At 39.3% G+C, this 72,089-nt stretch overlaps 1 protein-coding gene and 1 pseudogene across 6 annotated transcripts; one reads left to right on the plus strand and one right to left on the minus strand.

The window, feature by feature from the left end:
* Nucleotides 1-12,918: 12,918 nt before the first annotated feature.
* On the minus strand, nt 12,919-51,786 carry CUL4B (cullin 4B). 5 transcript variants are annotated; one of them, XM_079910676.1, is made up of 21 exons: nt 51,600-51,786; nt 46,321-46,869; nt 44,118-44,233; nt 34,344-34,447; nt 32,806-32,875; nt 31,968-32,041; nt 31,006-31,168; nt 30,637-30,726; nt 30,254-30,336; nt 29,551-29,618; nt 28,504-28,622; nt 27,711-27,903; nt 26,250-26,354; nt 25,645-25,755; nt 25,097-25,188; nt 23,881-23,988; nt 22,896-23,009; nt 21,782-21,887; nt 20,503-20,675; nt 18,019-18,171; nt 13,237-15,924 (listed from the first exon to the last, which is right to left on the minus strand). In XM_079910676.1, the coding sequence occupies exons 1-21, from the start codon at nt 51,619-51,621 to the stop codon at nt 15,829-15,831; spliced, it is 2,709 nt and encodes a 902-aa protein (XP_079766802.1). In that variant the 5' UTR covers nt 51,622-51,786; the 3' UTR covers nt 13,237-15,828. The 5 variants fall into 5 exon arrangements, with proteins under 5 accessions (XP_079766803.1, XP_079766802.1, XP_079766801.1 ...); XM_079910675.1 differs by lacking the exon at nt 51,600-51,786 and adding an exon at nt 47,609-47,679 and having other exon boundaries at nt 25,103-25,188; XM_079910674.1 differs by lacking the exon at nt 51,600-51,786 and adding an exon at nt 47,609-47,679.
* An 18,606-nt stretch (nt 51,787-70,392) lies between these two features.
* On the plus strand, nt 70,393-70,843 carry LOC307180114 (large ribosomal subunit protein P1-like; annotated as a pseudogene). The gene has a single exon. The product of its transcript is annotated as a large ribosomal subunit protein P1-like (transcript).
* The last annotated feature ends 1,246 nt before the right edge of the window (nt 70,844-72,089 follow it).

Raw genomic sequence — 72,089 nt, forward strand, 5'->3', positions numbered from 1 at the left:
GCTCGCGGGCTTAGTTGCTCCGCGGCATGTGGGATCTTCCCGAATCAGGGCTCGAACCCGTGGTCCCCTGCATTGGCAGGCGGATCCTTAATCACTGCGCCACCAGGGAAGCCCTTATTGGCTTATTTTATAATTGTTCATATATCAGAAACATTCTTCTCAGTAACAAGAGACAAGGGACTATACATAAAAAATATAGCCATTAAGTAAGAACTCTTAAACTTGAGTTGTGGATATTATTCTCTTGTCATCACCTGTTTAGTTTGTGACCTAGATAAATGCTACTTGCATTAATGATTTAAAGAAGGAAATAATCTATTCTATTAAATATCTTCCCTGTCCTTGAATACTTGTACAGAACAAGGTAGTTTATAATAACAGTTAAATATCAGATGTATATGATCACTAAATCATTTAGTTTTCATTATTAAGATATATCAATTTGTAAATGATAGCAGAGATGCTTAACCCAAGTCTTTAAGAGCTCATTTATTTTTGATCCATTTTTAGGTACAAATTGAAACTTCTAATAATAATAAAAACTGCTTTTGAAAACAAACAAGCAAACAAAACTATCCAAAAGGAAACAAAGAGTGAAAAATACCAAAAAATGTAAAGACCATTAATGAACTGTGTGACCATTTCAAATGGCCTAATTGGAGTCCATAAAGGAGGGAGAGGGCAGAAAAAAATATTTGAAAAAAAATAGCAAAAAACTTTCCAAACTTTATGAAAACTATAAACCCACAGATCCCAAAAGCTCAATGAACCCCAATTAGAAGAAACAACACCATAAGGAACACCGTAATGAAAGAGCTCAAAACATGTGGCAAAGAGAAAAACTTAAAAGCAACCAGAGGAAAACAGGCATTTTGGAGGTTTGGCAGACTGCAGGAGAGGAGTGAACGCCTGTGGTTCTACTAAGTTTGGTAATCTGGAAGAAAATAAGTGAACTGGAGACATTAAGAGGCAATGCTCCCAGAGATAGCCTCATCCACCAGAGGGCAAACAGCAGAAGCAAGAAAAACTACAATCCTGCAACCTGTAGAACAAAAGCCACATTCACAGAAAGATAGACAAGATGAAAAGGCAGAGGGCTATGTACCAGATGAAGGAACAAGATAAAACCCCAGAAAAACAACTAAATAAAGTGGAGATACGCAACCTTCCAGAAAAAGAATTCAGAATAATGATAGTGAAGATGATCCAGGACCTCGGAAAAAGAATGGAGGCAAAGATCAAGAAGATGCAAGAAATGTTTAGCAAAGACCTAGAAGAATTAAAGAACAAACAGAGATGAACAATAAAATGACTGAAATGAAAAATACACTAGAAGGAATCAATAGCAGAATAACTGGGGCAGAAGAACGGATAAGTGACCTGGAAGACAGAATGGTGGAATTCACTGCTGCACAACAGAATAAAGAAAAAAGAATGAAAAGAAATGAAGACAGCCTAGGAGACCTCTGGGACAACATTAAACACAACAACATTCGCATTATAGGGGTCCCAGAAGGAGAAGAGAGAGAGAGAAAGGACCAGAGAAAATATCTGAAGAGATTATAGTCAAAAACTTCCCTAACATGTGAAAGGAAATAGCCACCCAAGTCCAGGAAGCGCAGAGAGTCCCATACAGGATAAACCCAAGGAGAAACATGCCGAAACACATAGTAATCAAATTGGCAAAAATTAAAGACAAATTATTGAAAGCAGCAAGGGAAAAACGACAAATAACATACAAGGGAACTCCCATAAGGTTAACAGCTGATTTCTCAGCAGAAACTCTACAAGCCAGAAGCAAGTGGCATGATATACTTAAAGTGATGAAAGGGAAGAACCTCCAACCAAGATTACTCTACCCGGCAAGGATCTCATTCAGATTCAATGGAGAAATCAAAAGCTTCACAGACAAGCAAAAGCTAACAGAATTCAGCACGACCAAACCAGCTCTACAACAAAATTTCTCTAAGTGGGAAACACAAGACAAGAAAAGGACCTACAAAAACAAACCCAAAACAATTAAGAAAATGGTAATAGGAACATACATATTGATAATTACCTTAAACGTGAATGGACTAAATGCTCCAACCAAAAGATACAGGCTCACTGAATGGATACAAAAACAAGACCCATATATATGCTGTTTACAAGAGACCCACTTCAGACCTAGGGTGGGTCTGAAGACTGAAAGTGAGGGGATGGAAAAAGATATTCCATGCAAATGGAAATCAAAAAAAGCTTGGGTAGCAATACTCAGATCAGATAAAATAGACTTTAAAAAAAAGAATGTTACAAGAGACAAGGAAGGATACTACATAATGATCAAGGGATCAATCCAAGAAGAAGGTATAACAATTATAAATATATATGCACCCAACATAGGAGCACCTTAATACATACGGCAACTGCTAACAGCTATAAAAGAGGAAACCGACAGTAACACAATAATAGTGGGGGACGACGTTAACACCTCACTTACACCAATGGACAGATCACCCAAAAGGAAAATTAATAATGAAACACAAGCTTTAAATGATGCAATAAACCACACAGATTTAATTGATATTTATAGGACAGTCCATCCAAAAACAGCAGATTACACTTTCTTCTCAAGTGCCCACAGAACATTCTCCAGGATAGATCACATCTTGGGTCACAAATCGTCTCAGTAAATTTAAGAAAATTGAAATCATATCAAGCATCTTTTCTGACCACAACGCTATGAGATTAGAAATGAATTACAGGTAAAAAACCATAAAAAACACAAACACATGGAGGCTAAACAATACGTTACTAAATAACCAAGAGATCACTGAAGAAACCAAAGAGGAAATCAAAAAATACGAAGACAAATGACAATGAAAACACGATGATCCAATACCTGTGGGATGCAGCAAAAGCAGTTCTAAGAAGAAAGTTTATAGCAATACAATCCTATCTCAAGAAACAACAAACATCCCAAATAAACAACCTAACCTTATACCTAACAGAACTAGAGAAAGAAGAACAAACAAAACCCAAAGTTAGTAGAAGGAAAGAAATCATAAAGATCGGAGCAGTAATAAATGAAATAGAAACAAAGAAGACAGTAGCAAAGATCAATAAAACTAAAAGCTGGTTCTTTGAGAAGATAAACAAAATTGATAAACCATTAGCCAAACTCATCAAGAAAAAGAGGGAGAGGACTCAAATTAATAAAGTTAGAGACGAAAAAGAAGTTACAACAGACCCTGAAGAAATACAAAGCATCCTAAGAGACTACTACAAGCAACTCTATGCCAATAAAATGGACAACCTGGAGGAAATGGACAAGTTCTTAGAAAGGTATAACATTCCAAAACTGAACCAGGAAGAAACATAAAATATGCACAGACCAGTCACCAGGATTGAAATTGAAACTGTGATTAAAAATCTTCCAACAAACAAAAGCCCAGGACCAGATGGCTTCACAGGTGAATTCTATCAAACATTTAGAGAAGAGCTAACACCCATCCTTCTCAAACTCATCCAAAAAATCGCAGAGGAAGGAACACTCCCAAACTCATTCTATGCGGCCACCATCACCCTGATACCAAAACCAGAGAAAGATACTACAAAAAAAGAAAATTACAGACCAATATCACTGATGAATATGGATTCAAAAATCCTCAACAAAATACTAGCAAACAGAATCCAACAACACATTAAATGGATCAGACACCATTACCAAGTGGGACTTATCCCAGGAATGTAAGGATTCTTTAATATACGCAAATCAATCAATGTGATACACCATATTAACAAATTGAAGAAGAAAAACCATATGATCATCTCAATAGATGCAGAAAAAGCTTTTGATAATATTCAACACCCATTTATGATAAAAACTCTCCAGAAAGTGGGCACAGAGGGAACCTACCTCAACGTAATAAAGGCCATATACAACAAACCAACAGCAAACATCATTGTCAGTGGTGAAAAACTGAAAGCATTTCCTCTAAGATCAGAAACAAGACAAGGATGTCCACTCTCACCATATTATTCAACACAGTTTTGGAAGTCCTAGCCACAGCAATTAGGGAAGAAAAAGAAATACAAATTGGAAAAGAAGACGTAAAACTGTCACTGTTTGCAGATGACATGATACTATACATAGAAAATCCTAAAGACGCCACCAGAAAACTACTAGAACTAATCAATGAATTTGGTAAAGTTGCAGGATACAAAATTAATGCACAGAAATCTCTGGCATTCCTATACACCAACAACAAAAAATCAGAAACAGAAATTAAGGAAACACTCCCATTTACCATTGCAACAAAAAGAATAAAATACCTAGGAATAAAACTACCTAGGGAGACAAAAGACCTGTATGCAGAAAACTATAAGACACTGCTGAAAGAAATGAAAGATTAGATACCAACAGATGGAGAGATATACCATGTTCTTGGATTGGAAGACTCAATATTGTGAAAATGACTATACTACCCAAAGCAATCTACAGATTCAATGCAATCCCTATCAAATTACCAATGGCATTTTTTACAGAACTAGAACAAAAAAATCTTAAAATTCGTATGGAGACACAAAAGAGCCCGAATAGCCAAAGCAGTCTTGTGGGAAAAAAACAGAGCTGGAGGAAGCACACTCCCGGACTTCAGACTATACTACAAAGCTACAGTAATCAAGAGACAGTATGGTACTGGCACAAAATCAGAAATATAGATCAATGGAACAGGATAGAAAGCCCAGAGATAAACCCACGCACCTATGGTCAATTAATCTATGACAAAAGAGGCAAGGACATACAGTGGAGAAAAGACAGTCTCTTCAGTAAGTGGTGCTGGGAAAACTGGACAGATATATGTAAAAGAATGAAATTAGAACACTTCCTAACACCATACACAAAAATAAACTCAAAATGGATTAGAGACCTAAATATAAGACGAGACACTATAAAACTCTTAGAGGAAAACAGAGGAAGAACACACTTTGACATAAATCACAGCAAGATCTTTTTTGATCCACCTCCTAGAGAAATGGAAATTAAAAAAAAAAAGAAACAAATGGGACCTAATGAAACTCTAAGCTTTTGCAAAGCAAAGCAAACTACAAACAAGACAAAAAGACAACCCTCAGAATGGGAGAAAATACTTATAAACGAATCAACGGACAAAGGATTAATCTCCAAAATATATAAACAGCTCATGATGCTCAATATTAAAAAAAACCCAATCCAAAAATGGGCAGAAGACCTAAATAGACATGTCTCCAAAGAACACATACAGATGACCACGAAGCACATGAAAAGCTGCTCAGCATCACCAATTATTAGAGAAATGCAAATCAAAACTACAATGAGGTTATCACCTCACACCAGTCAGAATGGGCATCATCAGAAAATCTACCAACAACAAATGCTGGAGAGAGTGTGGAGAAAAGGGAACCCTCTTGCACTGTTGGTGGGAATGTAAATTGATATAGCCACTATGGAGAACAGTATGGAGGTTCCTTAAAAAACTAAAAATAGAATTACCATATGATCCAGCAATCCCACTATTGGGCATATACCCAGAGAAAACCGTAATTCAAAAAGACACATGCACCCCAATGTTCATTGCAGCACTATCTACAATAGCCAGGTCACGGAAGTAACCTAAATGCCCATCAACGGACAAATGGATAGAGAAGATTTCATACATATATACAATGGAATATTACTCAGCAATGAAAAGGAATGAAACTGGGTCATTTGTAGAGATGTGGATGGACCTAGAGACTGTCATACAGAGTGAAGTAAGTCAGAAAGAGAAAAACAAATATCATATAGTAATGCATATGTGTGGAATCTAGAAAAATGGTACAGATGAATCGGTTTGCAAGGCAGAAATAGAGACACAGATGTAGAGAACAAATGTATGGACACCAACGGAGGAAAGCGGCGGTGTGGGTGATGGTGGTGGGATGAATTGGGAGATTAGGATCGACATATATACACTACTATATGAAATAGATAACTTATAAGAACCAAAGGTGAAATAAGTTCAGATGTAAAAAAGCAGAAAGAACTCATCACCAGTAGATCCCCCAGTAAAAGAAATGTTAAATGATGTCCTTCAGAAGAAAAGTGATACCAGATGGAAATCTGGATGTATACAAAGAAATGAAGAGCTTTGGAAGTGATAACTCCATGGGTAAATATGTAAGATTTAAAAAAATCATTTAAATCTCTTTATAAGATATGTGACTTAAAAACAAGAACAGTGTTTTGTGTAGTTTCCAACATATATAAAAACAAAATGAATAAAGATCCAGAGGGGAGAAATGGAAGAACACTACTGTGTGATTCTTATACCGTAAGTGAAATGGTATAATATCACCCAAAGGTAGAATATGACAAGTTAAAGATGTATAACTATAAAATCTAAAACAACAAAACACAGCTATAGTTAATAAACAAAAGTGAGAAAATAAAATCATAACAATGCTCAATTAATATTAACTTTATGTCTAATTTACCACTTTTTCCATTTATGAATCATATTTTTGATTTGATATCTAAGAACTTTTTATCATAAATCCCCATAGATTTTTCCCTGTTTTTTTCTAGAAGTTTTATGTATTACATTTAAGATCATGATAAAATTGGAAACATGAAGCCAATTTAAGAGATAACATTAAGTGTACCAACATTTGCATTGTAAGGGTCCCAGGAGAAGAGAGAGAGAAGGGGATTCAAAATGTATTTAATGAAATTATGGCTGAAAATTTCCCAAACCTGAAGAAGGAAACAGATATCTATACAGGAAGCACAGAGGGTCCCAAACAAGACGAACCCGAACAGACCCACACCAAGACATATCATAGTTAAAATGGCAAAAGTTAAAGATAACTAAAGAGGTCTTGGGACTTCCCTGGTGGTCCAGTGGTTAAGACTCCGGGCTTCCACTGCAGGGGGCATGGGTTGGATCCCTGGTCGGGGAAAATCCTGCATGCTGCATGGCGGAAGTTCTATAGGCAGCAAAAGAAAAACAAAATCATATACAAGGGAATCCCCATAAGGCTATCAGCTGGTTTCTCTGCAGACACTTTGCAGGCCAGTAGGGAGTGGCATGATATGTTCAAAGTGTTGAAAGGGAAAAACCTACAACCTAGGATACTGTACCCAGCAAGATTACCATTTATAAAAGAAAAAGAGATAAAGAACAAGACAAGCAAAAACTAAAAGATTTCATCAATACTAAACCTACCCTGAAAGAAACATTAAAGGGTCTTCTCTAAGTGGATAAGAAGAATGTATAGGAAAGGGAAAATCCCACTAGGAAAGGCAAATATATAGTAAGGACTGAGAATCAACCACTTAAGCCAGTATGAACATAAAAAGACAAAAAATGGTAAAAGCACCTATAACTAAAATAAACAGTTAAGGGATAAGCATGAAGATATAAAACAGGACATCAAAAACACAAAATGTGGGGAGGGGAGTAAAAAAAATGTAGACCTTTTAGAATGTTTTTGAACTTAAATGACTACTGGTTTAAAATTAGTAGATATAGGACTTCCCTGGTGGCGCAGTGGTTAAGAATCCACCTGCCAATGAAGGGGACACAGGTTCGAGCCCTAGTCTGGGAAGATCCCACATGCCGTAGAGCAACTAAGCCTGTGCACCACAACTACTGAGTGTGTGCTACAGAGCCCGCGAGCCACAACTACTGAGCCCACGTGCCACAACTACTGATGCCCGCGCGCCTAGAGCCCATGCTCTGCAACAAGAGAAGCCACCACAATGAGAAGCCCGCGCACCGCAACGAAGAGTAGCCCCCACTCGCCGCAACTAGAGAGAGCCCACACAGAGCAACGAAGACCCAACACAGCCAAAAAATAAAATAAAATAAAATAAAAAATTAGTAGGTATAATTATAGACCAACACATGAACCCCATGGTAACCACAAATAAAAAACCAACAACAGATACACAAAAACTAAAAAGATAGGTACACAAGCAAACTACTAAGGAAAATCATCAAACCACAAGGGAAGAAACAAAAAGAAGAAATGAACAGAGAAGAACTAACAAAAACAACTGGAAGTCAAGTGATAAACTGGCAGTAAGTACACAACTATCAATAATTACTTTAAATGGCAATGGACTAAATGCTCCAATCAAAAGACAGAGGGTGGTTGATTTGATAAAAAAAAACAATACACTTGAATATGTTGCCTACAAGAGACTCACACCATAAACAAAAATTAACACAAAATGTATTAAAGCCTAAATGTAAGACCTGAAACCATAAAACTCCTAGTAGAGAACATAGGCAGAACAGTCTTTGACATAAATTGTAGCAATATTTTTTTAGATCTGTCTCCAAAGGCAAAAGAAATAAAAGCAAATATAAACAAACGGGACCTAATTAAACTTAAAATCTTTTGCAGAGCAAAGGAAACCATCAACTAAAGGAAAAGACGACCTATGGACTGGGAGAAAGTATTTGCAAATGATATGACCGACAAGTGATTAATATCCAAAATATACATAAACAACTCATACAATATCAAAAAAAAACAGTAAAAAATGGGCAGAAGACCTGAATAGACATTTTTCCAAAGAAGACATACAGATGGCTAACAGGAACATGAAAAGATGCTCAACATCGCCATTAGAGAAGTGCAAATCAAAACAGTGAGATATCACCTCACACCTGTCAAAATGACTATCATCAATCAGTCTACAAATAACAATTGCTGGTGAGAATGTGAAGAAAAGGGAATCCTTCTACACTGTTGGTGGGAATGTAAAGTGGTACAGCCACAATTGAAAACAGTATGGAGGTTCCTCAGAAGACTAAAAATAGAACTACCATATGATTCAGCAATTCCACTCCTGAGTATATATCCATAAAAAACGAAAACACTAATTCAAAAAGATACATGCACCCCAGTGTTCACAGCAGCATTATTTACAATGGTCAAAATATGAAAGCAACCCAAGTGTCCATCAACAGACAATTGGATTAAGAAGATATGGTATATATATACAATGAAATATTACTCAGCCATAAGAATGAAATTCTGACATTTGCAGCAACATGGATGGACCTAGAGATTAGTATGCTTAGTGCAATAAGTCAGAGAAAGACAAATACTTAAATGTAGAGTTAAAAAAGTAGTACAATGAATGTACATAGCAAAACGAAAACAGAAAAAGATAGAGAACAAACTTGTGGTTACCAGTGGGGAGAGGGAATGGAGGACAGGCAAGTTGGAGTATGGGATTAAGAGATACAAACTATTATGTATAAACTACATAAGCGACAAGGGTATATTGTATAGCACAGAGAATTATAGCCACTGTCTTATAATTTTAATGGAGTATAATGTGTAAAAATACTGAATCACTATGCTGTACACCAAAACTAATATAATATTGTAAATCAACTATACTTCAATATAAACATAAGAAAATAAAGCTTCCAAGAAAAAAATATTCTTAAGACCTTGTGGTAGGGAAATACTTTTTCAACGAGATACAAAAAAGTTCTAAACATCAAGGAAAAGATTGATAAATTTGACTAAATTAAGAAATTCTGTACATAAAAAGTCATCTATAACAGTGTAAAAAGTGGGACTTCCCTGGTGGCACAGTGGTTAAGAATCCGCCTGCCAATGCAGGGGATACGGGTCTGAACCCTGGTCCAGGAAGATCCCACATGCCACAAAGCAACTAAGCCCATGCGCCACAACTACTGAGCCTGCGCTCTAGAGCCCGAGAGCCACAACTACTGAGCCCATGTGCCACAACTTCTGCAGCCTGCATGCCTAGAGCCTGTGCTCCACAACAAAGAGAAGCCACCGCAATGAGAAGCCTGCACACAGCAACAAAGAGTAGCCCGGCCCCTGCTCGCCACAACTGGAGAAAGCCTGCGCACAGCAACGAAGACCCAACGCAGCCAAAAAATAAATTTATTTTTTTAAAAGTGTAAAAAGTCAAGCTACAGTGTATCATACAATTGTCTCTAGTCATATGCAGTTATTGAGTACATGAAATGTGACTAATCCAAATTCAGATGGGCTGGAGGTGTAAAATACAGTCTGGGTTTTGAAGACTTCATATAAAATGTAAAATCTCTCTAATAATTTTTATATTGATTTCATGTTGAAACAAAAATACTTTGGCTATGATGGCTGTGATGATTAACTTCATGTGTCAACTTGACCAGGTCACAGTGTACCCAGATATTTGGTCAAACACTATTTCAGGTGTTGTCTCTGAGGGTGTTTTTGGATGAGATTAATATTTGAATTGGTAGATTGAGTAAAGCAGATCGCCCTTCCTAATGTGGGTGGGCCTCATCCAATCATAGGCTTGAATAGAACAGAAAGGCTGACCCTCCCATGAGTGAGTGGGAATTTCCTCCTGCCTGACTGCTGTGGTGAGACATCAGTCTTTTCCTGCCTTTGAACTCCAACTGAAACAGCTCTTCTTGTTTCTCCAGTCTGCTGGTTTTTTGGACTGGAACTACACCATTGGCTCTACTGACTGCAGATCATGGGACTTCTCAATCTTCATTACTGTGTGAGCCAGTTCCTTATGATAAACCTCTCCCTCTCTCTCCACACACACACACACACACACACACTCACTACTTGTTCTATGTCTCTGGAGAACCTTAATAGATTGGGTTAAATAAAATATATTAAAATTATTTTCACTTGTTTATTTTTGACTTTTTTAAAATGGCTACTAGAAAATTTAAAATTACACGTGGCTCACATTATATTTCTATTGGCCACTGATGATCTAACATATATAAGGAACTTCTGTAAAAAAAGAAACAAATTTATATCCCCCAAGTGCTTTAGATATTGGAATTACCTGATACAGGATACAAAGTTACTAGTGTAAGAAAAATATTTAATTAAAAGAAAGAACCACAAAAATGAGCAAGCAACAGCAGATTATCAAAATGACTAGGCAGATTTATATAAGAAGCAAATAAGACTTTTAGAAATAAAAATATAAACTGTTGAAGTTAAAAGTTTGGTGAATGAATTAAAGAGAAGATTGGGCTCTGAAGACAATTAGTTTATTGGAAAACAGTTCTAAAGAAATTACCAAGAATGCAGCCTTAGGGATGGAAAATATGATGGAGATAGAGGATAAAATAAGAAACTCTACATGTCTGACTTAGTTCCAAGGGGAGAAAAGAGAAAGAATGGAGGAGAGGCAATATTTGAAAAACAAAATAATGGTTGAGGGCTTCCCTGGTGGCGCAGTGGTTAAGAATCTGCCTGCCAATGCAGGGGACATGGGTTTGATCCTTGGTCTAGGAAGATCCCACATGCCGTGGAGCAACTAAGCCCACGTGCCACAACTACTGAGCCTGTGCTCTAGAGCCCACAAGCCACAACTACTGAGCCCATGTGCCACAACTACTGAAGCCCAAGCACCTAGAGCCCATGCTGAACAACAAGAGAAGCCACTGCAGTGAGAAGCCCGCACACTGCAACGAAGAGTAGCCCCGGCTACCCGCAACTAGAGGAATCCCATGCACAGCAACGAAGACCCAACACAGCCAAAAATAAAATAAATAATAAAAATAAATACATTAAAAAAAACAGTAAAAAAAAAGATGTTATGGAACCAGCTTTTAACTTGGAGGAAGGGACAAGAAAACAAAAAAAGAAAAAGAAAATAAAGTGGAGGGAGGGGACATGAGCCAAGGAAATGTAGCTCTAGAGGGAGTGTGGCCCTGTGAACACCTTGATTTCAGCCCAGTAAAGCTGATTTCTGACTTCTGGCCTCTAGAAATGTGAGAGAATTAATTTCTGTTGTTTTAAGCCACTACATTTGCGGTAATTTGTTACAGCAGCCACAGGAACCTAATGCACCTACTATGGCTAGAAACTTCCCTAAGTGTTTGAGATACATCAATGAACAAAACAAAGGTCTCTGCCCTAATGGAGCTTAAACTTTACACTAGCGGAGTAAACAGACAATATGCCGTAAGTATTGTTAACAAGTAAATTGCATAGTATGTAAAAGGTAACAAATGATATGTAAAAAAGGAAAAAGAGCAGGGTGAGTGTGGAATTGGTAGTGTGTGTGGTGGCGTTGGTGGGCAAGTTGAAATTTTAAATAGAATGGCTATGGTAAGCTTCACTGAGAAGGTGGTGTTTGAGCAAAGACTAATGTTTTAATTTGTGGTGTTCATTTTTAAAAGAGGACAAAACTAAAACACTGAACAACAACACTGTGTTAAGTTGGGGGAGAGGTGATCAGTATTAAAGTGTTTTAACATCTTTATATTAATTGGGAGGAAAATTTAGATATTTTTGACTTTGTTAAGCATATATGCTAACATATCAAGGGTAATCAGTAAAAGAAAAGAAATAGAATATATAACTTCCAAATAAGTAGTGGGGAAAATGGAATAAAAAAATAAACAAAACTCAATATATATATTTTAAAGCTGAGAAAGAAGAAAAAGCAAAGAAAATTAGAAGAGATAAAGAGCAACCAGTAAGATGTTAGAAACAAATGCAAATGGATATAATCTTCCAGTTAAAGGACAGAAATTGTCTTCAACTATACCTCAATAAAAAAATAAATGTGTATTATGAAAAAAATGACAGAAACTGTCAGATTAGGGGAAAGATGAGAAAATCCATCTAATATGGAAGAGACACACCTAAAATATAAGAAAAGGCTGTTAAGCAATGAAGAGATATACCAAGCAAATACTAGACAAAAGTCAGGGTAGTTATTTTAAGACAAAATATTAAAACTGACTCAAGAAATAGAAAATCTGAAAAAAACTATTAAAAGATTGAATCAATAATCAAAAAATTCCCCATAAAAGAAAGCCCAGGACCAGACAGCTTCATGAATTCTAGTAAGTATTTAAAGAATTAACACCAATCCTTCTCAACTTAATCTAGACTAGTTTCATACTGACTTTATGAAACTACTTGATTCTGAGGATTTGGATGAAACAATGTTTCTACTTGTGCTTGATTTTTCTAAAATAGAACATTTAAGAATAAATACTCACCTTGAGGATTCCTGGGAATCATCTGTTACCATACCTTCCCCTCCACATTCCTACAGCATTACTATCAAACCACCACAAAAATTAAAGAGAAACTTAAAAAATAACAAAATTGACAACTGTGAATTCATTAAAGAAATCATTAGGAAGAAGATGTTAAGTTCTGTGGTTTTATAATATTCTTACAATATTTGAATTTTAAAGATCTTCTCCAGAAACTTTTTTTAAATAAAAGTTTTATTGGAGAAAAATAGAACCACCACGTACACAGGGAAAAGAGCACAAAAATTCAACTGATACAGAACTGAAAGTCACAATTATCCAATGTTGTTTGCGATTACTTTTCAATTTCTTAAACAGCTCCCCTCAATTTGTTTAATAGTCTCACCAATTTTTTCAGCTGAAATAGCATCAAGTTTTCAAAAAATTAAGAGCCTCAGGGAAGGGACCAGCTTTCAAGATAACAAAGGTAACACCAAGAGTCTCCTAATGGTACCAATTCTACCTAAAAATTCCTTAAGAGTAATTATCGAGTCTGGTGGAACAGTCTACGTATCTCACAGACCATCAGGGATGAGTTAGAACACTGACTTAGATGGTCCAGTATGGAGAGAGGGCAAAAAAATAGCTGCATTTCCTTGTCAGATAAGCTCAGTTAAGGAAACCAGGGAGGCTCTAAGAAAATACAGGCAGGGCTTCCCTGGTGGCGCAGTGGTTGAGAGTCCGCCTGCCGATGCAGGGGACACGGGTTCGTGCCCCGGTCCGGGAAGATCCCACATGCCGCGGAGCGGCTGGGCCCGTGAGCCATGGCCGCTGAGCCTGCGCGTCCGGAGCCTGTGCTCCGCAACGGGAGAGGCCACAACAGTGAGAGCCCACGTACCGAAAAAAAAAAAAAAAAGAAAGAAAGAAAAGAAAATACAGGCAATGGCTGCTCAAAAATAGTTAGGAAGGCATTCTAAATACCACATACTGTGGACAACAGTGTGTAAGTTTGATGTAGTTATAAAGAAAACAGGCAACTTTAAAAAGAATAGCTGGTCACAGGTCTTTGAGAACTCAAGAAAACAATCAATAGCAAACACAAGAGCCAAAAGTCTCAGTTGAGGGTTAGGACCTAGGTATTCTTCTTAATGGTTCCAAATAGTCAAGGAAATACACTGCTGCAAAAAAGCATTAAAGCAGGCTTCCCTGGTGGCGCAGTGGTTGAGAGTCCGCCTGCCGATGCAGGGGACGCAGGTTTGTGCCCCGGTCCGGGAGGGTCCCGCATGCCGCAGAGTGGCTGGGCCCGTGGGCCATGGCCACTGAGCCTGCGCGTCCGGAGCCTGTGCTCCGCGACGGGAGAGGCCATGGCGGTGAAAAAGCATTAAAGCAGTTCTGATTTTTTTAAAAATCAAAACAAAATTTCTGCTTTTCCTCCAAGATCAATTCCCTTCAAAGCTTCAAGGAAAAACAAACAAGGAAGCAAAACAGAACCCCAAACCCCAAAACAAAAAACCACTGATGGTAAAAGAGAAGACTTTTACTCACATTATCAATTTGAAAAACAATACTTCTGCTATTTTTTATGTATGAACAATCCTAGGACATTCCCCTGAAAGGTAGGTGTCCAGTGGCTATGAGAACTCTTTATCTTCAAGCAATTTTGAAAGGAATAAGATCAGCATAATACAGAATTTGAAATTCCCAACTAGGGGGTGTATGGGGGAAATGAGGAAGGATCTAGTTCTATCTAGGGCTTTAGGAAGTTAAAATAAGGATGAAAGGAAATGCTTATATGCCAACAAAAAGGAGAGTTGAGGTGCTTCCAAAAAAAAAACTTTGGTAGAGAAAATAGGAATGCTAAATCCCAGGAAGCCTGTAACAATCTACAATTGGTCCAAGTTAAAGACAAAACTGTCCAAACAACATTAAAGTCTAAAGGAAGTTGAAAACTAGTTTATGAATTTTTGCTCTTGTAAAAAGTTACACAACACGTGGGTTTTGGTCTCTTTTGCGATGTTCATATTATATTCATTTTTAATATGAAGAAAGAGTTGGATTTTTCTCTCCTACCATGTTCTTCTAGTACAACTGACCAGCAATTTTCTATTTCAGCTATTTTTATAAGTACCTGTTAATCAGCACAGTAAACTCAGGGCTGAACCATATACACACATCCCATGGGAACATTTTAGGATGTGTGTATACAAGACTATGTAAGCAACTGTCCCTCTGCTTGAAAACTTGTTTCCAAATAAAATTTTTAAAAACATCCCTTTCAGTGTAACAGAACATTACTTAGTAAAATATCAATAGCTATGACAACTTATTTTTCTCTTCAAGGGAAATCACAAAACAGGTGAACAACCAAGTCCAGGGTGGTTTTTCTATTTGATAAATACATCCAGAACTCTGTACAGTAAATAAAGTTTGCATGCAGTTTAAGTATCTTTAAATGACATTTTAAGCAAATAAACCTTTTGCTTCATAATTAATGGTGTATAAGAACCCCCCTCCTCTTTTCTTTAATAGCCATAGGGACCTCTTCCCCAGTTCCAAATAGGAATCATGAAGACCAGGTACTTTCTTAAGAGTTTTCTGCACATCATACTAAATAACATGCAAAGAGTTCAACAACATTCTTCTTAAAGGTAAGTATTACTCTTTAAATGGGCATGTTAACCACTGAAAAGTCACTCAACTATTTCCATTACACTGCTTCATTTGGTCATTGGTAGTATAAAAGAAGTCAAATAATAACAGGTTAGTTTATCCACTGGTTACTGTTTATGACACCAAATGCTCCAAGGCCAACATTTTATGCAATATAATTGTACTGGTTTGGATTTTCTTTATCTCTTTCCATGTAGTCCCGGTCAATTAAGGATTCTATTCTCTTCTTAAGATCAGCAGGCTGTAAGAGAAGGCAAATTTTCAGTGCAAAGCTCATGATCACTAGCTCAAGCCCATTTACCAATACCCCAAAAGAACAGTTTTGGCTCATTGATTTAATGTATTTAATCTCCTTAATATTTTTTAATTTTTATTTTTTAAATCTCCTTGATTTTTTAAAGAGGAAAGTATAATGAAAATAAAGCAGGTTAAAAGATGTTTTTACACTATACATACATTGTCACATCTTATATTATTTATTTACCTGTTTATCTATTTATCTACCTATCTATCTATCTATATCTATCTATCTGGCTGTGCTGGGTCTTAGTTGCGGCAGCATGAGGGGTCTTTGTTGCTGAGTGCAGGATCTTTAGTTGTGGCATGTGGGATCTAGTTCCGTCACCAGGGATTGAACCCAGGCCCCCTGCACTGGGAGCGGGGAGTCTTAGCCACTGGACCACCAGGGAAGTCCCCTGTCATACTGTTATACAATACTTTACTTTTCTATTTTAAAGAGGTCTTCTAAGAACCAGCTATTCTCTGCACAAATACAAAAGACTACCATAAGTTCACAAAAGGAACACAGTATAGTTTAAGGAAACAGAATGCTATTTAGTTTTGCCAAGATAGTTTGAGAAAATAAGTAGACCCTAAATTTGGACAAAAGCTGGTTCTCAAAGTCAGGTTGCATATTTATAAATTAAATAAAAAATGTACTATGGAAATCACTATTTACAAGAATACTACAACAAATGGTTTGATAAGTGAAGTATCATCTAATTCAGATCTTCGTATTTCAGGTTTAACTGTTACCTGCTATAAATGATTTGAATTTTTGAATCCTATTTGTTGAAAAATCATTGAGAAAGATTATAGCTTATTCTCATGATTGCATTCTTAGCTCTTGGGTAACAAAATTCCACTGTCTTTTGTATCTAGCCTATAAAGACAATATAATCTTGCTTGCTAACAGTTTTTTAGATTGTGTAAAATGGCTACTTGATCAAGAAAGGTAAAAAGGGAAAGTAGTTTGATGGGGCAGCCAAAATTTCACCAAAGTTTGAATTCCAAGATTTGAAAATCAAAATGACTTTCTCTTATTATGGTGAAAGACCTAGAATATCAGCACAATATTTATTACAGTGATCCTCTACCTTCCCTAGCTAGCTAGCATTAGTGATCTCTCTGGCTAGAGGTGAAATGATTGTTAAGGCAGAACATGAGGGTGAGTGTGTGGTAATGAGAAGGCAGTATTAGGTTTGGAGGAGAGAGAAAACCTACCTTATTAGCAGTGACAGCTAATGAGCACTTACGTGCCAGGCCCAGTGCTAAGTTTTACATATATTATCTCATTTAAGCTCCACAATAATCCTAAGAGATAAGTACTATTATCATCTCCATTTTACAAAAGAGGAAACAAGCTCAAGAGGTGAAATAACTTACCTAGGCCCAAAGCTCATGAGAACCCTAACAGCCAAGAGTCTATCCAAACTTTACGAAGTGTTTATCATCATAAGAGTTTGGGAATCTTCTAAAACATGAGATAAAGTCCAGTACAACACCACATTGTCTAAGGCGCTTTATTACTGGGCATTTATAATGGAACATGTCCATGTGACGACTAATTTGTTTGCCAGAACTATCGCTAAGCTTTAAAAAAGATGCCTAATGATTACTAGTTATCTGTATAGTTTTTAATGGACACTTAACACAAGCTAACTAAATAGATTTAGCTTAATTAAAATAACCAAATCTGTCAAATAGCTAGGTATTTCAAGGAGAAAAAGGAAACAAAAATAACAAAGAAGCTCAAAAAAATAACGTGAATAAACTTGAAAATTTCAAAGACTCACTTAGCAGCTAAACTTTCAGGTATAGGAGCTTTTATAAATTGTTTTCCCCTTTTGTCACAGATGCCCACATATGCCAACAAAGGTTTTTCTGGAATCATATATATGAGCATAAGAAATGAAAACTTTTGTCCCTCCAAATGGTCTTGAGGTTTTATTCTATGTTTGTAAGACTTGTGTCTGAAAAATCTAATTTTTATATATAATAAACTCAATATTTTTTATATATAAGCAGCTCAATAATAAAATACAGAAGTACCTACCTTTACTGGAAATTTCAACTGGTTGTACACTTCTGAAACAAGGAGATTGTGGCTAAGTGTCTTTCTCATCTTCATAATTCGAACAATTGCAGCATCAATTTGATACTGTCTGTCTTGAAATACTCTTTCTGTGGTGCTTGCTTGTTCCTCAACCTAACAAAAAAGTTTTAAACTTAGGAACTGTACCTGAAGTGAAACTTGATTACTTATACAAATTGTACATTTTAGGGACATGACACAGTTAATGCTTTAAATATGCTGAACTATCAAAAGAAACCTTATAAATACTGACAAGGACAGAAAAAACCCTACAAACATAACTCCTATCTGGCCTAATGTCCTGTATCAATGAAGTAACACCAATATTAGTTAATAGAAAAATACCATCTTTGAGCTGCTTTTCTAGAAAGAGAAACAGCTGATGCAGAATTTATCATTTTCTTTTACTCTCTTCTCAAAATCTTAATGTGTCACAAGAGGTTATTGACCAGATTTCTGTACGACATTAGCTTATCTGTAAAAGTGACCGATTCTGACATCTGACTCAAAGTATGATACTAACCAGCTAAGCTAACCAGTAGTCAAACTTTTTTTTTAACATTTTATTTTATTGTATTTTATTTTTTTGGCTGCCTTGCATTTTCGTTGCTGTGCAGGCTTTCTGTAGTTGTGGCGAACGGGGGCTGCTCTTTGTTGTGGTGTGTGGGCTTCTCATTGCAGTGGCTTCTCTTGTTGCAGAGCATGGGCTCTAGGAGCACAGGCTTCAGTAGTTGCGGCTCGCGGGCTCTACAGCACAGGCTCAGTAGTTGTGGTGCGCAGGCTTAGTTGCTCCGCGGCATGTGGGATCTTCCCGGACCAGGGATCGAACCCGTGTCCCCTGCATTGGCAAGCGGATTCTTAACCACTGTGCCACCAGGGAAGTCCCAAATTATTTTTCATTAATTTTTATTTTGTAATATATAAATCAGAAACGCACAGTTTAAAAAAAGTCAGTTAACCAATTCTAATGCTAAAGCAAGAATGTTCCTCTTTAGCACCTAAATTAAAAGAGTAGTTTGGGCTTTTCTTTTTTGTTGCCTCATCACTCGGCATGCGGGATCTTTATTCCCCTGATCGAACCTGTGCCCTCTGCAGTGGAAGCGCAGAGTCTTAACCACTGGATTGCCAGGGAAGTCCCTAGTTTCGGCTTTTTGCAGTTAGTTTCTTTCTGATACAGCACACGTTTTAAAATAACATAGTAATCTAAGGGAATATCACGCCTTTGATGTGAATGTTAACGAGACGGGAACTTGTTTGCGACCCTGACTTCTATCCCTATTATAAAACTTTTTCTCAAGTACTGCATTAAACCTTGTTGGAATTGAAACCAACTGGTTTCAGGAAATGCTGCAGTTGTTGGTTTCCTTAATAAAAATCTCTTACAAATTCAAATGGTAAAAACAAACAAAATATTCACTGTTGATCAAAGAAACACTAACTAAACCTTCCAATTTTTCACCAAGCAAGCTGGCAAAGATTAAAAAAAGAAAATATAATCTTTAGTGCTGGCAAGGGCACAGTAAGACAGGCACTCACATTAGACAGTGTAAATTGGTCCAATCTTTCTAGAACACAAAATGGCATAACGTATTCAGACTCTTAAAATGTTCACACTCTTTAACCCAAAAAATCTACTTCCATGGTAAATTCGTAAGGAAAGGATCAGAGAGATTAAGATTTAGGTACAGAGATGTATCTTGCTGTTTTATTTACAATACTAAGAAGTTATGAATTTAAGTGCCCAACAATGGACATTGGTTGAATAAATTATTATAGCTGTGTAAAAGAATATTGTGTGGCCATGTGCCATTTTATAAAGATGCTTAATGGCATGGAAAAATTCTAAAGACTTGGGGCTTCCCTGGTAGCACAGTGGTTAAGAATCTGCCTGCCAATGCAGGGGACACAGGTTCGAGCCCTGGTCTGGGAAGATCCCACATGCCGCGGAGCAACTAAGCCCACGCGCCACAACTACTGAGCCTGTGCTCTAGAGCCCGCGAGCCACAACTACTGAGCCTGTGTGCTACAACTACTGAATCTCGCATGCCTAGAGCCCGTGCTCCGCAACAAGAGAAGCCACCGCAATGAGAAGTCTGTGCACCGCAACGAAGAGTAGCCCCCATTCACTGCAACTAGAGAATGCCTGCGAGCAGCAACGAAGATCCAATGCAGCCTAAAATAAATAAAATAAATAAATTTTAAAAATTCTAAAGTCTTAATTTAAACACACAAAAAGCAGGATATAAAACTATCAGGCCCAATTGTGTACACCCCCGCCCCCTCAAAATCTGCAAAATCAAATACTGAAATACACTGAGCTAGATATAGGCATAGATAATGTTAATGTTAGTGGTAGTATTCTAGGCTAAAACCTTCTTTATAAATATTTATTATGAACATATATAATTCCAGTACATTAGAATGAGGAGAATGCAAAAGAAATACCGTTTCTTTCATCTGAATTTGATTGATCTTTATCCTGAAAAGTTTGTGCTTGAAATCATCGTTACAAATGAACTTGTCACCATCTTCAATATCTTTACCCTTTGGATTTTTCGCCAGAACTCTAGCTTTGCCACAAGCCAATGACTGCAGTGTTCTTCTTAACTCCCCATCCTCTGAAGAAGAAAGACTGGCTTAGTTATTTGTTACTAACTCATCAACACGCACAGCTACATTCAACCTCAATCTAGCTTCTACCCCACCCGTCTAATAAAACTGTTTCCTTTTTTCCCCAAGATCATGAACAACTTCCTCTTTGTCCTATCCAATGGCTTTTTTCCTGGTCGTCCGTCCTCTAAAGGCTTCAGTTATCATTCCGAGTGAATAACCACCACATCTTCAGAAATGACATCTCATTTTCCCCAGTCCTACATTTAAAGGATACCTCCAGCTGGCTCTTTTACTATCATCAATTTTAGTATGTCCAACGTTTTATTCATCATCTTCCCCATAAAACTGTTTTCTTTCCAATTGTTAGTTATGAATCTACCAACCCCCTCTGTTGAGAAACCCTGGAATCATCTTTTAACTCTTCCCTCTCCTGCATCCTCCACATATCTAGTAGTTGCTTCCTTAGAGATGCTTCGTCTCTTCTCATTGGCCTCATTCTAGTCTAAGCTCGTTATCACTTTACGCCTGAATTACCCCATTAGCTTCTGGACTGGAATCTCTTCATCCTTCAAGCTGCCCTACTATCTACTGATTATAGGCAAGCTGCCCAAATAAGTCACTTCCAATATGTCACACACTTGAGATCCTACAATGTATGTTTCACTTGCTAGATCTGTAAGGCTCTCCATAGCTTACCTATCTAACTTTGTATCTCACTACTCCATGCTGCAGTTAAACTTTTTATGACTCCTGCCCACACTGTGCTGATTCCTTCCTCCACGCCTTTTCTCATGGTATTTCCTCTTGCAAAATATGCCTTCTCCCTAACTTAAATCTGAAGGCCCAGCCCAAGTCCTACCTCCTTCATGAAGGCTTTCCCAATTGTGCCAGTCCAGAGTTATCTCTTGCTTCACTGAACTCCTAACACACTCTGTCAGCACCACAGATTGGTACTTATTGGTTGTGAAATTGTCATTTCTCCCTTTCCCCATGGTTGTAAGTGCTGAGGAGGGGGATTATCCCTTTATAGTCCCCCCAGAGCTCTTAACCAAGTGGAGTGCACATAGTGGACACCGAAAAATGCATGCTAATCAAACGATTCAACACAAACCTATTCCGGTAGCCTGCTTGATCTCTTCTAAACTGAACTCTTCTCCCTCATTAAACATTAGCAGCACCAGTGTTTGAAAAAGAGAGACCTGGAGTTCCTTTTTACCCTGTTGGAGAAACAACAGTGTTTAGCCATCATTTTTTTAAAAACTGCATGAAAATTAATCAAATAACTAATCTCTTACTGGAAAAGCATTTTTCAATTAGTGGATTTAGAAACTCGGATTAACATTATCCAGAAAGGCCAGTATGTTCAGTGTAGGGTTTAGGTGTGATCCTACCTAAAACAGGAGGAAGGATTGGGTGACCTTTCTACAGGTCTTTTTTTAAGCCTTATAATTAAAACAACAAAGTAATGAAAATTAATAACTCGGTTTTATGTGTCATTACAGATATTTATCATGAGCAACAAGAAATCACTATTTCAATGCATTTTCAACTCTTCTGATTCAGATTAGTCATGAAAAGCTGTAGGATTTTTTGAAATTGATATAAGAACTGTTCCCCTTAACGCCCACTCTATTCTCTAGCTCCCAGCAACAAGAAAAGAAGTTTCCTGTCAAGAAGTGCCAGCGTGGGGGCTTCCCTGGTGGCGCAGTGGTTGAGAATCCGCCTGCCAATGCCGGAGACACGGGTTCGAGCCCTGATCTGGGAAGATCCCACATGCCGCGGAGCAACTGGCCCCATGTGCCACAACTACTGAGCCTGCGCTCTAGAGCCTGTGCTCCGCCACAAGAGAGGCCACGATAGTGAGTGGCCCCCGCTCGCCGCAACTATAGAGAGCCCTCGCACAGAAACGAAGAGCCAACACAGCCATAGATAAATAAATTAATAAATAAAATTTTAAAAAAAGAAGAGGCAGCATGAATTTTGCATCCACAGGTGGGGAAAGGGTGTGGGAGAAAAGGGTTATTGGTTTTGGTTTTGCAGCAGGGCCCAATCAACAGTGGAAAAGACCACATTCTTATAATATACACAGGGCTGTGACAAGCTATCACTATCTCATGTAGATATTCAGGACAAATTTATAAAACACCTTAAACCTTCAAATTAAGAGGGATGACCTCAATATCAAAGATGAAGGTGAAAACTAAGTTTGGGGAACATCCACTTACCTCTTTAAATTCTGCCTTTAGCACACAGTGTCCTAGGGTTGACTGCCACTGAAGTTTCCTGCCACTATGTTTGCCTAGGTAAAAGGTCTTGAAAATCTCCTGAAGTTTTACCATCTACAATAAATAAAACAAAACTTTATTTAAGCTCTGTATCCAATATCACGTTCACCACTTTTTATATTTATCTGGTGTAAAAATTTCTGGAAGTTTTAAAGACTATACAGAGCAGGTCCACTGATCACTTTGATGTAAGGTAATAACCACCAAATCTAATGGCATTAATCAGTCTTTACACTCTCTGATCTGTCTGCAACAATTTATCATCCCCTCTTTTGGAACATTCATCTCCAATGTCTTCTGTGTCTCTGCAACATGCTGGTTCCTTTATCTCATCATTGCTTCTTCATTGGATTCCCTCACAGGTATCTCTTCCTACCACCTACCAAATGTGAGCCTTTTTCAAAGTTCTGCCTTAGGCCTGTTCTTCCTGTTTCCACATTCTCCCTCTTAATGAGGGAGATCTGCTCCCTGGGCTTCCATGATTATCTCCATGGAGGACTCTCAGTATCTATCTCTCTAGCCTTAACCCTTTTCTAAGCTTCAGTCCTGGGTTAAGACATTTCCCCAGGAGTTAGGTTGGATTTACTCAAGCATCCATCACTCAGCAGTCCAACCCCCAGGTGATATACGGACAAGAATTTTTGAGAGCTGGGCAGAGTGATGGGTACAATCTGGGGAACTGAAAGAAGAGTCAAGCAAATTGGCCCTGAACTCAGAAACTTGGCATCTTTAGCTATGCTCTAATGATATAAGTACAAGAGTAATATAAATAAAAGAGTAAAGTATTAAAAACAGTTGACATTTGGTGGTGGCGTGCTTACTGACAACAAACTTTTAAAAAACTACATATTTTTCAATGATAAGCAAAATAGAAATGTCATGTATTTCTATGCTTATAACTCAAGTCCTAAACAGCAACTCTTACCTCTGGTGGTAAATGAACTTCCATAGGCACATATGTTGGCCAATAACCCATCGTCAGGATATTCACAGTTAATTCAATATTCCCAGGTACATTCTGGTTCTGCATATACTACAATAAGATCAACACACACACTGAGATCTTAAAAAATAAAAGTGCATACATTCCATGCCATAATAATGACCCATTTAAGAAGTTCCCCATTACAAAACTACATGTGAATACTGACGATCTTTAAAATAAAAGGCAACTATTAAAAGGATTATAAATGAAGCCTATATTAAGTGCACTAGAAAAGTACACTGGGTAACATTTTGCTACAATGGCACACAAAGATCACGTGACTCTGTTAGAGGCATTAACGACTTAAATAAATAATTTCTCACATATGACTGGGCTGTTACGGGATTTCTTCTCCATTCCTTTCCCCATACCACCTGCAGTCTCCATCTCTGGAGACCCCTGTGTGGCTTAGAAAACCTGGCAGCAACCCCCATTCCTCACCCCACCAGCCAGCCCAAGTCTCTGGTTTTTCATCTGCTCCACTGCCTGTTTGCAGGGGGTGGCCTGAAATGGGGAAGGAAGAAGGGGAAAGGGCAAAGCAAATAAACCCTGTTCTGTAGCTACTACAGGGCCCATGATCCTACTGACCCTGATCTTTCTCGAGTCTTCCACTCTCATTTCCCACCATAGCAATATAGTGGTAAAGAAGTCATTATTAAAACCCTAGGAGAGGAAAATCTACTTTGCTATCACTATTACCTATAATCTCAAAAATTTAAAACCAGCTTCTACCAACATCTGCAAAACTATGGATCTAGCTTTTCATTCCCAATGTCCCTAAAGGCCTTATACAACCACTCTATCACTTCTCCTCCCTCCCCATCACCAGCTTTGAATATGCAACTCACCAACAGCGATTAGATGCTAGAAGCCCTGTTCTCACTAGCTATAGCTTTTCTTGTCCTTACTTCTGTTCAATACATTTTATTTCTATTTTTGTGTTATCTTGGGTGTATACTGGGAATAAATTTTGAAGTAGGTCAAATATACTTACATTTCATTCGTGATTTTTTTCCTCTACTGTGACTATCATCTAAGTTGCTATGAATTATTTATAACAAATACATGTTTCTATTTATCCTCTTCAGTACAAACCAAAGTAAGGAGATAACTAAATACATTTAAGTTGGAGGAATTAAGTAAGAGTTTAACTCACTTTTACCTGTTTGAACTGAATCATGATGTCTTTAGAAAGTTCCATGTCTTTAAACATTCCTTCAAGTTTGCTGGTGAAAGCAGCTCCACATTCTATTAAAGATGTTTGTACATTTACAGTATTTTAAAGTGGTAAAAACACAGAATTTAGAATTGAAAACATGAAATATAAAACTTACTTTAGCATGAAATATGATCTGTAACTATTCATAAGAACAAAAAATCCTTACCCCAAAGTGTATGCCCCACTAATTCAGAGTCAAATCTTTAATCCTGTAGTAACCTTATCTACTACTTAGGCATAAGATAAATGGGAAACTTTTATACAAATAATAAAAGAACAATGCTTTATTTAAAAAAAAAATCACAACAGCTCTGGATATGTAAATAGGTTGGAAACCTAATGAGCTTACTCAATTTACGTTTTTATCATACGAACATACAATGATTAACAAAAGAGGCAACTGACTGAAAGAGTTTTAAAAACTAAGCTAACATTTTCTCTCAGAAATCAAAGAAGAAAAGGAACAGAAAGAATGACAAACATACCATGTTTAAGTTTGGACAGCATTGATTTTTCAGCATCCACAGATGCACTCTTCCCAACTAACAGGCGCTTGGCTAAATCTTTCTTATAGAAGGCTTCAAAAACATCCTTGCCTATGTTAAATAATAAAACACAACTCTCATAATACTCCAATATAAGGTTTTGACAAAATTGACTCAAAGTGCTTAATAAATCGCACCATTACTCCAAGTTATTTAAATTTATAGATTTTATCCAAGTTTGCTAAATGCAAGAAACATTAGAGGTAGGTTTTTGTGCCAAACCTTTCAAAAGTTCTTTGCTGTAAAGAATTAAGACTGAATTAACTTTTCTTTAGAAAAGCTTTAGTCAACTAGTAGCTTTAGCATCAATATTCTAGAGATTAAAACAAGTAGCAAAATTCAAGGCTCTTAATAGTGGAAAAGTCAAAGCACAAGGCAATTAAGTAACATTCCTCAAGTACCCCAATAAATTAAATGCAAGGAATGTAACAGAATTTTAAATAGCTAACCCCCAAATAAATATACCTTCTAGGTTGGTTATACTCGCTAGTTTCTCTGTTGAGTGCTTTGTTTTAAAAGAAAAATATTAAAACAAAAATACATACCATAGATAAATCTAAATATAATCATAATCTTATCCAACATTTTCTCAAGTTCTTCATCTGTAGCTTCTTTGTTGCCTGCGCGAAGCTTTGAATCTACATACTTAGCTAAAATGGGGGGAAAGTTTGTTGTTTAGTGATCATGTATCCATAAGGTACTGGTCACTATAAATACCAAATAGGAGTATGATACACTGACTTTTTCAATGTTTCACATGTATACATGCATTTTTAAAACAGTCTCCAAAGTCAGGGAGACCAAGTGACTTGTTCAATGTCACAGAGCTAAAAAATACAAGAGTCTCAACTCAAACCCAAGTCTTCTGGCTCCACATCTAATGTACTTTCTACCATACTGATGCTTACTAAAAATGGGATATGCGGGATATGGGTACCCCGGGGGCAGGGGGTGTATACAGCCCTGTGCTGGGGTCATCAAAGCCATTGAAAGACATGGCACATCTTCTGGAGTATTCATTTTACACTGATGGTAGGCAATCTTAAACCCTTTTCTATTAAAACAAACCAGATACATTACAGAGTAGGAGGCAAATTTTGCAAAAATTTTAAGGGTAAGTAGTAAATCAACAAAATTTCATCCTTTTGGGACTTCCCTGGTGGCGCAGTGGTTAAGAATCCACCTGCCAATGCAGGGAACACGGGTTCGATCCCTGGTCCGGGAAGATCCCACACGCCACGGAGCCACTAAGCCCGTGTGCCACAACTACTGAGCCTGCGCTCTAGAGCCCATGAGCCACAACTACTGAGCCGACGTGCCACAACTACTGAAGCCCGCGCGCCTAGAGCCCATGCTCCACAACAAGAGAAGCCACCACAATGAGAAGCCCGCGCACAACAACGAAGAGTAACCCCCGCTCGCCACAACTAGAGAAAGCCCGCGCGCAGCAACGAAAACCCAACGTAGTCAAAAATTAAAAAAAAAAAAAAATTTCATCCTTTTGGCGAAGGACCTTCTCAGCTACCTCCTCCTCGACATTAAGTGGTATCCAGGTGGGAAAAACTGAGAACTGAAGTATACCACACCTTTTACTCTAAATGGGCCCAGATTATTAGGTTTATTTTCATCCTGGACATTCTACCTTTCTCACTGGCAACTGTAATTTTGTGCTACCCTTTCCTGGAGCCCTATGTGTGGGCCTCAAGAAATGGCACCCTGCCTCACCTCTAAATTGCAGGAGGCTTGTAAAACAGCTATCAAGCTTTTTATAAATAAAAGTAAGTAGGGTCTTACAAAGAAAGACCATGTTTGACATGTGGGTTTTGAGATATTCTTTAGCATGAAGGACTTATTCCTTGCATCCAGCTTCTTAGAAACCACCAAGTATGCAACTCCAAATAAATTAGGTGTTAATATACAAAACCTTGTCAAAATTTCAGGTTAACTGGAACTTTATGAGTAAAAGAAGAACAATAAAGAACCGGGAAAAGGGACTAGAGAAATACCTATAAGTTCAGCAGGTTTGTTTGGTCTTTTGTTAATGAATGTTTCAAATGCTTCTTTCATGGCGTTGATAAATTTTTCATTCTTCAGGAAACAGATATCAATTATATGGTCAACCTTATCTTTAAAATCCAGCAATTCTTGAACCATGGTTTTATCCTTTTCAGGATTAATTACAATAGTGCTACCAAATGCCTAAAGAAACAAAAATGACTTTCTATTAGAATTTAATTATCTACAATGAAAACAATCCCCCAAATCATATTTTAAGTAGATACACATACTTTAAAATCTCAAAAAATTAAGATAAACCTGGCTTTGAAGTCAATAAAATAAAAAAATAAAGTTATAAAACATCCAGACTGATGCCATTCATCTATAGTCATAAAATAAGTAATGGCCACTGGCTATGTAATATCATAATGGGGCATTATTGTAGAAGTCTCTAGGGTCTTTTTCCTACTTTTAAAAAAGTCGGGTTGAATTTTTAAAAAACAGCAATCTGCCTTCAGTGTAAGATCAAAGAAAGGAAAGAAATTTGGATCCAAAAAAAGCCCTCTTCCTTTTTCCACATTCACTGCTATAATTATTGGAGCTAGAAATCACATCAGACATCACGAAGAGAACTGTTTTATTGCTAATTTGCCACACAGCTATCATTCTCAGGTTGACTGTTCCCAAAATGCCCATGACTTAAAAAAAAAAAAGGATCTAACAAATAATTCTTGCTGATATGTACTCTAGATGTATAGATTATAAGCCATGAGAGAGAAAAAAACAGGTTAATGTTAATACCTTAATGTATTCAATCCATTGCTGCAAGAGAACCTGAACGCCACCTCGAACTCTACTGAAGAGCTGATACAGGAGAGATAAATCTTGAATTCGGTTTTCATCAAGGAGGCTATTTAAACCTGAATTTTGAAACATTTGGTATTAAAAAAGTGAACAAAAATGTCAGATATTTTAATGAAAAATAAGTTATTGTGATACTGGTCTGAACTATGACTAGTCTGTGATTTTAATACAGAGATGTGCTTTGAATTAAACTCAAAGAAACAATCACCTTTCCAAGTGAAAACTAACTATAGGGAACTTTATATAAAAACAAAAATTGTGTAATGGTTTGTACCATTTAGCATAGTAGATGAGATGTATAAACCAACTTATAAAAATTGGTTTACATAAATACACATTATAAATACCTCATATGTGCAATAGCCACATTATATTTGCATTAGTATACACATATATATATTTCAGAGTATTGGATATGGCCTGTGGTATATCAAAAACCATGCATCAATAGGCCAAGTTTAAATGAAGTTCTAAAGTATTTGATTTTCAGAATGAAATAAAAGTGTAACTGCATTAATGTACTAAAATACCTTAAACAAAAGAAAAGATGGCTGGAGAGAAAGGTAAGACTTTTTTGCCTATTTGTAGCATTGTCAAAGTAAAATTCAGGGTATACTCATAGATCACTTAGGATTAATAGAAATGCTTGGTTTTATATGCTAGAAACAAAAACATTTCAGTGCAAAAAGGAATGCATTTCCTTATTACTTCAGTCTTAAAAATTAAATCAAGAATTCCCCAATTCCCACTGTTTCTTTACTGGAGTTGGTAGTCTCCTCTCATCTCACTCCCTGTATCTTTAAGTTAAGGAAACAGGCACCTCCTGAAAGTTTACTGTGATGAATAGGGAAAAGGGGTTGTGCCCCTCCTCAGAAATGCAGCCACACGCTACCAAACTTTTAAAAGGGCAATCTTTAAAAATTTTTCTACTTGTTTGCTGCTACCATTTTAAAAGTAATCTCTTATTTGTAAATTACCAATTACCTTTCTGAAGAATTGCTGTTAAGTGTTCACCTAGAAGTTGTTTTTCCACAGTAGCAATTAATGACTTTCTACAAGGAAAAAAAAAGTTTAGAACTATTGACTTTGACTTTCCTGAAAATTTATAGTCTCTCCTGGGGGGAAAAAAATCAAATAGCTCATTATATGTTAATTTCAATATTCCTATTCCTATGTATAAATTTATTGTGCTCAGAGTTACTCTACTTTATGACTAGAAGGAAAACATTGCATATTTCAGAATTTGTTACATCACAAAACAAATATTTTAAGGGTCTTGCTATGGCTGGCTTTTCCCAAATTTCTCTGCTTTCACTAGGAAAGTAAGGAATTTATCTGTGCTGCTTACAGGAACTCCTTGGTTGGTAATATTTAGGAAAGCACAGAAATACTTTCTCCTATGAACACCCACTGAATTTTAATCGGCCTGAAGATTTCAAAGATCACATTAGCTTGTAATACTATTTTTTAATTACATCCTAAACACATACAGACAACCAATTATCAAATCCTTGATTAAATCTAATTAAGTAGGGAAAATAGCAACTCGAAGGTTGCATTATGAAAACAATTGTTAAAGACTCAAGATACCTGAAAACAGTTACTAACATGTTTGGGGATGCCCAAAGTGCCTTAAGTGATTCAACAACACAGGTTAAGGCTATTAGGCTGAGCATGTAATACTTACTGGGTGGTCTGATCTAAGTAAGTAATAAGTCTGTCTGCTTCTTCTTCTAGACGTTTGTTAACATGATGAAGATATTCAGGAACCTACAAAGATAGTTTTTTATATTATTGTTTTCCTCCCCATAAATCATTCAGAAAATGTCAACTCCAAAAGATCCTGGAAGCAGCCCTGTCAAATGTGACAGGGTTGAATCATATGTAAAATTATAGGTAGAGTTTATGATCCAGAATTCTGGCCTTTAAGAAGAGAGAAAAGAAAGGAGCACCTAAGTGAGAGAAAAGCAGCATAATGTTGGGAAGATAAATGCAAAGGGAAGCTTATGTTCAATAAAGTAGGGTCTATTGTGAGACACAGTGGATTTATTAATCATGATTTTTAAATACCTCTCTTTCCTGCATTAATTTTTGGCCTTCGGCTGCATAAAGTCGGTTAGTTTCTTCCAAAAATCGTTGTTCAAAAGAATCCTGATAAATCTGGGAAGGGATAACAAAATAAAGGAGTTCAATTATCCAATAAATGTTTATTGAATGCCCTTAATGGGAACAGCACTATGAGTTTGGTTTTTATTTTTTGGCCATGCCTCGCGGCTTGTGGGATCTTAGTTCCCCAACCAGGGATCGAGCCTGGGCCCTCAGCAGTGAGAGCGTGGAGTCCTAACTACTGGACCGCCAAGGAATTTCCCTGAGCTTGCTTTTTAAACATCAAATTAGGGATAGCAATCAGCTCTGTAGTAAGTGAAGTAGTTGACTTACTTGCAAATCAGAGAGCATGCTTAAAAGGCTTCTCAGTAAACTTCTGTCAATTGCTTCACCATTCCTTTCCCTCTCAATCAAAAGAAGAATGCCATCAATTGTCTTATTCTGGACTTTTTGATCACTTATAATATGAGCCCTAAATAACTCCAGTCCCATATCCCTAAAATAAAAAATATATATAATTTAAATTAATTGACGACAATACCACTTCTGGAGAGGCTTAACTTCTCACCACATGTTAGTTAGGGTTCCAGGCTTTGAAGCAGCAATTGTAAAAGTATAAAATCCACACATTTAATTTTAAATAACATTATTAGATTAAAGCATACAGGAAACTCATTTTGTCTTTAATGAAAACTGAAGCTAAATTACCATCTTCCTCCATAACTAAGTTTTACTGTATTATTTTCTTTGGTGGATTTCTTCCTTGGTCAAATCAAGAGGCAAAATTAGTTCAAAGCTATAAAATGGTCTTCACTGTACTGGTAATGAAGGCTTAATTGCTCATTTGTCATCTGGCTTCAGTACTCAAAAATCAGTAAACTCTGATAATTGCTGTAGGTAGATGCTAGGCACATGATGGGGGGAAGAGCTCATTATACTCTTCTGTTTTTGTGTATACGTGGAATTTTCCACAATAATGTTAAAAGATAATGAGTGAAATCTTGATCAGCAACAAAATGATGCACACTCAGACAATCCAGAGCAAACTTTAATCCCCTTGGCTAACAAAGAAACTTCTTCATAAGTTATTATATGCCCAGGGAATGTTAGCTATCTCCAATATTAGCATAGGCAAAACATAATTAACAAGGTAAAACTGCTATAAACAGAAGTCTAGAAGCCAAATATGAGTTTTTAGGAGAATATTCACAGTATCACTCTCTTCTATCAGTGTAATTAAGATTTGACTATGATTTGTTACAAATCTTTTCATAATTTTTTTCTGGTATCCTTACCAAATGGAGGGTAGCATTGAATTTTGAAGAACGTAAGTCCTATCCAGAAACAAAAAAATGCTCCTGATCATGATCTGCCAATGAAAAAAAGAAATCAAACAACTTTTTATATTTTGTGAAGCTGAAATATTTTATAAAACAAGATTGCAGGGTTTGCTTGTATATATACCAGACTACTAGGATCAAACATGCAGATAAACACATCTGAGAATATGCCCACACCATTTTTATTAAACCATTAATAAACCTTAATTCTTGCTGTAGTTTCCGGAAAAAAAAAAAGACACTTAAAATGGTCTATGACTTCTTTGCAATCTGAGAAGCAACTAAAAATAAAAACAGAATAAAGGGGCATACAATTTTTCCTCAGCAACAGTCCTCAGGGTGAAACTGCCTTAAATTGTATACGTGGGATTTTGGGTGGGTGGGATGGATTTTAAGATTTTTAATTTGCAGAATATAAGGTTTAAAATAATACCAGATTAGGGAAAAAGGAAAAGGTTGTGATCTGAATAATCTAAAATGCAGAACCATCAGGCACCTTCACAAGTAACCAAATAGCGAGTGGGATAGCCATCAAGACTGACAGGCAAAATGTAACTTTTTTAATGAGATAAATACTTTTTGCTTAAGTGCTACAAAAATAAAAATGATCGTAAGGTGCAAGTCATTCTAAAATACTGGTTTACCTGTAACTTGCAGTTTTAAAATAGAAAACTCAACCAAAATTAGTTTCAGTCCCCCCATTGCAAAGCTTTTAAAACTAGCATTCCTGTATTTGAAGAAACTTATTTTAACTACAATATTTAGCTGAACTGTAATGCTTTTTCCATCTTACCATCTGTCTGCAATGGTTCTGCCAACATCTATCGATCTTCTTTAGAAAAAGAACACTATCCAATGAATCCGTGAGATATACGTTAAGGATATTTTAAAAGCGCTTAGTACAAGTAATATATGCAACGTAAGAGCACATCTGTCTTAAATACGGAATGCCCTAGGTACTAAATGAAACTAAACAGCACTTAATTATGAAACAAAATACTACTTCTGAAACTGTAAAAACATGTTAGATCCCACTAAAAAAAAAATACCTCCAAAAACAAGTCTTAGTGGGACTTCCCTGGTGGCATAATGGTTAAGAGTGAAGTAAGTCAGAAAGAGAAAGACAAATACCGTATGCTAACACTTACATATGGAATTTAAGGGAAAAAAATGTCATGAAGAACCTAGGGGTAAGACAGGAATAAAGACACAGACCTACTAGAGAATGGACTTGAGGATATGGGGAGGGGGAAGAGTAAGCTGTGACAAAGTGAAAGAGAGGCATGGACATATATACACTACCAAACGTAAGGTAGATAGCTAGTGGGAAGCAGCCGCCTAGCACAGGAAGATCAGCGCCTAGCACAGGAAGATCAGCTCGCTGCTTTGTGACCACCTGGAGGGGTGGGATAGGGAGGGTGGGAGGGAGGGAGACGCAAGAGGGAAGAGATATGGGAACATATGTATATGTATAACTGATTCACTTTGTTACAAAGCAGAAACTAACACACCATTGTAAAGCAATTATACTCCAATAAAGATGTAAAAAAAAAAGAATCCACCTGCCAATGCAGGGGACACGGGTTCGAACCCTGCTCTGGAAGATCCCACATGCCATGGAGCAACTAAGCCCATGCACCACAACTACTGAGCCTGCGCTCTAGAGCCTGCGTGCCACAACTACTGAAGTGTGCACGCCTAGAGTCCATGCTCCACAACAAGAGAAGCCACCGCAATGAGAAGCCCGAGCACCACAATGAAGAGTAGCCCCCGCTCACCACAACTAGAGAAAGCCCGCACGCAGCAAACGAAGACCCAAACCAGCAAAAAAAAAAAAAAAAACAAACCAAACCAAAAAACTGTCTTTGAAAAAAATGAAACAAACAAACTAACAACAAAAAAAAACAACAAGTCTTAGGGACTTCCCTGGAGGTCCAGTGGTTAAGACTCTGCACTTCCACTGCAGGGGGCACGGGTTCAATCCCTTGTCGGGGAACTAAGATCCTGAAAGCCACTAGGCCAAAACAACAAAAAACAAGTCTTAGACATAACTGAGCATTGTGTTTTCAGTTTATTATTTCCCAATTATCTTTCCTCAAAAAGAGTAAAGACATAAAGACATTTTATTTATTTACATTAATAGCACAATGTAGATTTGGACCCTAATTAGAGATAAAAAGTCAAATTTTGCATCTTCTTACTCCAGAGGCAAGATGAACAAAAAATAAATCTACAAAACACAGGCATTCCATTTCAAGCTGGGTTTAAAAGTGAGGGACAGAGAGGGAGGGATAGATGAAAATACAAGGTTTTTTGTTTTTAAAAGGATATTCTCTGAACTGATGAATTTGTGCTTTGATGTGATCTTCACAAATCTGTCTCAGCTGTTTGTACAAGTTTGCAGAAATCTTGTAAGAACAGAGATTTTCCACAGCCTGCAAAATTAAACACATACTTTCTTACGGAGTGAATGGGGAGGGGAGGGGGGATTTCTTGATTATTTACATCAAATTCCTATTATTTGTTATTTCTACCATGTCGGCTTATTAAAAAGGATTATTCGTCCATTTAAAACACAAGGTAAGGGCTTCCCTGGTGGCACAGTGGTTGAGAGTCCGCCTGCCGATGCAGGGGACACGGGTTCGTGCCCCGGTCCGGGAAGATCACACATGCCGCGGAGCGGCTGGGCCCGTGAGCCACGGCCGCTGAGCCTGCACATCCAGAGCCTGTGCTCTGCAACGGGAGAGGCCACAACAGTGAGAGGCCCTCGTACCGCAAATAAATAAATAAATAAAATAAAACACAAGGTAAAATAGCAAAATATCAACATGGGTAGTGAACATTTTTCATAACCAGTGTACTATACCAACCCCCCCACACACAAATTAATACATTTATTGTGGCAGTACAGGTTAAGGATGGAGGGAATCAAGCCAAATTCTCACCTTGTGAAGACCAATTTGTAACAACTGCTACATATAAATTCTGTCTTGTTCTTAAAAATGTTAATTGTTTTCATAAGCAGAATTCCATTTTGAGTTTGAAAATAATTTCACCAATTGTTTATTAGATGGGCTGGGTGGTCCAACCACTACTGAAATAAAATTTGTTTATACTTTCTTTGGTTTTCCTGAACAGAGCAATGCAGAATTTATTGCTAGCAGTATTATAATGAGTATGATATAATTATACACAGGGATTTTTCTCCAACATTGCAGCTTAAGAATATTTAAATAAATAGAGGTTTTAAAATTTGCACAATGGGATAAACATTAATTGCTAAAGAAATACTGAATTTTTACTTCATTCTAATAGTTGAATTGGCCTTTTATACTCAGATCCAAAAGGACAAACGAGATTTCAGTGAGTTTCTTCTTATGTGCATCAAAAGACTTTCAAATTTAATACAACAGGCATGGTAAAACTCTTTGGATGAACTCTGATATAATCTACAATTTCAACTATTAATGACTTAAGTATAACACCAGGATTTTTTTCTCACCACAACACAAGGCAAAAATTCCATTAAAATTGACTCTAAGGGACCATCCAAGTCCTCTTGGTTGGAGTGGAATTTTATAAATATGTAGCTGGAAGTCATATTCCCAGCATGCACGTCCAGCAAATAAACTAGCAAATGAAAAGAAAGCTTAAAGGAAACCACTTATACCAAAGGAGGAAAGGCACTACACCTTACCAGGAAACAGCAGACCACTTAGATATAGCAGCTAAGGAGGAATAAGAAGGCTAAGTCTCTGCTGGCCACCACTTTCCATGGGGCCTTCGGTCAGGCCACAAATGCCTAAGTGTGTGTTTACGTTTATTTCATGTGCCTGACTGGTTCACATTAGTCCTCTATGGACTCTCTTCCTTCCTCCTTTAGTAGTCTTCTCATTGTACTTTGGTGTTCCTTTTGAGTGACTAATTTTCTCAGCATTTCTCGTTTTCCTGCTTAGATTCTGTCTTTGTATTTCACCTTCTCCACATTTCCCACCTGCAGTACTTTTCCAAGTCCTCCTTCACCATTCCCTTCTGCTGTGTTACTCTTTCTTCCATATATTAGTTCTCATCGCATCTATTTATCTTCTTACACAAGATACCATATTCCCTTACTACTCAACTAGGTTCCACTTCTTCCAATAAGCTTTCCTTAATTGCCTTGGCTACCAGTGACTCATTTGGCACTATCACCAATCATACCACACTGACTTGTCCCTGAGTCAATATTGTATCTCTTAATGTGTATATCCTGTCCCCCAACTCTCCTTAATGACAGAAAGAGACCATGTGCTCATGTACCTATATGTTCTTTAATACTTTTTGGGCTTTGAACCAGGTGAATATAGTAAATATTCAAAAAACTAATGTAGGGCTTCCCTGATGGCGCAGTGGTTGAGAGTTCGCCTGCCGATGCAGGGGACACGGGTTCGTGCCCCGGTCCAGGAAGATCCCACATGCCGCGGAGCAGCTGGGCCCGTGAGCCATGGCCACTGAGCCTGCGCGTCCAGAGCCTGTGCTCCGCAACGGGAGAGGCCACAGCAGTGAGAGGCCCGCGTACCGCAAAAAAAACCCAAAAACCAAAAAACAAACAAACAAACAAAAAAACAAAAAAAAACCCTAATGTACCTATAACTAGCAATGTGTCCTGCACACAGAAGGGGCTTACAGCGTAAGGAGAAAACTGGTCAGAAAACATATAATTACAAGATACTGTGTTGGGTGCTATGACGGGGATAAGATAGAGGTGAGGTCCCTAACCCAATCTTTAGGGCAGAGGCAAGTCAGGAAAGGCTTCTGGAGCACAAGTAAAGAGGTGGAGTCCCAAAGACCCAGTGGGAAATAGATAAAGAGCTTATGGGAATAGTGAGAAATAAGAGAATTAAGCTGGTCTTCATATGCATACAGCTTCAGCTGTGTTTAGCTGGAGAATGGTTTAAGATATGAGAAGCAACAACAGAAGGAAAGGGAAAGGCAGGAGGATCTAAGGTGAGTTTTGAAGGTCAAGATGGAAGAGAACATCCTGCTTCTCTAATTTAGCCTTGACTGCTTAACATATAGACCAGATCTAGTAATTTCCGTTCCTTAAGAACTTTTCCATCAAGCTCTTCAGGTACCATTTATGGAGAAATCCCATAAGTGGTATAAAAAAATACAAAGGACTGAATGGTATGGTGCATGGTCTACTATCATTTATGTAAATTTAAAAAAAGGAAGAAAATTAATTAAAAAAACCTCCACACAGGGCTTCCCTGGTGGCGCAGTGGTTGAGAGTCCGCCTGCCAATGCAGGGGACGCGGGTTCGTGCCCTGGTCCGGGGGGATCCCGTGTGCCACGAAGCGGCTGGGCCCGTGGGCCATGGCCACTGGGCCTGTGCATCCGGGGCCTGTGCTCTGCAACGGGAGAGGCCACAACGGTGAGAGGCCCGCGTACCGCAAAAAAAAAAACCTCCACACAGTTGTTTTTATACACATGAACCATTTCTGGAATGATACACCCAGTTACGTTTGTCAAGAGGGTTATTAGCTGGGGGAGCAGGGTTGGAAGATGGAGTGGAAGTGAAACTTTACTACATGCTCTGTAATACTTTTGGGGCTTTGAACCAGATGAATATTCTAACTATTCAAAAAACTTAAGTACTTGCCTCCCCCAATAAAACTCTATCTTCCCCACCACCATACTTTTTAGCATGGCATTCAAGGCTCAATAGTACCATTATTTTACTCTCATGTCTGTCTATAATCTTCCATACACCCCGTGATCTAAATACTCTGCTTTGCTCACTTTCAAGCAAGGTTTGTTTGGAGTAATTATGTGTGCCTAAAACAGTGGCTTCCAAAAGTTTTTGACAAGCCACAGTAAGAAATACATTTTATGTCACAATCCATTATACATAAAATTTATGTAATTGAAACAAAGTCTTCATGAAACTGTACTTACCATTACTATGTGTGATGTACTCCGATATTTTCTATTTTACCTTTTTTTTAAAAATGCTGGTCACAAACTACTAATTTCATGAGCCTACTAGAATATAAGCACCTTAGGGGCAAGGACTAAGTGATCTCTATATGCCCATGGCATTTGTCCAGCTTTGCACACAGTAAGCAGTCACACAGTCACTGATTCAACAAGAATGGGGTGTTTACTAAGTACTCTGTCCTGTTAGGTGCTGGGATAGAAACATGAATAAGTGTTAAATCACTATTGAGGAGCTTGAGGTAAACTTTATTTTATTCCAGACCTTTGAAAAGCACTTTTAGTTTAGACATGTATCATTTTACATTTCACTAAACACTCTGGAAATCCCTAGAAGTTTGATCTGGTATAATTATTACTAATATAACCTTGTTTCACAGGTAACTATTTGTATTAAACATTCTGGATAATTCTATAAGTCTCTTAAATAAAACTATCTTTTTACTTAAGCTCCCAATCACTACTGGTTAAATATGCTGCCTTAAATCCTTTTTGCAGGTAGTTGGATATAAGATAAAAACATTCTAATAAGGTTTTAACTTTTATTCCTCTAAATCCCAGCCCCTTTCCTCCAAAATTCATACATTGCATCAAACACATGTTTGTCTGAAGAAAAAAAAAACTCCTAAGAAAATATAAACGTGTAGCAAATGAAATGCAAAACTATAGTTCCTGAAATTTGCAGAATATAAGATTTAGAAACAGCAAAGGCACAGGAGCTTGCATTTGGTACGAGGAAAAGAGTGGAAATGAGGGTAAGAAGACTAGAATAAAAAAATGAAGAGGATTAAAATAAGGATAAAAATACAAAGAATGCAAAAATAAATGGTAAGGGAGGAAATCCGGAAAATTTTCTGATTTAGCAACAACAGACACTTAAGAAATTAAATTCCCACCAGGGTGCTGAACTTTGGTCACTGGCCTAACAGGTTGGGGCTTATTTTTCAAACCATAATGTTTAAAGAGAGAAAGAAAAGCATACCACAAAACTTTTCAACAACTGATACAACAATAAAACTCAAAATTATGTCTTTTTACATCTAGTAAAAATGCCTAAAATAAGATAATCAAAATATATCAAAAGCTAAGAATTTGCAGAAAGGAAGCCGAACAATGAAACCTCAATTATTTCTCTTTTTACATCTAGTAAAAAGAGCTTAAATAAGACAAATTATCAAGGACTAAGAATTTGTAGTTGGGATAAATAGCAGGGATAGTATTAACAATTCCGTAAAAACAGGAGTAATAGTAACGTGACAGACTAAGCTTAAACACATCAAAGGTTAAACTTACAGAACATAATACCTAGTCATCAACATAGAATATAATAGCTTGTCACTTCTGCTAAGAATCTACTACCTGCTCTCCACTGACTGCTTAAGAAACCCGATTTTACAATGGAAAATAACCTATACTCAGATGGATGCACTATTTGCTTCCAGTCTTGCGGTCATGTACTTGATGAATGAATCATTAATTGAAAGGCTCCATTATCTAAAATTTATTTCACAAAAAGCTAACCAAACAAGAGTTCTCATTATTAATGATGAAATCATTTTCATCGGAATTGAAGAATGGACTAAGCTTACCTTCAAAGATAATAGCTAAAAATTTATACTAAGAATAAATGTAACACTCATACAGAAACCAGCCAGCTCCAAAAAAGGTAGCTAATTTAAAAACACTACACAGCTATTCACACAAGGCTGAGAACATGAGGAAAATAATCCCATTACTTAAAATATCACTTAGTAAAAAAGTCACACACCAAAACCAAGATGCCAACTATTAAGATACTACATATAAAAACAAGACACATTCTTGAGCAGTGCAGAGGGACACTGTTCCTAGAGAGTTCTCTTTTTCTATTATTTTTTCACTTTGGCTAATGATGTTTTCTGATGCATATTTGGGATGTAATCTATTTATCAGCCAGCTGTTCTGGCCCAGTGTGGATTTAGAATTTAAAAACATGTGTGGCTTTAGAGATGTATAATAAAACATAATCTTAAAGATATCTTTTTTAAAGACTCAAATACTGTTTATCATCATCATCACTGATGACACGGACATACAGCAGGCAGTGTAGTAAGTACGTTTTTGCAGTATTTTATTTACAACTGAACAACCCTGCCATATAGGTAGTCTCCCCATTTTGCAAATGAGGAAACCAAGGCTTAGAGAAGTAACTCACCCAAAGTTATCATGAGTGGCAGATCTCAAATCTAAGGCAGGCTGAACAACTCAAAAGTCAGTGCATTTAACCATACTCCTATCTGTAGTCAATCAAAAACAAACAAGCAAACAAACAAAAAAACCCAAACCAAAACAACATGAACCACTGCCTCACTCTTAACAGGATTTCAAGGTTGTGGAGCAAAGATAATTTTTTTTTTTTTTTGCGGTACCGGTACCGGGGGCCCCTCACCGCCCTCACGGCCGTGGCCCCTCCCGCCTCAGAGCACAGGCTCTGGACGCGCAGGCCCAGTGGCCATGGCCCACGGGCCCAGCTGCTCCGCGGCAACGCGGGATCCTCCAGGACTGGGGCACGAACCCGCGCCCCCGGCAGTGGCAGGCGGACTCCCAACCACTGCACCACCAGGGAAGCCCGGAAAGATAATTTTTAAACTCAGGTACAAGTCACACTTAAATCACTTTTAAAAGACGTTTACTTATTGCAAATATACTCAGAACAGCACGTTCTTTTCTAGAAATTAAAAACTTACGAGGTAGTATATGCAATCCACACTAGGGAAGACTTCCATGCTTAAGCCTTAAAGCAAAATGGTTTTTCATTCATAGAAAAAAGTTCTGCATAGACATATGCCAAGTAAGTGTTTACTTCAGGGACGGGGGTGGGGGGTGTGTGCTGAGGAGTTTGGAGAACTTTTGTTTGGTACACTACATACTTCTATATTGTTTCAATTTTAGAAGAGTACTTTTAAATTACATTTCAACCTGTTAAAAATCCAACAAGCACCTGAAATCCAGATGGTATGAAATAATTTTACTCCCTTTATCCTTTTATCCTCTTTTTTGAACTTGAACACCTCAAAATACTCTTTCTGAGAACAATCCCAAGGAGCATTTATAAAATTAAGGTCAAAAACAGCAAAAGAGCTAGAAACAAATGCTTTTGAATTTATTATTACAGAAGTAGGAAAGTATTATGAAAAATGCAAAGAGTGAAAAGTTGTAACACTGACTTTAGGCTAAAGAAATGCAACTGAACAACAGCAGGTAAAGAATTCTGAAGTACAAGAAAGGAAAAACACAAAAAATGTGAGCTATGAGCTCTTGAAACACAAAGGGATTTAACAGAATCAACTTACCAGGAAAAATATTTTTTTAACCCAAAAGCTCTAGAAAAATATTCAAGGTAAAGTAAATAGGGTTCATTAGCAACTACAATCAATATGTTATAAATATGGGGACTTCCCTGTTGGTGCAGCAGTTAAGACTCTGAGCTCCCAATGCAGGGGGCCCAGGTTTGATCCCTGGTCAGGGAACTAGATCCCACACGCATGCTGAAACTAAGAGTTAGCATGCCACAACTAAAGAGCCCGTGAGCCGCAACTAGGGAGCTTGCCTGCCGCAACTAAGACCTGGAGCAACCAAATAAGTAAATAAATAAATAAATTTTTTAAAAATGTCAGAAATATGAAATATGTAAAGTAACACATTACTTAAATTAAAGATGCTGTATGCCAGCAAATCCAAAGAAACACCATATACAAGCACGAATGAAAAAAAATTACCTTCTTTTTTAAAATTTATTTATTTATTTTTGGCTGCGTTGGGTCTTCATTGCTGCGTGCGGGCTTCTTCCTAGTTGCAGCGAGTGGGGACTACTCTTCGCTGCAGTGCGTGGGCCTCTCATTGCTGTGGCCTCTTCCGTTGCGTAGCATGGGATCCAGGCATGCGGGCTTCAGTAGTTGTGGCACGGGGTCTCAGTAGTTGTGGTGCATGGGCTTAGCCGCTCTGCAGCATGTGGGATCTTCCTGGACCAGGGCTCAAACCCGTGTCCCCCGGGTTTCCCTGGTGGGGCAGTGGTTGAGAATCTGCCTGCCAATGCAGGGGACATGGGTTCGAGCCCTGGTTTGGGAAGATCCCACATGCCGCGGAGCAACTAGGCCCGTGCGCCACAACTACTGAGCCTGCGCTCCGCAACAAGAGAGGCCACGATAGTGAGAGGCCCGCGCACCACGATGAAGAGTGGCCCCCGCTTGCCACAACTAGAGAAAGCCCTTGCACAGAAACAAAGACCCAACACAGCCAAAAATAAGTAAATAAATAAATTAATTTTTTTAAAAGGTAAGAAGACCCAACTGTCTTTAAAAAAAAACCCGTGTCCCCTGCACTGGCAGGCGGATTCTTAACCACTGCGCCACCAGGGAAGCCCCAAAAAATTACCTTCTTTGATGACAAAGTTTCTTTTCCTAAAGTAAGACTATTTGCTTCAAACACTGCACTACAGAGGTATGTGAAGTGCTGTGGTGTATTAGTGAAAGTGCACTGGACTAAAAACCTGGGCATCTTGGTTTAAGTCCCCTGCTCTGCCAATACACGACTCTAGACTTTGGAGTCCCTGAGACTCCATTTCCTCATCAATAGAATAGGGATGATAACTACTACCTTATCTACTTCACAAAGGGTTTCTATAATGCTTAAATGAGATAATCCTACTTTGTAGGCTGTCACATACACTATACAAAGAAAAGATACTGGACCATATAATCGCTTAAGGCCTTTCCAACTGTAATTCTACTTTTATTACTGTACATCTCAGGAGCCACATGTGCAATATACCAACAGAGCCAAATGAGGTGGGCTTATCCTTAATACCTTAGTACTACTACTGACTACTCCCTGACACTTACATAGCATTATAATGCTTATAATATTACACAGCATCACTACTATGTATTCGGCACCATTCTGTTTGGCATGCATTGACGCATTAAATTTAAACAGCAACAGAAACTAGTGATCTCAATTGACCTATTACAAGTGAAAAAGTCATACTGTGCCTTATGAAAAAGTTTAACTAGTGATAACATCAACTTATATTTCTATCGTAGTGCTTCAAGGTGTTTTTCACAAATATCTTATTTGAGTCTTATAAGCAACGCTGTGAGGTAGATAGAGCAGGAGTTCTTCCCCCATTTACAAAGGAGGAAACAGAAGCTGAGAGAGGTTTAGTACCTTGCCCAAGACCACAAGGGTAATAGATCCAAAACTAGATCCCTTTGTCTTTTGACTCCTAATCCACTGTTTGTCCATCACCAAACTATCTCTACAACTAAAATGAATAGATGAAAACTACGAATTCTGATAAACTGAACGAACATAATTTCTTACAAAGTACTCATCAATACAAAAACTCAAGCCACTGGATTTTTTTTTAATATGAAACTGCTGACTCTATAATGGAAAGTAACTTCTTGAATTGGTTGTGGCAAAAATACAGTAGGTCAAAGTATCTTGGTAGCAAGAAGTCTAAATCAGGAATTGCCCTTAATTGTATATTTACGTTCAACACTTCAAATACAGATCCATTTGTTAAGCAAAAGAAACAAACCTGAACCTCAGACCAAGTTGCTGAACTACAACCTGCTGATCATTTTTGGGCTAAGGTATGTCTTGTAGACCAGGAGAAAAGACAACATAAAGAACAAGAGAAAGAAATGGCAAAAGTATGCTAACAGCAAAGACGTAGAATAAAGTATATGGAGAATATATATCTGCATTTCTTGAGGGCTTTCCTATATAGGTAACACCACTTAGCAAGAAGTATCACAACAGAATGACATGTCACCAGAAATCATCTTTGGGATCCAGGCTATAGGATTCTATTATAGGTCAAACTTATTACAGCTAGGTACTCCTAACTGTAAATCCTAATTAGAAGGGTCCAAGATAAGCCCAATTTATACCAATAAGACTGTACCCATAGTTTATGTCAGAACATATGGTCTGATTATAAAACAGAGTGCATATATTAATCAAGAAATTGTAATTAGAAGGGAACCAAAAATCTACATAAGCGCCCATTTCAGAAAGTAAAATCCATATACATTTCACCTCAATTTACGCTAACCAAATCTGGTAATCCAAGTTAATACATACCTGATAGAGTTCTTCTAAATTGTACTTAATCGAAGTACTATTCTGGATAGCTTCCACTGCTTCTTTCAGTTTCTGCCATGTTTCATCTGTGTAGTTTTCTGGTAATTTAGGCTTATCTAGATGATATGTAAAAGGTTGATAATCAGAATAATATGTAGGATATAGTAATGAAAAGATCCACAAAATACTAGTATTACTGCTCTTTAAGGGTAAATTGTTATAAGTATTATATCTAACTATTAAAGTAACCATTATATTTAGGCTTAGTATAAAGAATAAAATTTGAAATGCCAGAATACTGTGTAAGTCATTTTGACTCACCTATTAAAACTGAAGGTGAGGGTTTTTTCCTGCTATTGACTGAATTGCTTCAAAAAATAAAAATTCAAGAATGACAAATAAAAAATTAACAATCCTGATCCTATTCCATCATGTGTAAACCAAAGTCAACATGAATTTTGTACCTGAAATGTAAAATACTGAGTGCCTACTACGTACAAGGTACTTTATAAACATCTTAATTTTCCTAATAATGTCCTAAGGAAAGTATTATTATCCTTATTTGGCAACTGAAGCTGGAAGACTCATTTAGTAAGGCTTGCCCAAGGTCACCATAGCTAGTCAATGGTAAAACTGGGATTCTAACTCAGGTCTGTTTGACCCCCTTATTTATGTAGTATCTACAGGAATGGAGAGAAACATCTTAATTCATGTTTTAATTTAAACTGCATTTATGAGCAGAGTAAAATATTAAAAAATTAAAACATCCAAACAACTCCAGAACCTATGTAGCACTTTCAGAATGGAAAGGTACATCTTAATCCAGGCTTTAAACTTCACTGACCAGCAATGAGGTTTTTTTAAATTAAAACATCCAGATACCTTAATAATGTGTTTTTATTTTGGGAGGGGGAGAAAAAAACCCAAACAAAATCTCTGAAACCGGTATACAATGCAATTAGGGTCATAGCTCATCTCTTTAAAAATCCTTGGCTATTAAATTGATATATTTTAAATAAAACAGTGAACAAATTAGTCAATTACAATTCATATTTACTTCAGAAAAGTCTACTATTAAATCAGAAAGATTACAACACTTGAGAGCCTGGAGGTGGGAGAGGAGTGATAGAAAAAAGAAAAGGTTAAAAATAAACAACACTATACTCTGCTTAAAACAAAATAGAGCATATTACTGATTTCCACACTAATGTTGAAAATACAAGCATGGAGAATCTAATTTTCTCAATACTAATATTTAGCCACAAGGCACTGTTCTGGTAAATATTACTTTAGTTCATTCATTTTACTTGCCCATTTAATAAACATTTTAGCATCCACTACTTGCCAGTTAAGAGTGTCGAAAAAGAGAAACAGAAACACACTCAAGAGATTAAAAAGTAATTCAGCTCAATTACATTTAAAAAAATTGTTGATTTTACATTTGCATCAATGCATTCACAGTACTCTCAAGCACACATCTCAAAAACTTGAAATGAACAAATTTTCCTAAAAGCTGCAGGTCAGTACTTTAGGACCCATTTCAGTGATTAAAAACAAAAAAGATGTAGTAATTGTTCCTATCTTTAGACTAGTGGTACACAGAGTTACTACTGTGTATACACAGTATTTTCACTTCCAAATCCTACCTTTGGAAAGAAATGAAGAGATCATAAATACTTTTCTCCAACTATTGCTTCCACAATGAGTTTCAAGAGTGTAGTATTCAACATTATAAATCTAACTATAAGTCTTCTTTGAACATGAAAAAAATCACTAGTCCTACCTGCATTTCTAGGGACTAGATAACGTGGCCTACTGAAGGATAAAAATAAAAATCCCAGCAGTGCCAAGGTTCACTATGCACCTGAAATAAATAAACCTTTTTAGAATACAAATTTCTCACCTGTAAAATCCGGATCAATCATATCGATTGTCAGTGTTATAAGGCATAACAGATTAGATACAATAGGCTGAGACAGACCTCAAAATACTGCACAGAAACACCTGGTGTCTGCTTCAGCACAAGGATACTAACCACCCCCGGAAAATGAACCCTCCACCCAAAAAGGACCTCCCTCCACCTCATTGATTATGCATAAAACATTAGGCCACCTCTATACTGTTTAATATATTAACAGAAATAGAGCACGTGACCACTCAAGTGTCAAATCCTTAGGTGATTATGGATTTTGGCCTTGGTTACCTTTAAAATTCTTGATCACTAACTTCTTAGCAGAGCCAGGCTTGCTGTTAGCAAAGCTAGAGACGGTGGTAGAAGATTTGGCTAGGCCGTTTGCGTGATGCACCGAAGCCACAGAAGAGATTAATATACTCTTATTTTTAAGTTGCTGCTGCTGAGATGTTGCAGCAGTTGGTGAAGATGAGGAGGAGGAGGAGGAGGATTCCTCAGCCATCTTCGCATCAAACCCTACAAACTCCAGGGTGTCTTCAAAACGCAGCTTCTTCTGTATCGGTACGTGGCTGGGAGCAGCCACTGAAACCCCCAGGCAGGAGAAGGACGAGGTTGAAGGGGATGCCGAATCCCTGGGTTGTAAAGGAGTGGAAGAGGAGGGAGAGGTGGAATCAAAGTCTTCTCTCTCGTTACTACTGTTACTGCCGCTGCTGCTGCTGCTGCTGTTTAACTTTCTCTTCTTGGCAGAGGTGGGCGGAGTGGTGCTGGTATTACCATCAGTGGCAGATCTGACCTCCTGAGCAGCAGCAGCAGCAGCTGAGGGATTGGGGGAAGAAAAACCTGTTGGAAACATGAAAATAGCGGGGTCAACAGGCAGACGAGCATCAAAAACCTACGTTTATATGCCTGAGTGCGTGTAGGAGAGAAGGTGGCAATGCTAGAGGGGGAAGGGAAGAAAGAGAGGAGAAACACAGAGGACGAGAAGGAAAGTGAAGGGGGGGCTCCACCGGGGGAATGGGAGGGTTTGGGAAGGAGGATAGGCTGACACCAGGAGTGAGCAGAACAAGGGGGGAGAGCGAATGAGGAGGCAGACAGGTAAACGGCCGTGCCGTCCCCCTCCCCTGCTTTTCGGTCTCTCTCCCCCCTTTCTGCAGGAGCGACTCAGTAAGTCTGTGAGGCTGCAGCTCCTCCTCCTTTTCTCCCTCTCTCTGGGAGGGGAGATGCCGTGGTTGGGGGGAGGGGGGAGGGGGAGAGAACCGGAGCTTGTTATTGTCAATAGCACAAGAAGCTAAAGATGGCGCCACTTCCGGTCACGCGGCGGCGAGGGAGGGGCGGTGTTAGTCCGCGAGAGTGGGGGGTGGAGAGCAGCACTGCAGGCGGCCGGGGGGCGGGGGAACTGGCTTGTGGGGAGGCGGCGGGAAAGGGGCCGCTGAGGCGCCCGAGACGCTCGCGCTTGCTCTCCCTCCGCCTCCCTCTCTCGCTCCCCTTCCCAGGCAGCACTCTCCTCCCCCGGCCCACCGGTTACTTCCACCCCCTCCTAAACAGTCCCGCGGGAAGCTTCGCGCCGCAACGCCCTTACCGGAAGTGACTGAGCAGACACTTTTCATAGCGCCCAGATCCCGAAGCCCCCAGGTCCGCAGGACTTGAGTGGGGGTGGGGTGGGGGAGGGAGAAGGGGGGGCAGAGAAGTGGAAAGGGAGGAGGGGGCGGGCCTTCGAGACACCTTCGGAGCTCCTGATTGGAGCTTCCTGAACGCGAGGCGGGCAGGGAGGGGTGGTGGCGGGAGAAGGAGCGGGAAGGAGCCTGAAGGGGAGGGAAGGTGGTGACGGTGAGGGGCGGGGTGAGCTAGCTGGGAAAAAAGAGGGAGGGAGTAAAAGTAAGGGAACGGAGAATGGAAACTTTGAAAGCGATAAAGGAATAAGGAGGGGTTGCAAGGCGAGAGGAGTAACCCGAAATGGAGGAAAATAGAATCATGCCATTATGCCTAATGCTAGGGAGGAATGTCACGATGTTAAGATAGGAAAGGAAAAGAAAAAGAACTTATATAGAAAGAAAAATGAGTTTTTCATTCGGTTGAGCTATAAATTGTTTCTCTTTTATGTCAAGGACACAGCTGACCCAATACTGAGTGTTTTGATACCTTTCTCAGTAATGTAGTTGCAAATCCTTTTACCTTCCTACCAGGAGCATTTTCTAAGATGGCTGGCTAGAGTTAAGGGTGCATTCTTTTTTTTTAAATTAATTTATTTTTTGGCTGCGTTGGGTCTTAATCGACGGTGGCTTCTCTTGTTGCGGAGACACGGGCTCTAGGCACGCGGGCTTCAGTAGTTGTGGCTCACGGGCTCTAGAGCACAGGCTCAGTAGTTGTGGTGCACGGGCTTAGTTGCTTCATGGCATGTGGGATTTTCCCAGAGCAGGACTCAAACCAGTGTCCCCTGCATTGGCAGGCGGATTCTTAACCACTGTCCCACCAGGGAAGCCCGAGTTAAGGGTGCATTCTAAGGCCAAGAAACAGGAAGGTAACTAACACTTCTCCCTAACACAATTCCCAGGACCAACCCCAAGCCCCATCAATCATTAACTCAGTAATTTACAGACTAAACAGAGCCACTTCTTTTACCAAATCCTGGTTCATACGTTTTGTCTCAAGACGTTTTAGGACAACAATATTGGCAAAAGTCAATCTTTTCTACCAATATAGTACATGAGTGCAAATTTTAAAATGAAGTAATCCTAAGAACAAACCTCTAAATTTGGTTAAATTAGCAACAATAAACCGTGTAAATCCCCTGTTGGGAGTTTTTATTTAACCTGAGGGTATTGGGGGGGAGGAGATGTAGGAGAACACAATGTCAAATAAAACTAAATTTGCCAACCTGTTGATCTTTCTAACTGCGGAAACATTCAAGGAGCATGTACTGAAAGACTCTGTATGCCAGACACTATACCAGGTCCTGCCATCAAGAAGCCAGAGGGAGAAGAGTCTCAAAACTAATTTCTGTAACAGTACTATAACCAACGTACAAAGTGCTGCAGCAACAGGTGAAGCAAGACATTTGAGAGAATTCTGGAATAGTCAGGAAGAGCTTCACAGAGGAATTGAGGTTTATGCTGGGTCTCAAAGAGGAAGTTTCCAAAAAGACAAGAGGAGAGAGGGTGAAAGCCATCCTGGGCAGTGGAAACAGGGGCAAAGCAGGGAGTTGTGAAAGGGCCTGGCCTGTTTATGGAAAAATGGAAAGTGCAGTGAGGCTGGAAAGTAGTATGTCTGGTTGAAAGTAAGAAAAATGAGGCTCAAGGATGCCTGGAACATGAAGCCAAAAATTTTGGAGTCTACCCTGTAGGGTAGGGTAGATGGTATGGAGACCAAACTGGGCTTTTAAAAGCAGGGTAGTGACAGGATTATGGATGGAGTAAAAGCAGTTTGTATTGTACAGTTTGAGATAGACAAATCAGAACCCTAAGAATAAATCAGTTTTCTTAATTTTGTTTACACAGGTCCACTTTTTATTTTTTATTGTCTTGAAAAGTCCTTGGTTAAAAAGCAAATCCTCCTAGAAAAGACACCAACTTGGGCCACTATCAGCTTTGTGCTGTTTGATGACAACAGGCTGAAAGCAAGGCTCTAATGGAACTAAGGCCCCAGGGCCACAGAGAAGAGAGATAAGAGGGCTCAAAGGGGGAAGATGGACTCCTACCTGTTTCGAATGAACCGTGTTGTTGTTCCTGTCCAAAATGAGACTGTAAACTCTTAAGGCCAGGGAAGATATCTGAAAATATTAAACCCTCTTTTATTCTGTCTCACATTTCACACGGTGCTGAACAACTGTGTAAATTCAGAGTAAATACTTACTGAATTGAGTATTTCATTGAATGAGAATAAAATAATGCCATGTCTTCATAAGGGAGGATTAACTGGCTACTTTTCAGGACAATGATAAAGGTCGTTCTAATTCATGTACTTATATTCCTTAGAAGGGTGTATGGATGGGCCAGCTGATAATGGCCCAAAGTGGTACCCTTTCTAGGAGGATTTGTATTTTAACCAAGGACTTTTCAAGACCAAAAAAAAGAAAAAAAAAAAGTAGGCCTTGTTCTAATTCATGTAACTATATTCCTCAGAAGGGTGTATGGAAGTGCTAGCTATTTTAAAAATTACAAAAATTAGTGCCATACAAAGATAAACTTTTATACTAACATACAGGATAGCTGAATCCTGTTAATATTCAACTACGTGGTAGTAATCATAGCTCCCAATCTGACACGGTTATCTAAGCCCTTCAGTCTTCCACATTACATGTTAGCTCTAAAAGCACAGATACTTGACTCTTGAGCTCTAGCTCACTTTGAATGACCCAGTAGTCTAACCTACTAGTTAAGTTTTCCATGAAATATCCTTAAGTGAGTTTCATAGGAAAATATTTTTTTTTTCTTAGTGGTTAATAAAAATCTTCCTTTTGAGGACTTCCCTGGTGGTGCAGTGGTTAAGAATCCGCCTACCGATGCAGGGGACACGGGTTCGAGCCCTGGTCCGGGAAGATGCCATATGCCACAGAGCAACTAAGCCTGTGTGCCACAACGACTGAAGCCCGCACGCCCTAGATCCCGTGCTCCACAACAAGAGAAGCCACCACATTGAGAAGGCTGCAACGCAACGAAGAGTAACCCCTGCTCGCCACAACTAGAGAAAGCCCGTGCGCAGCAATAAAGACCCAACTCAGCCAAAAATAAATAACTAAATAAATTTATATAAATAAAATAATTAATTTAAAAAAACTTCCTTTTAACATTTTACAGTCTTAATTTATTTTGTGCCAGGTCAATTCTCACATATTTAGCACATCTTAATATGGATACGTAATTTATGTAATTTTTTTAATTTAACATTTACATTTTGTGGCACAAACCAACTTAGATATTACTATGTGATGTATGAAGACCAGGACTTTGTGTCTTTTTGGAACTTCAGACCAATTTAAAAGGAAGAAAAACCCACATTGCTTTGTAAAACATCTTTTACATCAAGAATCGACTAATTGGGGCTAACTAAAACATAAGCTTATATTCTATATACCCAAATGTTTGCCAACCAACATTAAAGACATTCTCAGCATTAAAATACACTTTTCAAGGTTAACTCAATGAAACCACAATAATCAAGTCGTGCAATGTAGGACACCATACAATTATGGCCATTATCAGACTAAACCCGATTGGGCACTTAACATATTCCATATACAGAATCTTTCATCTGGTGAGTTCAACTCATATCTTAGAAACATTAATAAAACTTAACAATGCTGCCAGATGAGGTACAGTTATTATTGGCCTTCTTTTAATCAAGTAAATAAATAAATCTGTAGCTATTTATAAAGGTAAGTATATGCATAAAGGAAGAGATACAAATAAAGACAGAGGACTATCTAATGTCCATTCCCCTATTTTTATAGGCATCTCTCTAAAAAGGCAGAGTGTAACCAGTTTCCCTTTTTTGATCATGCAGATTCCCCTGGGTGCGTGGTTTGGGGTCTTCTCCAGACATCTCTGAGGAGGGGTTTGTCAGTGAATACTCACTCTGTGAAGCCTTGTTATCCATGGGTGGGATCTTCCTTAAAAACAGGAGATAACTGCTTGCTCAGAAAGATGTTCCCGCAGCAAGCATTAAGAACGCGTCCAGAAAAGACAACTGCTGGGTAAAAGCAGGCTCTCTACCCACTTTTCCGAAGGACCATCTCTGAAGGAGGGAAATACAGAGGAGTCAGACCTAGCAGTGGTGACATAGTAAACATGTCATAATAAGGGTTTTGTTATGCTATCAGTAGCAAAGGACTGATAGGGGATGACCAAGGCCAAAGCTTAAGCAATGATGATCCAGCTACACAATGTGAATTCACCCTTTGTCCATCCTGGAGTTGCTTTATAAAGCAAGGAATTTAATAACAAATGCTGAACCTATGGTGTTCAGTAAAATGTAAATAAATGACACAGATCTCCTGTTTTTAACAAAATCCATTCTATGTAAAGTTATCTCATCAACTGAATATTTACTGACTTGGGTACATCAACCATTAGAGTACTTATCTCCTTATCTCAAGAGATTTTATCTACTGTTATAACCTGTGAACCATCTGGAAAGTAGATTTTTAAGAAGCAACAGTTAGGGGCAGGCAGTTTCCCCTGGGGGTTTGCGAGTGGGGGACGGATCAGTCACAGATTACTTCTTCCTTTGGTGCTGCCAAGCACTTGCTTATTCTGGAGTTGCTGGGCCTATTTTTAACCTTCTGCTCACTTTATCAATGACTCTCACAGCCCTTCCACCCCCACCCTGCTTTAAGGTTTGATCTTCCAATGGCTTCAGCTTTTCTTAAGAGCAGGGCCAATTTAGGTTTAAATCAGAGGTTCCCAACTCTAACTGCACAACAGAATTGCCTGGGGAGTTTTTTAAAAAAACACCTTTGCCCAGGTCTGCACCTAGTCCAACGGAATTAGAATCTCAGTGAGTAGGGCCTCAATTACCAGTTTTTTTAAGAAGCTCTCTGGGTGATTCTACATAACTCCAGGGTTGAGGCCACAACTGTAGGTGAAATAAGTACCACTGTGATTTGAATGAGGCTGATAAGCCTTTGTATTCCTTTTAATGCCTGAAATTTCACAATTATTTATTCATTCCTTTTGATAAAAATAGCCGCCTTCTCTAGGAATCCTTTTTTCAAATGCAAATTAGCCAGGAAGACTTAGTTCCTGACCCTTTTAGGTGAATGCTTCTTGGGAACAAAGGATAATACAAAAGTCCTAAGTGCCTGGAGGTAAACAGAACTATGTGTAGGCACTGCAATGTGGGTAGGGGAAGACAGTTACCATCAAGGGAGGAAAGATTTCTGAGAGTACATTTTGCTGACCTCACAGTATTGCCTGGGGCCAACCCTGCTTTGAGAGGACTGCATATTTAGCATCAAGTCAAATTTGACAGCTTCTCTCAGCTGCCAAAATCATGTTAAAAGAAAATTTTAATTTTTTAAATAAGCAAAACAAAGAGCAGACATTGGGAATGTAGGTTTGGAGCTATCCATAAATGCCCAACTTTTGAATTATCACTCACCATATGGATGTTTCTATTGCCAAATGATCTGTTTTTCCTGATTCTATTAAATGTTCTTTATTCCCACAGATAGCATTATCTCTCTTGCCAATTCATTTGGTCATTCAATAAAAATGTATTGAGCAAACTACTCTGGGCAAGGCATGGTGCTAGATGTCATAAGGGACTACAGATGTCATAAGGGAATACAGAACTAATACGAAATTCCATTTGCAGTTGATTTTACAGTTTTTCAAAGCACTTTCACACACAATCTTATTTTATCCTCATAACCACACTGTGAAATAGGTCAAGTGCCATCCCCATTTTACAGATGAGAAACATGCTCAGGGCAGGAGGTTAAAATGACTTGCCAAAGTCACAAAGCACAGACTTAAACCAAACCCAGCTTTTCTCTAACTCCAAATACAGTACTTCCCATAGTTTATAATTTAGTAAGGAGACATGCCATAAAAATGTTTCAAGTAATAGACAAGTTAGGAAAAAACGTTCAGAGCCCCACTCACCAGGAGGAAAAAATGAGGAATAATGAAACAACTCCTTTATGGAGATGAGCCAAATCACAGTGCCCAAAAGGAGCCCAAGCTTGGATTTAGTTCAGGCCATCATCAAGCACACAGCACACAGCACCAAGCAATGTACCTTCAAAGACAGAGTGGCAGTTTGGTTATAGAAAATCGGTCCATTCCCTGGCTGGACCCTCAGCCAGTGGCTGATCTTCACCAAAGGTTGAATCCAGCTCCTCCTAGCCAAATCCAGGCAAACACTGAACAAACCTTGCCCGAGGACCCATTATGATCCAGTCACTGAGTATACAAAGACAATCCTTGCCCTCAAACAGTTCTCTACTGGCCTAGTGGGCGAGGCATAAAACTACAGGGCAGAGCAGATAAAGGCTGGTAATAGGAACACAGAGGAGAGACACCTGCACAGCCTAGGAAGGTCGGGTGTGGTGAGGTGGAGAAAGGGTAAGGGTGGGGAGTTAAGAATAGCTTCCAGAGAAAGTAAATTTAAATCCCAGAGAGTAAATGGGAACTAGCCAGGAAAGGGGAGTGGGAAGGATGGGGGGGCACAAAAAGGGAAAATGGGGAGCACAGTTAAATCCTGAAGGTGAGAGAGAATAAGGCATATTCAGGAAATTGCAAGGAGATAGTTCTCAGGAGTAGTTTCAGTCTTAACCAGAAACCCTGGAGTGCTCAGGACAGAAATCAAGGCAGCATCCCAGTCTCAAATCTGGTACAGCAATTCCTAGGCCTCTTAGCACTGAGCCTTACTTCTATACCCTACTTGCTGTTGGAGCTGTGGCTACTGATAATAATTCTTGCTTTGAGCCACACTGGTTCAGGAATTGGACAAGTTGGGCTCATCATTAGATACAGGAACTCAGAATCACAAAGGGCAGGAGGAGAGGGTGATGAGGCATGGGAAATAAGATAATGAGAAAGAAATGAGATGATACAGATGCACGTATGACCACAATATTGGACAATGCTACAGGAATTCAGACGAACTAGAGCAGGGTTTGGGAAATAATGGCCAGTGGACCAAACTCAGCCAGCTGCCTATCTTTATAAAGAACGTTTTATTGGAACACTGCCATACTCATTCATCTACATATTTTCTGTGGCTGCTTTTGTGCTAAAACAACAGAGTTCAGTAGCTGCAACAGACCATATGGCCCGCAGAGCGTAAAGTATTTCCTACCTAGTCGTTTACAGAAAAAAAAATTGCTGACCCTTGCTCTTAAATATGCTAAGTGCTAAAAAAAGATACATGGAGAATGTTTAGTGGTGGCACAAAGGACGAAGTGATTCAAAACACACTAAGGATTTTCTGTTCCTAGTCTGCATCACCTTTGACACAGACTTCAAAGAATGGCAAGAGAATATTCTTCGACAGAATGACTAAATGTGGTATATTCACACAAGAAAATACTACACAGCATTGAAAAATAAATTGCAGTTACATGCATAAATCACAGAAATAATGTTACATGAGAAAAGCAAATCACAGAATACATACATACAATTTGGTAATTTTTTGTAAAGCTCAAAGATAAGAAAACTCATGGATATATAATGTGATAAAACTTAAAATATAGAAGGGAAATAATAAACACAGAATCCATGATAGGGGACTGCTTTAGGGGAAGCAAAGGGGGAGAATTTAGGTAGATTCAAAAGCATTGGTAGTGTTCTAGTTCTTAAGCTGATGATGGGTTCTTGGATTTTTGTTTTATTATTATGCTCCATAAATTACATGTCACACATATTCTTACGTATATATTAAAATTATATAATAAAAAAAGTTTAAGTATAAAGACAGCAAGTGGTGATCAGTTGAACGCTAGAGCATAGCAGTTTGGAGAATGAATACCTGGAAGAGATGGAAAACGACAACTAGGACTGATTTTTGGAACATTTCTCCTGGATTCCCTGAAATTACTCAGGAGCTGGAGGAATCGCCCTCCAACCTGGTGGAAGAATAGACTTCCCATGGTCCACAAGATGGGGGCTTGGAATTGTTATTTGTATACTAATTATACAAATCTGAACTTAATTTGTAGTATCAGGATGGTGAGATCTGGAAATCTACAAGTTACCTGGAAAAGGGAACAATGTGTACAAAGACATGGAAGTATGAGGAAAATCATGGCCCATTTAAGCAAATGCAAGCATGACCATGCTGTGTGACTGATGTGCAATAGGCCTACAGGGAGGATGGCGGGAGACGAAGACAGGCAGGGTTCAGACCATGACGAACTTTGTACGGCATGCTCCAGAGTTTGGATTCACTCCATTAGGTCATGGGTAACCCACTGAAGGGCTTCAAGCAGTGAAGGGAGTAATATGATCAGCTGTACATTTAGAGATGTCCAGGTCTCAACAACCTTTGACTATAAAATGAGGTGACAGCTCCCCCCAATCCCCAAAGTTAACCTCAGTTAACAGTTTGCTAATTAAAGATCTTTTTCTATATAGTTAGCTATATACAGAGTTTTTGCTTTTTTAAAAAAATAGTTCACACTATGTGAATTGTTCTGTGACTTTTATTTCGCTTAATATTATATCATGGACATCTTTCCGTGTCAGTATTCATAGATTTACCTCACCATTTTTATGGGCAGCATAGTACATTTAGCCTTCTGTATCCACCAGTTCTGCATCAGTGGATCCGGAGGGTGGAATGTACTATACCATTTCAGGTAAGGGACTTGAACATCAGGTATTTTGTTATTCCTGCAGGGGGTGGGGGGGACGTGAGGGCAAGGGGGAGGGGGGAAGAGGGGAGGTGGTGGGAGGGGGGAGGGGGGAGGGAGAGGGAGGGGGAGGGGGAGGGGGTGGGGCGAGGGGGTCCTGGAACCAATCCACCGTGGATACCAAGGGACAACTGTATATGGATGTACATATTCCTGTCATTTTTAAAAAATTCTAATTATCACACTTTCTTGTTGTTTCTTTTCCCCCTTCCTTACTTTTGCTGGACTGACTGAATTTCCTTTTTTTTAAACTATTAGTGGCTGGGAAGTTCTATGAACTATTTATATTCTATTAATGGTTACCTTTCGGTTTTGTTTACTTATACAAATGACACACAAACACATTTTTGTAAAAAAAAAATACAAAAACAATATAGAAGAACACAGGATAAAAAGTGGAAGTGTCCCTTCACTGTTAAGTTTGGTGCACAGCCTTCCTCAGCATTTATGTACATATATATTTATATTTATACAAATAAGCTTTACTGTCTTTTTAAAAAATGGTATCATTACTGTACATGAAGTTCTACAATTTGCTTTTTAAACCTAATATACATTGGAGATCTTTTCATGATAGTACATGGAGATCTATCTAATTCTTTTTTTTTTTTTTTTGCGGTACGCGGGCCTCTCACCATTGTGGCCTCTCCTGTTGCGGAGCACAGGCTCCGGATGCGCAGGCTCAGCGGCCATGGCTCACGGGCCCAGCTGCTCCGCGGCGTGTGGGATCTTCCTGGACCGGGGCACGAACCCGTGTCCCCTGTATCAGCAAGTGGACCTCAACCACTGCGCCACCAGGGAAGCCCTATCTAATTCTTTTTAAAAACTGTGTACTATTTGCTAATAAAAACATACCACATTTTATGTAACCATTCCCCTATTTTGGGACGTTTGGTACTTCCAATTTTTTGCTACTACAAACATGCAGCAATGAACATCCTGTAACATATATCTTTGTGCATGTGTAAAAGTATTTCTGAGAAACCATATGATCATCTCAATAGATGCAGAGAAAGGTTTCGACAAAATTCAACACCAATTTATGATAAAAAAACCTCCAGAAAGTAGGCATAGAGGGAACTTGCCTCAACATAATAAAGGCCATATATGACAAACCTACAGGCAACATCGTACTCAATGGTGAAAAACTGAAACCACTTCCACTAAGATCAGGAACAAGACAAGGTTGCCCACTCTCACCACTCTTATTCAACATAGTTTTGGAAGTTTTAGCCACAGCAATCAGAAGAAAAAGAAATAAAAGGAATCCAAATTGGAAAAGAAGAAGTAAAGCTGTCACTGTTTGCAGATGACATGATACTATACATAGAGAATCCTAAAGATGCTACCAGAAAACTACTAGAGCTAATTGATGAATTTGGTAAAGTAGCAGGATACAAAATTAATGCACAGAAATCTCTTGCATTCCTATACACTAATGATGAAAAATCTGAAAGTGAAATTAAGAAAACACTCCCATTTACCACTGCAACAAAAAGAAAAAAATATCTAGGAATAAACCTACCTAAGGAGACAAAAGACCTGTATGCAGAAAATTATAAGACACTGATGAAAGAAATTAAAGATGATACAAATAGATGGAGAGATATACCATGTTCTTGGATTGGAAGAATCAACATTGTGAAAATGACTTTACTACCCAAAGCAATCTACAGATTCAATGCAATCTCTATCAAACTACCACTGGCATTTTTCACAGAACTAGAACAAAATACTTCACAATTTTTATGGAAACACAAAAGACCCCGAATAGCCAAAGCAATCTTGAAATTCCCACTGTTGGTGGGAATGTACACTGATACAGCCAATATGGAGAACAGTATGGAGGTTCCGTAAAAGACTAAACATAGAACTACCGTACAACCCAGCAATCCCACTACTGGGTATACACCCTGAGCAAACCATAATTCAAAGAGTCATGTACCGAAATGTTCATTGCAGCTCTATTTACAATAGCGAGGACGTGGAAGCAACCTAAGTGTCCATCAACAGATGAATGGATAAAGAAGATGTGGCACATATATACAATGGAATATTACTCAGCCATAAAAAGAAACGAAATTGAGTTATTTGTAGTGAGGTGGATGGACCTAGAGTCTGTCACACACAGTGAAGTAATTCAGAAAGAGAAAAACAAATACCGTATGCTGACACATATATATGGAATCTAAAAAAAAAATGGTCATGAAGAACCTAAGGGCAAGACGGGAGTAAAGATGCAGACCTACTAGAGAATGGACTTGAGGTTACGGGGAGGGGGAAGGGTAAGCTGGGACAAAGTGAGAGAGTGGCATGGACATATATACACTACCAAATGAAAAATAGATAGCTAGTGGGAAGCAGCCACATAGCACACGGAGATCAGCTCGGTGCTTTGTGACCAGCTAGAAGCGTGGGATAGGGAGGGTGGGAGGGAGGGAGACGCAAGAGGGAAGAGATATGGGGATATGTGTATATGTATAACTGATTCACTTTGTTATAAATCAGAAACTAACACACCATTGTAAAGCAATTATATGCCAATAAAGATGTTAAAAAAAAAAAAAGAAGGGGGCTTCCCTGGTGGCGCAGTGGTTGAGAGTCCGTCTGCCGATGCAGGGGACACGGGTTTGTGCCCCAGTCCAGGAGGATCCCACATGCCACGGAGCGGCTGGGCCCGTGAGCCATGGCCGCTGAGCCTGTGCATCCGGAGCCTGTGCTCTGCAACGGGAGAGGCCACGACAGTGAGAGGCCCGCGTACCACAAAAAAAAAAAAAAAAAAGAAGGTATATTTAAATTTCGATAGACTGCCATATTACCCTTAAGGAATGTTGCACATACACACCCACCTTCAGAATGACCACTGATTGCCCACACCATTAGCAACGCTAAATATGATCAAACTTTAAAAAGTTTTTGTCAAAATACTACATGAGTTCATTCTCACTATAAAACAACCACAGCAAAGCAAAAGCAGAAGTGCCCACTTGACCACCATCCCCTGATCCCTCTCAGGAAACTGATTTCCACCTTGCTATTAATTTTTTATAATGGTTTCATTCTGCTTGATCTTCTTAGTAATAGCTTAATAATTTACTCAAGCTTCTTAGACATATTCTTTCTTTTCTTTCTTTCTTTCTTTTTGTCTGCGTTGGGTATTCATTGCTGTGCGCAGGCTTTCTCTAGTTGTGGTGAGTGGGGGCTACTCTTCGTTGTGGTGCGCTGGCTTCTCATTGCGGTGGCTTCTCTTGTTGTGGAGCACGGGTTCTAGGCGTGTGGGCTCAGTAGTTGTGGCTTGTGGGCTCTAGAGCACAGGCTCAGTAGTTGTGGCGCACGGGCTTAGTTGCTCCGTGGCATGTGGGATCTTCCCAGACCAGGGTTCGAACCCGTGTCCCCTGCATTGGCAGGCAGATTCTTAACCACTGTGCCACCAGGGAAGCCCAACATATTCTTAACAATTATTTGAACTTTAAGTTTTATTAGTTTATTTACCACCAGTACCTTCTGAGACGGCTCCATTGGCCCTCCCATCCCAAGCAGATGACTGTGACATCATCTATCGTTGGGGTCTCTGTGAGAAAACAGAGAATTCACTTTTACAGCTGCCCTCTCCCATATCTGGATGGTATTATGGATTCATTGACTGGTTTCCCAACTAATTTTATCCTATTTGTTTCGTATCTTCAAGAAAATCCTCACAGGGCCTCCCTAGTAGCACAGTGGTTAAGAATCCACCTGCCAATGCAGGGGACACGGGTTCGAGCCCTGGTCCGGGAAGATCCCACATGCCACGGAGCAACTAAGCCTGTGCGCCACAACTGAGCCTGTGCTCTAGAGCCTGCGAGCCACAACTACTGAGCCCGCGCACCACAACTACCGAAGCCCACACGCCTAGAGCCCAAGCCCCGCCACCGCAGTGAGAAGCCCGCGCACCGCAATGAAAAGTAGCCCCCGCTCACCGCAACTTGAGAAAGCTGCACGCAGCAACAAAGACCCAATGCAGCCAAAAATAAATAATAAATAAATTTATTAAAAGAAAAAAAGAAAAAAGAAAATCCTCACAATTTCGGCCTACTAATCATACCGTTCCCTGTTATCCCTTACGGCTATGGCTCTAATATTTATTTTTCGTCTTTCATTTAAAGCTAACTTGGGGGGAGAAAAAACACATTTGTTCAGACTAACATCTTAAACTGGAAGTCTGACGTAGCCCATCAAATCCTATTTTGAATTTCGATGGCTTGAGCCCCTGCTGGCTGGAATGCCAAGAACTAGACTCCCCTCCAACTGCCTTGCAGCTATCTTGAGGGTTCTCCAAAGTACGAGTTCACTTGTGATCTGAACCAGGTCTCTAATTATCTTCTATTGTGGCCTCTTCAGCAAGCTACAGACTTGTGGTTGTTGAGGGTCCTCCCGTGGTCACCGCTTTGCCGGAGGCAGTTTTCTCGACAGGTAAATTGAGCTCTCACATACTTTCCCCTAAATTCTCCACACCTCAGGTGAATAAAGGCTGTAACTTCTAATATACCTCTTCTAAACGTTTGAGAATAATGAAAGGAAGTACAACATAAAGAATAACTTAAAAACTGTCTAAAGATGTGGCATCGCTTACTGTCTCTCGACCCTAAAGCAGGTCGACGTTCAATAAGTTCCTAAAGGAAATCCTCCCCGTGTTACACAGTCTCAGAGAAGCCGCTTAACTCACCATCCCACGAGGATCAGCAGGATGGGTTGTTGTTTGTTGTTCTATCTAGTTCAATCTCAAAACCTCAGGGCTCGGGCTTCCCTGGTGGCGCAGTGGTTGAGAGTCCGCCTGCCGATACAGGGGACACGGGTTCGTGCCCCGGTCCGGGAGGATCCCATATGCCACGGAGCGGCTGGGCCCGTGAGCCATGGCCGCTGAGCCTGCGCGTCCGGAGCCTGTGTTCCGCAACGGGAGAGGCCACAACGGTGAGAGGCCCCAGGTCTCGGAAGACAATCGTTCGGTAAACATGCTAGCGACAAGGGCCAGACCGCTGAGCTAAGTTCTGCCCACTGAGGTTGGATTTCCTGTGGATTTAACGGTTTTCAACAATGATTAACAGCAGATCTGACCAATCCCTTCAGGGGAAACCCCACTCACCTAACGAAGGCCTAGTTGGCGCCAAAAGCGAAAAAACGAACACTCAAAAAGATATGCTATCAATGGATACATTATCCAAAGTCTGGGTTATTCTCTCTTGAATAATACCACCTATGGGACATCAGCAGGTCAGCCAAAGTTGTTCTATTTCAAGACTGGTGCAATTTCTGCACTAACACCACTGAGTGGTAGTGAAAGTTCTGACTCTCCTCGGGGTCTCCTCGGACACAATCCCAGCGCGGAGAGGGAGAGGCGCCAGGCTCCCCACGTGGTCTCCACTCAGTGGGCCAGGGTAGGAGAAGTGGGATGGCCGCCTCGAGGTAGCCTGCCCAGGGTGGCATGGGTGAGGGGCGGGGCACAGTTTTTCCGTGGCGTTTGGCTAGAGTACATCAGTTGTCTAAAATTTTCTGTCTTGCTGGGTTGGTCCTTTCCTCATCCTTTGTCTAGAGAGAGCAGAATTTGGGGGCCCTTATTTGTCTGTGCCAGTTGACATTTCACACATACCTTTTTCCACTACTGTGAATGGGATACTTCTTTTTCCTCTTTCTATTTCTAGTATTGCTAGAATAAAAGAAAGCTATTGGAATATAATAATAGAATGTTAATTGTAAAATCTACGTGGTGGGTATATTGGTGTTCATTGTGAAATTCTTTAAACTTTTCTGTATGTTAAAAAAATTTTATATTAAATGTTGGAAAATAAAACAAAATGGAACCACGTTATAATGCTTCAAAAAATGGAAAAATGAAACCTATGGGATTCTGTACATTTATCTTACATCCAGCTTGTATTATTAGTTAGGACTCTTGTTTCCAAGTGGCAGAAACCCAGCTTGAATAAGCTGAAGAGGAAAATGGAGTTTATTGGTTTATATAACTGGGAAGGACAGGGCAGATCCCAGACACACCTTGATCCAGAGACTCAAGTCTAGCCAGTACCTAGGCACTCCTTTCTTCATCTGTCTTCTCAGCCTCTCTCTTCTCTGTATTGCCTCATTCTCTAAGACTCTTCCACATGGTAGAGACACAGCTATCAACTACTCTGGGGTCTACTTATGGTTTAAGATCTGAAGAAAAGAGAAGGCTACTTCTTTACCTCTGATTTGGAATATTCCAAGGAAGGTATTAGATCTCTGGTCTGGGTCATATGCCTACCTCTTGGAGCTGCCACAGTGTCCAGCAGGGTTTGATATTATGATTAGTCCATCCTGGGTTAGGTGCCCAGCTGTGTGTGCAAAGGGGGAATGGGGCAAAGTACTAACATTGCTCGTCCCACCAGGACTATATTGAAAGGACAGTGAAGGAGTAACAGATCTCCAAAGGAAGAGAAGTGCTATTACCAGAAGCAGGGAGGAAGGAATGCTGGGCAAACCAAAACAACAGATGTCCACTACATAGACTCCTCAGTTTTAATAGTTTTAAAATTGCATTTCTTGGATTCCCAATGACTATAATCATATCATCTGCAAATAATTATACTTTTTTCTCTTTCCCCCTTTTTAGTTTTATACAGCTTATTTTATTTTCTTGGTTTATTACATTTTCAGAACCTTCAAAATGCTGTAGTGGGGCTTCCCTGGTGGCGCAGTGGTTAAGAATCCGCCTGCCAATGCAGGGGACACGGGTTCGAGCCGCGGCCTGGGAAGATCCCACATGCCGCGTAGCAACTAAGCCCCTGTGCCACAACTACTGAGCCCACGTGCCACAACTACTGAAACCTGCATGCCTAGAGCCCGTGCTCCGCAACAAGAGAAGCCACGACAATGAGAAGCCCGTGCACCGCAACGAAGAGTAGACCCCACTCACCGTAACTAGAGAAAGCCTGCGCACAGCAATGAAGACCCAACACAGCCAAAAATAAAAACAAAATAAATAAATAAATAAAAAACAAAAACAAAAAACGCTGTAGCAGACATCCATGCCTTATTCCTGCAGGGTTGCCACGATAATTACTTCTGGTAGATAAGCGGATGGCCCAGGTCGGGTGAGTGGGGTAGGCTGTGGGAGGAGGCACTGTAGCCTGGTCAGTACAGGCCTTGTCCCTAGTTCCTGAGGACAGCTCTTGGAGTGGCCTAGTGGTGGTTGATGGTCTCTGAGAGTTGTTGCTGGCATTTGCATTAAAGACCTTGCTCTTGGTGCTGAGGGTGGCTCTGTCTCCAGTGAGAAGGGCCTAGTCTCTAAAACCAGAGCTCTGCAATTGTTGGAGGCAGGATCTCTGAGCTGCAATTCAATGTTGGCTCTGCAAGAGCTCAGGGAGGTCAGAGGGCTGTCTCTTGGGACAGTGGCTAGTGGGGAGCAAAGGTTGCTGCCATAGGAGGCCCACTTGAGCAAAGTCTCTGAGCTTGAACCTGACCTCTCAGCCCTGTACATGGAATTGGGAGAAGCCCCAGATGGCAGAGACCTTGTCTCTGGGCATTGTACGTAGCATTGGCAGAGACTACTATTTGCCTATATATGGTTCTGCAGGATATGCCCTGCACAAAGGTGTACCACTGAGGGGGTATGTGTGTTGGGGGTGGGAGAGGATGAAATCTAGCCCATACTCTGCTAGTCCACAAGCCTTGGGCCCTAATGCAGGGATGCCACTGTCAGCAGAGAAAGGCAAGCATTTTTCTAATTGGCCTACCCAAAGGAGTGCCTTTTTCTAATCAACTCACCCAATGGGGGCACTTTTTTGTGTACAATTTTTCTGCTCTGAGGATCATGCCTGCTAGTTGTCACCTTGTCTCTCTCAGAAGCACTGATATTCAGACACCAGATTTCTCAATCCTAATGGACCTTTATTAGAAGTCCTGACTAATCAGAAGCCAGCACTGGAAGATGCCCTTTCCCCTGGCCTCTCAGAGTGAGCACTGGCCACTCTCCTTGCCTCAGTGAAATTGACATAAGAAAATGACTTTGGTCAGATTAGATCAAGATGGCAGCCTAAGTGCTTTGTCCCCATTCTCCCCTCCCCAAACGTCTTAAAACATCAGAATAGCAAAAGGACCAAGAGTGGTATAATTAAAGGAAAGTGTATCATCAGCAGTTCAGAAATTGTGAAGAATCCGTTGAGGATAGAAATCAGATATGATCATATTGATAAGAAAGTAGGAGGAGCCCAGTCCAAAACGTGCAAGAGAAATTTACTGGATTAAATCCAGAGTAAATAAAATCTCAGAATGAATAAATGCAAAGAGCAGGGGAGGCTCTCTGGTCAATTAAAGAATTGTATTCAGAAAAGAAGGATCAGTTGGGCCCCTTTGTGATCAGTCCTACGTCTCCTTCCCCCAACCCATTCACACTAAAGAAAGTGAGCTATTTGCTTCCAAAAGTTTGCTACTGTGAGTGTAGGATCCTAGAAGAAAACAGAGCAGACCGTGGTGTAATCTGGACTTCCACAAACTATATGGAAAAACAAAAAAAGAGAAGGAACTTTGAACAGGAGAGAAATACACTAAAGTTCCCCACTGCCAGAGTAAAATTGTTTTGGCAATTTGCGGGGAGTAGGGAGAATGGCCTTTCTGTCTCATTCATAGTTACTTACCTTAAAGGGAAGCCTGACAGGTCAGCACACACAACCCACTTACACAAAGTCCTTCTGCTCAGGAGACAGGGCAGTCTGACACACAACTGCAGAGGGAGCCCAGGCAAGCTATCTTTGCTAATCAGTGTGTCCCTTATTCACTAATATGCATAGACAACAAAGGATTACCAGAAATAGTTGGAGAAAATCTACAACATAAAAGAGAAGTACTGGGCTTCCCTGGTGGCGCAGTGGTTGAGAGTCCGCCTGCCGATGCAGGGGACACGGGTTCGTGCCCCAGTCCGGGAGGATCCCACATGCTGCGGAGCGGCTGGGCCCGTGAGCCATGGCCGCTGAGTCTGCATGTCCGGAGCCTGTGCTCCACGACGGGAGAGGCCACAATGGTGAGAGGCCCGCGTACCGCAGGGAAAAAAAAAAAAAAAGAGAAGAACGAGGGTTGCAATTCAACCAACCAAAGATCAAAAATATTCTAAAAAGTTCCAAAAAGCAAAAGTGAATTTACAGAGCTGGCAACTATATACATAGCATTTACATTGTATTTACAATTATTTACAAAGCATTGACATGTATTAGGTATAATCAGTAATCTAGAGATGATTTCAAATATATGGGAGTTTTTATAATAACTATAAATAGAGTATAACCTTTAAAAAATGTGACTCACTATATTGTACAACTGTAACATATAATATTGTACAACCACCATACTTCAATTTGAGGAAAAGTATACAGGAGTTCATTTATTTTGTTTTGCTTTCTGTTTCTTTGTTTTTTTATATTCCACATATGATTAAAATCATACAGTATTTGTATTTCTCGGTCTGACTTATTTCACTTAGCATAATACCCTCAGGGTCCATCCACGTTATTGCAAATGGCAAGATTTCATCTTTTTATGGCTGAATAGTACTCCATTGTAACAAAATAAATGAACATACCAAACCAAACAAAAACATAGGTACAGAGAATAAAGTAGTGGTTACCAGAGGAATGTGGGGAGGATGAAATGGGTGAAGGGGATCAACTGTAAGGTTATGGATGGAAACTGAATTTTTGGTGGTGAGCACGTTGTAGGGTATACAGAAGTAGAAATATAATGTTACACACATGAAACATATAATATAAACCAATATTACCTCAATAAAAATAAATAAATACACCTGAAAATAAAAAAATATAATAATAAACTATATGGGAGGATGTACATAGGTTATTTGCAAGTACTATGCCTTTTTTTTTTTTTTTTTCGGTACGCGGGCCTCTCACTGCTGTGGCCTCTCCCGCTGCGGAGCACAGGCTCTGGACACGCAGGCTCAGCGGCCATGGCTCACGGGCCCAGCCGCTCCGCGGCATGTGGGATCCTCCCGGATCGGGACACGAACCCGTGTCCCCTGCATCGGCAGGCGGACTCTCAACCACTGCACCACCAGGGAAGCCTTACTATGCCATTTTATATGAGACTTGAGCATCTGAGGATTTTGGCATCCATGGGGGATCCTGGAACCAATCCTCAGTGGAGACCGAGGGACTACTGTAAATAGAACAATTGTCCCTGAGTGGGGAAAGGGAAGGAGTGAAGTAATACAAGGAACAAAACTCCAATTTTCAGATTCTAATTTTCTGACATATTCAGAACACATTGTAGGTATATTCAGAACCTTTGTGAATTACTCAGGTAGGTATTACAGCAAAATGAAAGAAATGAATCCAAAAAAGAGGACGATGTGGAATATAAGAAATAGTGGTAAGCAAAGAAACAGTAAAACTTTGAGTTGTCCAAATGCTAGCAAAAAACAAACAAACAAAAAACCCCACTATTTGAATCAGACAAAAATAGAATTCAGAGCCAAAAATATTAAAAGAGACAAAAGGGTATTTAATATTGTTAAAAGGTACACTCCGGGCTTCCCTGGTGGCACAGTGGTTGAGGCAATGGGAGAGGCCACAACAGTGAGGGGCCTGCGTACCGCAAAAAAAAAAAAAAGGTACACTCCACTAAGAACGTGTGACAATCATGTACCTTTATGCACCTAACAACATGAATTAGTGACAAAGACTGTTAGGATACTAACAGAATACAAATTTACAAATAACCAATCATAGGTGGAGGATCCCCTTTCTTGCTCTCCCTTTCCTCCTTTCCCTCTTCCCTCCTTATCCCCTTTCCTGCTTTCTCCCCTACTTTCCCCCCCAAATATATACTTAGCACCTAATATGTGCCAGGCATTGTATTGGGTACTTTGGGCATAGTAGCAAGCAAAACAGCCTTGGTGCCTGCCACATGAAGCTTTCAGTCTAGTCAGGGAGATAGACATTATTCAAATATTCATTCAAATACATGTAAAATTACAACCGTGATGAGTGCTCTGTAGGAGAGGTACACAGAGGTGTGAGAGGTCAGGGAAGGTTCCCTGAGCAAGTGAAACCTCCCCAGAGATTTGAAGTTAACTGAGTGAAGAGGAAGAAAAAGTATTTCAAGCAGAGGGAAAAGTCTGTGCAAAGGCCCTGTGGTAGGAGGAAGCCCAGTGCATACAAGGGACAAAAGAGTTGGTTCGGCTGTAGACAATCAGCAAGTGGGGAATTTTATAAGATGAGACTAAAGGAGTAAATATTCAGGGTCTCAGAGGCTATGTTAATTGTGTCCTTATTCTAAGCACAATAAGAATCATTGAAAAGATTAAAAGTGAAAAAGACAATTCTGACTGTAAAAGGTATTGACTGGATAAAAGTCAAAGCAAGGAGCTCAATTAGAAGGCTCTAAGTGGGAATTCTCTGGCAGCCCAGTGGTTAGAACTCCAGGCTCTCAATGCCAAGGGCCGGGGTTCAATCCCTCGTTGGGGAAATAAGAACCCACAAGCCACATGGCGTGGCAAGAAGGCTCTAACTATATGTCAGAAGATATCTTAGAGGTGGTGCAAGCGGTCAACATTGAGAGAGAAGAAGAGAGTTTCAAGAGATTTAACAGGCAAAATTGATAGGACTTCAGGGTGGGTTGCACATGAAGATGACAGAGAGGACATAGCAAAGGTGACTCCTGGTTTCTGGCTTTGCAAAAGGCAAGTGATGGACGATGGTGCCATTCTTGGAGATGGGGAACACTGCAAGAAGACCAGGTTATTGGTTTTGGTTTATAGGGGGAGGGGGAAGAAAAGACTTTGGTTTTGAATATGTTGAATTGGAGGTGTTTTGAGACATGTAAGAGGAGGTGTGTAGTGGGCATAAAAATCTTTGTAGTTCAGAGAAAAACTGGGGACTTCAATTTGTGAGATATATGAACAGGGGGTAATTGAAGCCCCAGATATGGATGTGATTACTTAAAGAGAGATTGTAAAGTGAGAAGAAGGGTTGTAACTGAGTTAAATGTTAAGATTCAGTGGTTGAGTAAAGGAAGGTAAGGAGGTAGAGGGTAGAGAGGTATAAGGAAAGCCAGGAGAGTGATGTGTCAGATAAACCAAAGGAAGGGAGTATTTCAAAAAGAGGCAATGGTTCCCTGAAAGAAGAGCTACTGACAGGTCAAATAAATGAGGATGAAAACATGTCAATTACATTTAGCAACACGAAGGTCATTTTTGACCGTTCTAATTATTCTTTTTTTTTAATTAATTATTTTTGGCTGCATTGGGTCTTCGGGCTTCCTCTAGTTGCGGCGAGTGGGGGCTACTCTTCGTTGCGGTGCGCAGGCTTCTTGTTGTGGTGGCTCCTCTTGTTGAGGAGCACAGGCTCTACGCATGTGGGCTCAGTAGTTGTGGCACACGGGCTTGTGGGTTTTAGAGTGCAGGTTCAGTAGTTGTGGTGCACGGGCTTAGTTGCTCTGCGGCATGTGGGATCTTCCTGGACCAGGGCTCGAACCCACGTCCCCTGCATTGGTAGGCGGATTCTTAACCACTGTGCCACCAGGGAAGTCCCCATTCTAGTTATTCTTTTCTAGTTATTCTTAACACACAATCCCAAAATTTAGTGGCGTAAAACAAAAATGTAATAATAATTATTATTATATCTGATAATTATTTGTGTCAAGAATTTAGACAAGGCACATCAAGCTCATTTTGGCTTCATGATGTCTGGGGCCTCAGCTGGGATGACTTGAATAGCTGAGAACTGGAATATTTGGGGGTGGGCTAGACATCTTTTTCTCCAGACAGCCTCTCTGCGTGGCTAGCTTGGGTCTTCTCACAGAAAGATGGACTCAGGGTAGGCAGACACATTACATGGTGCTTCAAGAGTCCAAGAGTAAGTGTTCCAAGAGGCCTAGGTGGAAGCTGCAAGGCTTCTTTTGTCCTAGCCTTATACATTCCAGAATATCACTTCTGCTGCATTCTTTTGGTTAAAGAAGTCACTAAGACAAGTCCAGATTCAAGGAGAGAAGAATTAGACTCCAGAGAGAGAGGTGCTGAAGAATCAAGAGAGAAACAGGATAATTGATAAGGCAAGGTTTCTGAGAAAATGGAAAAGAATGGAATACCAAGGGCAGGTGGAGAAATGGGTCTCTGAAGGAGGGGTAGTTCTTCTATTGTTAGAAGAATGAGAAAAGTTAAATGGAACGGGATGAAGGTAGACAGTTGTAAGTTGTTTGTTTGGTACCAGGCAGATGAAGGCAATCCCATCTTCCTTTCCATTTTTATGTATAAAGTAGGATGTGATGGTTAGGGGAGGGGTGGCAAAAATTTGAGAAAAGTGGAGAAGGTTTGAAATAGTTCAGAATAACTTAATAAGAGATAAGATTGGGGTTGCTGGCCAGACTTTCAGGCATATTTGAAGTAAAATATTTCTCTAAGAAATCATCAGATCATGTGAATAAGTAAGGATATACAGAAGATCATAACACTACTCAACAAGGTTGAATATATATATGTATATATATATATATATACATATATATATAATATATATGAGATTACCCTGTCCAAACATAGATTGTGTTTTCTTTGCAAATACCCATAGAACATTTTCCAAAATGACTCATTTATTAGTCTGCAAAAATGCAGAAATCATAGGAGTAACAGTCTCTGATCACAGTGCAATAACATTACAAATTAGCAACAGAAAGAGCCCCCAAAATCAACACACTTAGAATTTTTTTCTGGTTAAAATCCCTTAGATAACAGCTTTCTTGAGATAGAATTTATATGCTATAAAATTCACCCCTTTAAAGCATACAGTTCAATGATTTTAGTATATTCACAGAGTTGTGCAACCATTTCCACATTCTAATTTTAGAACATTGTCATCACCCCATAAAGAAATCCTGTCCCTTTCCTCAGCTGCCACTTAGGTGTCTAAGGCCGCGTTGGGGTGAGGCCCTCACATCATCGGGCGACTAGAACCACGCCAGGCAGCCCCTGCCTAGCACTCCCCCGCACCATGGCCTCCGTCTTAGAGCTTGCCTGCATCTACTCCATCCTCATCCTGAACGACGATGAGGTGATGGTCATGGAGGATAAAATCAATGCCCTCATTAAAGCAACTGGTGTAAATGTTGAACCTTTCTGGTCAGGCTTGTTTGCAAAGGCTTTGGCCAGTGTCAACATTGGGAGCCTCATCTGCAATGTGGGGGCTGGTGGACCTGCCCCAGCAGCTGGTGGACCTGCACCAGCAGGAAGTCCTGCCCCCTCCACCACTGCTGCCCCAGCTGAGGAAAGTAGAAGTTAAGAAAGAAGAATGTGAAGAGTCTGATGATGACATGGGCTTTGGTCTTTTTGACTAAACCTCTTTAGTAACACGTTCAATAAAGAGCAGAGCTCTTTGCTGACCAAAAAAAAAAAAAAAAAGAAATCTTGTATTCATTAGCTGACACATCCTATTCCCACCTTTCCCCATACCCTGGCAGCCACTAATCTGCTTTCTGTCTCTATGTATTTGCCTATTCTGGACGTTTCATATAAATGGAACTATACAATGTGTGGTCTTTTGTGACTGGCTTCTTTTACTTAGCCTAATATTCTCAAGGCTCATCCATGTAGTAGCATGCATCAGAACTTCATTCCTTTTTATGGCTGAATCATATTCCATTGTATGGGTAAGCCATATTTATTTATTTCACCAGTTGAAGGACATTTCTGTTGTTTCTGCTTTCTGGCTATTATGAATAATGCTGCTATGAACATTCATGTACAAGTTTTTGTGTGGGCATATGTTTTCATTTCTTGGGTAGATACCTAGGAGTGGAATTGCTGGACCATTTGGTAACTCCATATTTAACATTATATGGAACTGTCAAACTGTTTTCCAAAGAGGTTGTACTGTTTTATCTTCCCACAGCAATGTGTGAGGGTTCCAGTGTCTCCACATCCTTGCCAACACACGATATTATTTGTCTTTTTAATTATAGCCATCCTGATAGGGTATTTTTAAAACATTTAACAAACTCTTTTAGGATAGTTTTACATTTACCGAAAATATATAAGAATATTACAGAGAGCTCCTATATACCCTGTACCCAGTTTTTCCTATTGTTAGTATTACTATGGTACATTTATCACAACTAATGAACCAATATCGATACACTATTCATAACTAATGTCCATCTTTTCTTCAGATTTCCTTAGTTTTTACCTAAATGCCCCTTTTTTTCTCCTCCAGGATCCCATCCAGGAGACCACATCATCTTTAGTCATATCTCTTTAGGCTCCTCTTGGCTGTGACCATTTCTTAGACCTCCCTTGTTTTTGACTACCTTGACAGTTCTAAGGAGTCCGGTCAGATATTTTGTAGAATATCCTTCAATTTGAGTTTGTCTGATGCATTTTCCATAGTTATACATCATACCAAGGGTACATGCTATCAACATGATTTATCATTGATGAGGTGAACCTTGACTGCCTGGCTGAGACAGTGTTTGGCTTGTTTCTCTACTGCAACACTACTCTCTTTCTCTCTTTCCAAACTCCACTGTTTATAAGGAAGTCATTATGCACATCCTACACTTAAGGAGTGGGCAGTTATGCTCTACTGGCTTGAGAAAGTATCTACATAAATTATTTGGAATTCTTCTGTACAAGAGATTTGTGTACTCTCCTTTAATTTATTTATTCAATCATTTATTAATATCAGTATGGATT

This window comes from Stenella coeruleoalba (assembly GCF_951394435.1).
Source record: "Stenella coeruleoalba genome assembly, chromosome: X".
Classification (NCBI taxonomy): Eukaryota; Metazoa; Chordata; class Mammalia; order Artiodactyla; family Delphinidae; genus Stenella; species Stenella coeruleoalba.

Coding starts and splice junctions, on each gene's coding strand:
- CUL4B (XM_079910674.1), bottom strand. CDS start 47,636: ATGAAAAGTGTCTGCTCAGTCACTTCCG. Junction 32,876..34,343: donor CAAATTCATCAGTTCAGAGA/ATATCCTTTTAA, acceptor CGTATATCTCAC/GGATTCATTGGATAGTGTTC. Junction 21,888..22,895: donor TAAAGGCAGAATTTAAAGAG/GTAAGTGGATGT, acceptor TTTCTCCAACAG/GGTAAAAAGGAACTCCAGGT.